Raw genomic sequence first — 72089 nt, forward strand, 5'->3', positions numbered from 1 at the left:
AAATTCAAGTGAAAACGCTCCCTAAAGTGCCCGGAGTTATAAATATTATCAGTTTGCTGGTCATTTCACGGCTTTCCACTGGTAATGTCTGTGATTACAAACGGCAGGAAATGTGGGAAGGATCTATTTACTTTTATTTCAAGAGGTTCTTCCAAGTTTTTTATCATTTCTGGAAACTCTAATTGCGTATTTTTAAGAGTTTTACCACAACTAGAGAGTTTTCTTACAAATATGTACTGGAACCGTCAGGATTTTAACAGAGTCATACAAAATTCGCCAGAGTAATGGGGCCTCAATTGTAAACATACACAGTATAGACCTCACTTACAGGCTTTCTACACAAATTTTGAGCTGTATAAACAAGAATTCCTAATATTTGAAAGCAAATTCAAGTGAAAACGCTCCCTAAAGTGCCCGGAGTTGTAAATATTATCAGTTTGCTGGTCATTTCACGGCTTTCCACTGGTAATGTCTGTGATTACAAACGGCAGGAAATGTAGGAAGAATCTATTTAGTTTAATTTCAAGGGGTTCTTCCTAGTTTTTAATCATTTCTGGAAACTCCAATTACGTATTTTAAGAGTTTTACCACAAGTAGAGAGTTTTCTTACAAATAAGTACTGGAACCGTCAGGATTTTAACAGAGTCATACAAAAGTATGCAGAGTAATGGGGCCTCAATTGTAAACATACGCAGTATAGACCTCACTTACAGGCTTTCTACACAAATTATTAGCTGTATAAACAAGAATTCCTAATATTTGAAAGCAAATTCAAGTGAAAACGCTCCCTAAAGTGCCCTGAGTTGTAAATATTATCAGTTTGCTGGTCATTTCACGGCTTTCCACTGGTAATGTCTGTGATTACAAACGGCAGGAAATGTAGGAAGAATCTATTTACTTTTATTTCAAGAGGTTCTTCCAAGTTTTTAATCATTTCTGAAAACTCTAATTGCGTATTTTTAAGAGTTTTACCACAACTAGAGAGTTTTCTTACAAATATGTACTGGAACCGTCAGGATTTTAACAGATTCATACAAAAGTCGCCAGAGTAATGGGGCCTCAATTGTAAACATACGCAGTATAGACCTCACTTACAGGCTTTCTACACAAATTTTGAGCTGTATAAACAAGAATTCCTAATATTTGAAAGCAAATTCAAGTGAAAACGCTCCCTAAAGTGCCCGGAGTTGTAAATATTATCAGTTTGCTGGTCATTTCACGGCTTTCCACTCACTGGAAATGTCTGTGATTACAAACGGCAGGAAATGTGGGAAGAATCTATTTACTTTAATTTCAAGGGGTTCTTCCAAGTTTTTAATCATTTCTGGAAACTCCAATTACGTATTTTAAGAGTTTTACCACAACTAGAGAGTTTTCTTACAAATATGTACTGGAACCGTCAGGATTTTAACAGAGTCATACAAAAGTACCCAGAGTAATGGGGCCTCAATTGTAAACATACGGAGTTTATACCTCACTTACAAGCTTTCTGCACAAATTTTGAGCTGTATAAACAAGAATTCCTAATATTTGAAAGGAAATTCAAGTGAAAACGCTCCCTAAAGTGCCCGTAGTTGTAAATATTATCAGTTTGCTGGTCATTTCACGGCTTTCCACTGGTAATGTCTATGATTACAAACGGCAGGAAATGTAGGAAGAATCTATTTACTTTTATTTCAAGGGGTTCTTCCAAGTTTTTAATCATTTCTGGAAACTCTAATTACGTATTTTAAGAGTTTTATCACAACTAGAGAGTTTTCTTACAAATATCCTGGAACCGTCAGGATTTTAACAGAGTCATTCAAAAGTCGCCAGAGTAATGGGGCCTCAATGGTAAACATACGCAGTATAGACCTCACTTACAGGCTTTCTACACAAATTTTGAGCTGTATAAACAAGAATTCCTAATATTTGAAAGCAAATTCAAGTGAAAACGCTCCCTAAAGTGCCCGGAGTTGTAAATATTATCAGTTTGCTGGTCATTTCACGGCTTTCCACTGGTAATGTCTGTGATTAAAAACGGCAGGAAATGTAGGATGAATCTATGTACTTTAATTTCAAAGGGTTCTTCCAAGTTTTTAATCATTTCTGGAAACTCTAATTGCGTATTTGAAGAGTTTTACCACAACTAGAGAGCTTTCTTACAAATATGTACTGGAACCGTCAGGATTTTTACAGAGTCATTCAAAAGTCGCCAGAGTAATGGGGCCTCAATTGTAAACATACGCAGTATAGACCTCACTTACAGGCTTTATACACAAATTTTGAGCTGTATAAACAAGAATTCCTAATATTTGAAAGCAAATTCAAGTGAAAACGCTCCCTAAAGTGCCCGGAGTTGTAAATATTATCAGTTTGCTGGTCATTTCACGGCTTTCCCCTGGTAATGTCTGTGATTACAAAAGGCAGGAAATGTAGGAAGAATCTATTTACTTTTATTTCAAGGGGTTCTTCCAAGTTTTTAATCATTTCTGGAAACTCTAATTACGTATTTTAAGAGTTTTACCACAACTAGAGGGTTTTCTTACAAATATGTACTGGAACCGTCAGGATTTTAACAGAGTCATACAAAAGTACCCAGAGTAATGGGGCCTCAATTGTAAACATACGGAGTTTATACCTCACTTACAAGCTTTCTGCACAAATTTTGAGCTGTATAAACAAGAATTCCTAATATTTGAAAGGAAATTCAAGTGAAAACGCTCCCTAAAGTGCCCGTAGTTGTAAATATTATCAGTTTGCTGGTCATTTCAGGGCTTTCCACTGGTAATGTCTATGATTACAAACGGCAGGAAATGTAGGAAGAATCTATTTACTTTTATTTCAAGGGGTTCTTCCAAGTTTTTAATCATTTCTGGAAACTCTAATTACGTATTTTAAGAGTTTTATCACAACTAGAGAGTTTTCTTACAAATATCCTGGAACCGTCAGGATTTTAACAGAGTCATTCAAAAGTCGCCAGAGTAATGGGGCCTCAATTGTAAACATACGCAGTATAGACCTCACTTACAGGCTTTCTACACAAATTTTGAGCTGTATAAACAAGAATTCCTAATATTTGAAAGCAAATTCAAGTGAAAACGCTCCCTAAAGTGCCCGGAGTTGTAAATATTATCAGTTTGCTGGTCATTTCACGGCTTTCCACTGGTAATGTCTGTGATTAAAAACGGCAGGAAATGTAGGATGAATCTATGTACTTTAATTTCAAAGGGTTCTTCCAAGTTTTTAATCATTTCTGGAAACTCTAATTGCGTATTTGAAGAGTTTTACCACAACTAGAGAGCTTTCTTACAAATATGTACTGGAACCGTCAGGATTTTTACAGAGTCATTCAAAAGTCGCCAGAGTAATGGGGCCTCAATTGTAAACATACGCAGTATAGACCTCACTTACAGGCTTTATACACAAATTTTGAGCTGTATAAACAAGAATTCCTAATATTTGAAAGCAAATTCAAGTGAAAACGCTCCCTAAAGTGCCCGGAGTTGTAAATATTATCAGTTTGCTGGTAATTTCACGGCTTTCCACTGGTAATGTCTGTGATTACAAAAGGCAGGAAATGTAGGAAGAATCTATTTACTTTTATTTCAAGGGGTTCTTCCAAGTTTTTAATCATTTCTGGAAACTCTAATTACGTATTTTAAGAGTTTTACCACAACTAGAGGGTTTTCTTACAAATATGTACTGGAACCGTCAGGATTTTATCAGAGTCATACAAAAGTCGCCAGAGTAATGGGGACTCAATTGTAAACATACGCAGTATAGACCTCACTTACAGGCTTTATACACAAATTTTTAGCTGTATAAACAAGAATTCCTAATATTTGAAAGCAAATTCAAGTGAAAACGCTCCCTAAAGTGCCCGGAGTTGTAAATATTATCAGTTTGCTGGTCATTTCACGGCTTTCCACTGGTAATGTCTGTGATTACAAACGAAAGGAAATGTAGGAAGAATCTATTTACTTTAATTTCAAGGGGTTCTTCCAAGTTTTTAATCATTTCTGGAAACTCCAATTACGTATTTTAAGAGTTTTACCAAAACTTGCCGAAACCGGTTTGGCTCAGTGGATAGAGCATCGGCCTGTGGACTGAGGGGTCCCGGGTTCGATTCCGGTCAAGGGCATGTACCTGGGTTGCGGGCACATCTCCAGTAGGAGATGTGCAGGAGGCAGCTGGTCGATGTTTCTCTCTCATCGATGTTTCTGACTCTCTATCTCTCTCCCTTCCTCTCTGTAAAAAATCAATAAAATATATTTAAAAAAAAAAAACAGAGTTTTACCAAAACTAGAGAGTTTTCTTACAAATATGTACTGGAACCGTCAGGATTTTAACAGAGTCATACAAAAGTCGCCAGAGTAATGGGGCCTCAATGGTAAACATACGCAGTATAGACCTCACTTACAGGCTTTATACACAAATTTTGAGCTGTATAAACAAGAATTCCTAATATTTGAAAGCAAATTCAAGTGAAATCGCTCCCTAAAGTGCCCGGAGTTGTAAATATTATCAGTTTGCTGGTCATTTCACGGCTTTCCACTGGTAATGTCTGTGATTACAAACGGCAGGAAATGTAGGATGAATCTATTTACTTTCATTTCAAGGGGTTCTTCCAAGTTTTTAATCATTTCTGGAAACTACAATTACGTATTTTAAGAGTTTTACCAAAACTAGAGAGTTTTCTTACAAATATGTACTGGAACCGTCAAGATTTTAACAGAGTCATACAAAATTCGGCAGAGTAATGGGGCCTCAATTGTAAACATACGCAGTATAGACCTCACTTACAGGCTTTCTACACAAATTTTGAGCTGTATAAACAAGAATTCCTAATATTTGAAAGCAAATTCAAGTGAAAACGCTCCCTAAAGTGCCCGGAGTTGTAAATATTATCAGTTTGCTGGTCATTTCACGGCTTTCCACTGGTAATGTCTGTGATTACAAACGGCAGGAAATGTAGGAAGAATCTATTTAGTTTAATTTCAAGGGGTTCTTCCTAGTTTTTAATCAGTTCTGGAAACTCCAATTACGTATTTTAAGAGTTTTACCACAAGTAGAGATTTTTCTTACAAATATGTACTGGAACCGTCAGGATTTTAACAGAGTCATACAAAAGTATGCAGAGTAATGGGGCCTCAATTGTAAACATACGCAGTATAGACCTCACTTACAGGCTTTCTACACAAATTTTGAGCTGTATAAACAAGAATTCCTAATATTTGAAAGCAAATTCAAGTGAAAACGCTCCCTAAAGTGCCCTGAGTTGTAAATATTATCAGTTTGCTGGTCATTTCACGGCTTTCCACTGGTAATGTCTGTGATTACAAACGGCAGGAAATGTAGGAAGAATCTATTTACTTTTATTTCAAGAGGTTCTTCCAAGTTTTTAATCATTTCTGAAAACTCTAATTGCGTATTTTTAAGAGTTTTACCACAACTAGAGAGTTTTCTTACAAATATGTACTGGAACCGTCAGGATTTTAACAGATTCATACAAAAGTCGCCAGAGTAATGGGGCCTCAATTGTAAACATACGCAGTATAGACCTCACTTACAGGCTTTCTACACAAATTTTGAGCTGTATAAACAAGAATTCCTAATATTTGAAAGCAAATTCAAGTGAAAACGCTCCCTAAAGTGCCCGGAGTTGTAAATATTATCAGTTTGCTGGTCATTTCACGGCTTTCCACTCACTGGAAATGTCTGTGATTACAAACGGCAGGAAATGTGGGAAGAATCTATTTACTTTAATTTCAAGGGGTTCTTCCAAGTTTTTAATCATTTCTGGAAACTCCAATTACGTATTTTAAGAGTTTTACCACAACTAGAGAGTTTTCTTACAAATATGTACTGGAACCGTCAGGATTTTAACAGAGTCATACAAAAGTACCCAGAGTAATGGGGCCTCAATTGTAAACATACGGAGTTTATACCTCACTTACAAGCTTTCTGCACAAATTTTGAGCTGTATAAACAAGAATTCCTAATATTTGAAAGGAAATTCAAGTGAAAACGCTCCCTAAAGTGCCCGTAGTTGTAAATATTATCAGTTTGCTGGTCATTTCACGGCTTTCCACTGGTAATGTCTATGATTACAAACGGCAGGAAATGTAGGAAGAATCTATTTACTTTTATTTCAAGGGGTTCTTCCAAGTTTTTAATCATTTCTGGAAACTCTAATTACGTATTTTAAGAGTTTTATCACAACTAGAGAGTTTTCTTACAAATATCCTGGAACCGTCAGGATTTTAACAGAGTCATTCAAAAGTCGCCAGAGTAATGGGGCCTCAATGGTAAACATACGCAGTATAGACCTCACTTACAGGCTTTCTACACAAATTTTGAGCTGTATAAACAAGAATTCCTAATATTTGAAAGCAAATTCAAGTGAAAACGCTCCCTAAAGTGCCCGGAGTTGTAAATATTATCAGTTTGCTGGTCATTTCACGGCTTTCCACTGGTAATGTCTGTGATTAAAAACGGCAGGAAATGTAGGATGAATCTATGTACTTTAATTTCAAAGGGTTCTTCCAAGTTTTTAATCATTTCTGGAAACTCTAATTGCGTATTTGAAGAGTTTTACCACAACTAGAGAGCTTTCTTACAAATATGTACTGGAACCGTCAGGATTTTTACAGAGTCATTCAAAAGTCGCCAGAGTAATGGGGCCTCAATTGTAAACATACGCAGTATAGACCTCACTTACAGGCTTTATACACAAATTTTGAGCTGTATAAACAAGAATTCCTAATATTTGAAAGCAAATTCAAGTGAAAACGCTCCCTAAAGTGCCCGGAGTTGTAAATATTATCAGTTTGCTGGTCATTTCACGGCTTTCCCCTGGTAATGTCTGTGATTACAAAAGGCAGGAAATGTAGGAAGAATCTATTTACTTTTATTTCAAGGGGTTCTTCCAAGTTTTTAATCATTTCTGGAAACTCTAATTACGTATTTTAAGAGTTTTACCACAACTAGAGGGTTTTCTTACAAATATGTACTGGAACCGTCAGGATTTTATCAGAGTCATACAAAAGTCGCCAGAGTAATGGGGACTCAATTGTAAACATACGCAGTATAGACCTCACTTACAGGCTTTCTACACAAATTTTGAGCTGTATAAACAAGAATTCCTAATATTTGAAAGCAAATTCAAGTGAAAACGCTCCCTAAAGTGCCCGGAGTTGTAAATATTATCAGTTTGCTGGTCATTTCACGGCTTTCCACTGGTAATGTCTGTGATTACAAACGAAAGGAAATGTAGGAAGAATCTATTTACTTTAATTTCAAGGGGTTCTTCCAAGTTTTTAATCATTTCTGGAAACTCCAATTACGTATTTTAAGAGTTTTACCAAAACTTGCCGAAACCGGTTTGGCTCAGTGGATAGAGCATCGGCCTGTGGACTGAGGGGTCCCGGGTTCGATTCCGGTCAAGGGCATGTACCTGGGTTGCGGGCACATCTCCAGTAGGAGATGTGCAGGAGGCAGCTGGTCGATGTTTCTCTCTCATCGATGTTTCTGACTCTCTATCTCTCTCCCTTCCTCTCTGTAAAAAATCAATAAAATATATTTAAAAAAAAAAACAGAGTTTTACCAAAACTAGAGAGTTTTCTTACAAATATGTACTGGAACCGTCAGGATTTTAACAGAGTCATACAAAAGTCGCCAGAGTAATGGGGCCTCAATGGTAAACATACGCAGTATAGACCTCACTTACAGGCTTTATACACAAATTTTTAGCTGTATAAACAAGAATTCCTAATATTTGAAAGCAAATTCAAGTGAAAACGCTCCCTAAAGTGCCCGGAGTTGTAAATATTATCAGTTTGCTGGTCATTTCACGGCTTTCCACTGGTAATGTCTGTGATTACAAACGGCAGGAAATGTAGGAAGAATCTATTTACTTTTATTTCAAGAGGTTCTTCCAAGTTTTTAATCATTTCTGAAAACTCTAATTGCGTATTTTTAAGAGTTTTACCACAACTAGAGAGTTTTCTTACACATATGTACTGGAACCGTCAGGATTTTAACAGAGTCATACAAAATTCGCCAGAGTAATGGGGCCTCAATTGTAAACATACACAGTATAGACCTCACTTACAGGCTTTCTACACAAATTTTGAGCTGTATAAACAAGAATTCCTAATATTTGAAAGGAAATTCAAGTGAAAACGCTCCCTAAAGTGCCCGGAGTTGTAAATATTATCAGTTTGCTGGTCATTTCACGGCTTTCCACTGGTAATGTCTGTGATTACAAACGGCAGGAAATGTAGGAAGAATCTATTTAGTTTAATTTCAAGGGGTTCTTCCTAGTTTTTAATCAGTTCTGGAAACTCCAATTACGTATTTTAAGAGTTTTACCACAAGTAGAGAGTTTTCTTACAAATATGTACTGGAACCGTCAGGATTTTAACAGAGTCATACAAAAGTACCCAGAGTAATGGGGCCTCAATTGTAAACATACGGAGTTTATACCTCACTTACAAGCTTTCTGCACAAATTTTGAGCTGTATAAACAAGAATTCCTAATATTTGAAAGGAAATTCAAGTGAAAACGCTCCCTAAAGTGCCCGTAGTTGTAAATATTATCAGTTTGCTGGTCATTTCAGGGCTTTCCACTGGTAATGTCTATGATTACAAACGGCAGGAAATGTAGGAAGAATCTATTTACTTTTATTTCAAGGGGTTCTTCCAAGTTTTTAATCATTTCTGGAAACTCTAATTACGTATTTTAAGAGTTTTATCACAACTAGAGAGTTTTCTTACAAATATCCTGGAACCGTCAGGATTTTAACAGAGTCATTCAAAAGTCGCCAGAGTAATGGGGCCTCAATTGTAAACATACGCAGTATAGACCTCACTTACAGGCTTTCTACACAAATTTTGAGCTGTATAAACAAGAATTCCTAATATTTGAAAGCAAATTCAAGTGAAAACGCTCCCTAAAGTGCCCGGAGTTGTAAATATTATCAGTTTGCTGGTCATTTCACGGCTTTCCACTGGTAATGTCTGTGATTAAAAACGGCAGGAAATGTAGGATGAATCTATGTACTTTAATTTCAAAGGGTTCTTCCAAGTTTTTAATCATTTCTGGAAACTCTAATTGCGTATTTGAAGAGTTTTACCACAACTAGAGAGCTTTCTTACAAATATGTACTGGAACCGTCAGGATTTTTACAGAGTCATTCAAAAGTCGCCAGAGTAATGGGGCCTCAATTGTAAACATACGCAGTATAGACCTCACTTACAGGCTTTATACACAAATTTTGAGCTGTATAAACAAGAATTCCTAATATTTGAAAGCAAATTCAAGTGAAAACGCTCCCTAAAGTGCCCGGAGTTGTAAATATTATCAGTTTGCTGGTAATTTCACGGCTTTCCACTGGTAATGTCTGTGATTACAAAAGGCAGGAAATGTAGGAAGAATCTATTTACTTTTATTTCAAGGGGTTCTTCCAAGTTTTTAATCATTTCTGGAAACTCTAATTACGTATTTTAAGAGTTTTACCACAACTAGAGGGTTTTCTTACAAATATGTACTGGAACCGTCAGGATTTTATCAGAGTCATACAAAAGTCGCCAGAGTAATGGGGACTCAATTGTAAACATACGCAGTATAGACCTCACTTACAGGCTTTATACACAAATTTTTAGCTGTATAAACAAGAATTCCTAATATTTGAAAGCAAATTCAAGTGAAAACGCTCCCTAAAGTGCCCGGAGTTGTAAATATTATCAGTTTGCTGGTCATTTCACGGCTTTCCACTGGTAATGTCTGTGATTACAAACGAAAGGAAATGTAGGAAGAATCTATTTACTTTAATTTCAAGGGGTTCTTCCAAGTTTTTAATCATTTCTGGAAACTCCAATTACGTATTTTAAGAGTTTTACCAAAACTTGCCGAAACCGGTTTGGCTCAGTGGATAGAGCATCGGCCTGTGGACTGAGGGGTCCCGGGTTCGATTCCGGTCAAGGGCATGTACCTGGGTTGCGGGCACATCTCCAGTAGGAGATGTGCAGGAGGCAGCTGGTCGATGTTTCTCTCTCATCGATGTTTCTGACTCTCTATCTCTCTCCCTTCCTCTCTGTAAAAAATCAATAAAATATATTTAAAAAAAAAAAACAGAGTTTTACCAAAACTAGAGAGTTTTCTTACAAATATGTACTGGAACCGTCAGGATTTTAACAGAGTCATACAAAAGTCGCCAGAGTAATGGGGCCTCAATGGTAAACATACGCAGTATAGACCTCACTTACAGGCTTTATACACAAATTTTGAGCTGTATAAACAAGAATTCCTAATATTTGAAAGCAAATTCAAGTGAAATCGCTCCCTAAAGTGCCCGGAGTTGTAAATATTATCAGTTTGCTGGTCATTTCACGGCTTTCCACTGGTAATGTCTGTGATTACAAACGGCAGGAAATGTAGGATGAATCTATTTACTTTCATTTCAAGGGGTTCTTCCAAGTTTTTAATCATTTCTGGAAACTACAATTACGTATTTTAAGAGTTTTACCAAAACTAGAGAGTTTTCTTACAAATATGTACTGGAACCGTCAAGATTTTAACAGAGTCATACAAAATTCGGCAGAGTAATGGGGCCTCAATTGTAAACATACGCAGTATAGACCTCACTTACAGGCTTTCTACACAAATTTTGAGCTGTATAAACAAGAATTCCTAATATTTGAAAGCAAATTCAAGTGAAAACGCTCCCTAAAGTGCCCGGAGTTGTAAATATTATCAGTTTGCTGGTCATTTCACGGCTTTCCACTGGTAATGTCTGTGATTACAAACGGCAGGAAATGTAGGAAGAATCTATTTAGTTTAATTTCAAGGGGTTCTTCCTAGTTTTTAATCAGTTCTGGAAACTCCAATTACGTATTTTAAGAGTTTTACCACAAGTAGAGAGTTTTCTTACAAATATGTACTGGAACCGTCAGGATTTTAACAGAGTCATACAAAAGTATGCAGAGTAATGGGGCCTCAATTGTAAACATACGCAGTATAGACCTCACTTACAGGCTTTCTACACAAATTTTTAGCTGTATAAACAAGAATTCCTAATATTTGAAAGCAAATTCAAGTGAAAACGCTCCCTAAAGTGCCCTGAGTTGTAAATATTATCAGTTTGCTGGTCATTTCACGGCTTTCCACTGGTAATGTCTGTGATTACAAACGGCAGGAAATGTAGGAAGAATCTATTTACTTTTATTTCAAGAGGTTCTTCCAAGTTTTTAATCATTTCTGAAAACTCTAATTGCGTATTTTTAAGAGTTTTACCACAACTAGAGAGTTTTCTTACAAATATGTACTGGAACCGTCAGGATTTTAACAGATTCATACAAAAGTCGCCAGAGTAATGGGGCCTCAATTGTAAACATACGCAGTATAGACCTCACTTACAGGCTTTCTACACAAATTTTGAGCTGTATAAACAAGAATTCCTAATATTTGAAAGGAAATTCAAGTGAAAACGCTCCCTAAAGTGCCCGGAGTTGTAAATATTATCAGTTTGCTGGTCATTTCACGGCTTTCCACTCACTGGTAATGTCTGTGATTACAAACGGCAGGAAATGTGGGAAGAATCTATTTACTTTAATTTCAAGGGGTTCTTCCAAGTTTTTAATCATTTCTGGAAACTCCAATTACGTATTTTAAGAGTTTTACCACAACTAGAGAGTTTTCTTACAAATATGTACTGGAACCGTCAGGATTTTAACAGAGTCATACAAAAGTACCCAGAGTAATGGGGCCTCAATTGTAAACGTACGGAGTTTATACCTCACTTACAAGCTTTCTGCACAAATTTTGAGCTGTATAAACAAGAATTCCTAATATTTGAAAGGAAATTCAAGTGAAAACGCTCCCTAAAGTGCCCGTAGTTGTAAATATTATCAGTTTGCTGGTCATTTCACGGCTTTCCACTGGTAATGTCTATGATTACAAACGGCAGGAAATGTAGGAAGAATCTATATACTTTTATTTCAAGGGGTTCTTCCAAGTTTTTAATCATTTCTGGAAACTCTAATTACGTATTTTAAGAGTTTTATCACAACTAGAGAGTTTTCTTACAAATATCCTGGAACCGTCAGGATTTTAACAGAGTCATTCAAAAGTCGCCAGAGTAATGGGGCCTCAATTGTAAACATACGCAGTATAGACCTCACTTACAGGCTTTCTACACAAATTTTGAGCTGTATAAACAAGAATTCCTAATATTTGAAAGGAAATTCAAGTGAAAACGCTCCCTAAAGTGCCCGGAGTTGTAAATATTATCAGTTTGCTGGTCATTTCACGGCTTTTCACTGGTAATGTCTGTGATTACAAACGGCAGGAAATGTAGGATGAATCTATGTACTTTAATTTCAAAGGGTTCTTCCAAGTTTTTAATCATTTCTGGAAACTCTAATTCCGTAATTGAAGAGTTTTACCACAACTAGAGAGCTTTCTTACAAATATGTACTGGAACCGTCAGGATTTTTACAGAGTCATTCAAAAGTCGCCAGAGTAATGGGGCCTCAATTGTAAACATACGCAGTATAGACCTCACTTACAGGCTTTCTACACAAATTTTGAGCTGTATAAACAAGAATTCCTAATATTTGAAAGCAAATTCAAGTGAAAACGCTCCCTAAAGTGCCCGGAGTTGTAAATATTATCAGTTTGCTGGTCATTTCACGGCTTTCCACTGGTAATGTCTGTGATTAAAAACGGCAGGAAATGTAGGATGAATCTATGTACTTTAATTTCAAAGGGTTCTTCCAAGTTTTTAATCATTTCTGGAAACTCTAATTGCGTATTTGAAGAGTTTTACCACAACTAGAGAGCTTTCTTACAAATATGTACTGGAACCGTCAGGATTTTTACAGAGTCATTCAAAAGTCGCCAGAGTAATGGGGCCTCAATTGTAAACATACGCAGTATAGACCTCACTTACAGGCTTTATACACAAATTTTGAGCTGTATAAACAAGAATTCCTAATATTTGAAAGCAAATTCAAGTGAAAACGCTCCCTAAAGTGCCCGGAGTTGTAAATATTATCAGTTTGCTGGTCATTTCACGGCTTTCCACTGGTAATGTCTGTGATTACAAAAGGCAGGAAATGTAGGAAGAATCTATTTACTTTTATTTCAAGGGGTTCTTCCAAGTTTTTAATCATTTCTGAAAACTCTAATTGCGTATTTTTAAGAGTTTTACCACAACTAGAGAGTTTTCTTACAAATATGTACTGGAACCGTCAGGATTTTAACAGATTCATACAAAAGTCGCCAGAGTAATGGGGCCTCAATTGTAAACATACGCAGTATAGACCTCACTTACAGGCTTTCTACACAAATTTTGAGCTGTATAAACAAGAATTCCTAATATTTGAAAGCAAATTCAAGTGAAAACGCTCCCTAAAGTGCCCGGAGTTGTAAATATTATCAGTTTGCTGGTCATTTCACGGCTTTCCACTCACTGGTAATGTCTGTGATTACAAACGGCAGGAAATGTGGGAAGAATCTATTTACTTTAATTTCAAGGGGTTCTTCCAAGTTTTTAATCATTTCTGGAAACTCCAATTACGTATTTTAAGAGTTTTACCACAACTAGAGAGTTTTCTTACAAATATGTACTGGAACCGTCAGGATTTTAACAGAGTCATACAAAAGTACCCAGAGTAATGGGGCCTCAATTGTAAACGTACGGAGTTTATACCTCACTTACAAGCTTTCTGCACAAATTTTGAGCTGTATAAACAAGAATTCCTAATATTTGAAAGGAAATTCAAGTGAAAACGCTCCCTAAAGTGCCCGTAGTTGTAAATATTATCAGTTTGCTGGTCATTTCACGGCTTTCCACTGGTAATGTCTATGATTACAAACGGCAGGAAATGTAGGAAGAATCTATATACTTTTATTTCAAGGGGTTCTTCCAAGTTTTTAATCATTTCTGGAAACTCTAATTACGTATTTTAAGAGTTTTATCACAACTAGAGAGTTTTCTTACAAATATCCTGGAACCGTCAGGATTTTAACAGAGTCATTCAAAAGTCGCCAGAGTAATGGGGCCTCAATTGTAAACATACGCAGTATAGACCTCACTTACAGGCTTTCTACACAAATTTTGAGCTGTATAAACAAGAATTCCTAATATTTGAAAGGAAATTCAAGTGAAAACGCTCCCTAAAGTGCCCGGAGTTGTAAATATTATCAGTTTGCTGGTCATTTCACGGCTTTTCACTGGTAATGTCTGTGATTACAAACGGCAGGAAATGTAGGATGAATCTATGTACTTTAATTTCAAAGGGTTCTTCCAAGTTTTTAATCATTTCTGGAAACTCTAATTCCGTAATTGAAGAGTTTTACCACAACTAGAGAGCTTTCTTACAAATATGTACTGGAACCGTCAGGATTTTTACAGAGTCATTCAAAAGTCGCCAGAGTAATGGGGCCTCAATTGTAAACATACGCAGTATAGACCTCACTTACAGGCTTTCTACACAAATTTTGAGCTGTATAAACAAGAATTCCTAATATTTGAAAGCAAATTCAAGTGAAAACGCTCCCTAAAGTGCCCGGAGTTGTAAATATTATCAGTTTGCTGGTCATTTCACGGCTTTCCACTGGTAATGTCTGTGATTAAAAACGGCAGGAAATGTAGGATGAATCTATGTACTTTAATTTCAAAGGGTTCTTCCAAGTTTTTAATCATTTCTGGAAACTCTAATTGCGTATTTGAAGAGTTTTACCACAACTAGAGAGCTTTCTTACAAATATGTACTGGAACCGTCAGGATTTTTACAGAGTCATTCAAAAGTCGCCAGAGTAATGGGGCCTCAATTGTAAACATACGCAGTATAGACCTCACTTACAGGCTTTATACACAAATTTTGAGCTGTATAAACAAGAATTCCTAATATTTGAAAGCAAATTCAAGTGAAAACGCTCCCTAAAGTGCCCGGAGTTGTAAATATTATCAGTTTGCTGGTCATTTCACGGCTTTCCACTGGTAATGTCTGTGATTACAAAAGGCAGGAAATGTAGGAAGAATCTATTTACTTTTATTTCAAGGGGTTCTTCCAAGTTTTTAATCATTTCTGAAAACTCTAATTGCGTATTTTTAAGAGTTTTACCACAACTAGAGAGTTTTCTTACAAATATGTACTGGAACCGTCAGGATTTTAACAGATTCATACAAAAGTCGCCAGAGTAATGGGGCCTCAATTGTAAACATACGCAGTATAGACCTCACTTACAGGCTTTCTACACAAATTTTGAGCTGTATAAACAAGAATTCCTAATATTTGAAAGCAAATTCAAGTGAAAACGCTCCCTAAAGTGCCCGGAGTTGTAAATATTATCAGTTTGCTGGTCATTTCACGGCTTTCCACTCACTGGTAATGTCTGTGATTACAAACGGCAGGAAATGTGGGAAGAATCTATTTACTTTAATTTCAAGGGGTTCTTCCAAGTTTTTAATCATTTCTGGAAACTCCAATTACGTATTTTAAGAGTTTTACCACAACTAGAGAGTTTTCTTACAAATATGTACTGGAACCGTCAGGATTTTAACAGAGTCATACAAAAGTACCCAGAGTAATGGGGCCTCAATTGTAAACATACGGAGTTTATACCTCACTTACAAGCTTTCTGCACAAATTTTGAGCTGTATAAACAAGAATTCCTAATATTTGAAAGGAAATTCAAGTGAAAACGCTCCCTAAAGTGCCCGTAGTTGTAAATATTATCAGTTTGCTGGTCATTTCACGGCTTTCCACTGGTAATGTCTATGATTACAAACGGCAGGAAATGTAGGAAGAATCTATATACTTTTATTTCAAGGGGTTCTTCCAAGTTTTTAATCATTTCTGGAAACTCTAATTACGTATTTTAAGAGTTTTATCACAACTAGAGAGTTTTCTTACAAATATCCTGGAACCGTCAGGATTTTAACAGAGTCATTCAAAAGTCGCCAGAGTAATGGGGCCTCAATTGTAAACATACGCAGTATAGACCTCACTTACAGGCTTTCTACACAAATTTTGAGCTGTATAAACAAGAATTCCTAATATTTGAAAGGAAATTCAAGTGAAAACGCTCCCTAAAGTGCCCGGAGTTGTAAATATTATCAGTTTGCTGGTCATTTCACGGCTTTCCACTGGTAATGTCTGTGATTAAAAACGGCAGGAAATGTAGGATGAATCTATGTACTTTAATTTCAAAGGGTTCTTCCAAGTTTTTAATCATTTCTGGAAACTCTAATTGCGTAATTGAAGAGTTTTACCACAACTAGAGAGCTTTCTTACAAATATGTACTGGAACCGTCAGGATTTTTACAGAGTCATTCAAAAGTCGCCAGAGTAATGGGGCCTCAATTGTAAACATACGCAGTATAGACCTCACTTACAGGCTTTATACACAAATTTTGAGCTGTATAAACAAGAATTCCTAATATTTGAAAGCAAATTCAAGTGAAAACGCTCCCTAAAGTGCCCGGAGTTGTAAATATTATCAGTTTGCTGGTCATTTCACGGCTTTCCACTGGTAATGTCTGTGATTACAAAAGGCAGGAAATGTAGGAAGAATCTATTTACTTTTATTTCAAGGGGTTCTTCCAAGTTTTTAATCATTTCTGGAAACTCTAATTACGTATTTTAAGAGTTTTACCACAACTAGAGGGTTTTCTTACAAATATGTACTGGAACCGTCAGGATTTTATCAGAGTCATACAAAAGTCGCCAGAGTAATGGGGACTAAATTTTAAACATACGCAGTATAGACCTCACTTACAGGCTTTATACACAAATTTTGAGCTGTATAAACAAGAATTCCTAATATTTGAAAGCAAATTCAAGTGAAAACGCTCCCTAAAGTGCCCGGAGTTGTAAATATTATCAGTTTGCTGGTCATTTCACGGCTTTCCACTCACTGGTAATGTCTGTGATTACAAACGGCAGGAAATGTGGGAAGAATCTATTTACTTTAATTTCAAGGGGTTCTTCCAAGTTTTTAATCATTTCTGGAAACTCCAATTACGTATTTTAAGAGTTTTACCACAACTAGAGAGTTTTCTTACAAATATGTACTGGAACCGTCAGGATTTTAACAGAGTCATACAAAAGTACCCAGAGTAATGGGGCCTCAATTGTAAACGTACGGAGTTTATACCTCACTTACAAGCTTTCTGCACAAATTTTGAGCTGTATAAACAAGAATTCCTAATATTTGAAAGGAAATTCAAGTGAAAACGCTCCCTAAAGTGCCCGTAGTTGTAAATATTATCAGTTTGCTGGTCATTTCACGGCTTTCCACTGGTAATGTCTATGATTACAAACGGCAGGAAATGTAGGAAGAATCTATATACTTTTATTTCAAGGGGTTCTTCCAAGTTTTTAATCATTTCTGGAAACTCTAATTACGTATTTTAAGAGTTTTATCACAACTAGAGAGTTTTCTTACAAATATCCTGGAACCGTCAGGATTTTAACAGAGTCATTCAAAAGTCGCCAGAGTAATGGGGCCTCAATTGTAAACATACGCAGTATAGACCTCACTTACAGGCTTTCTACACAAATTTTGAGCTGTATAAACAAGAATTCCTAATATTTGAAAGGAAATTCAAGTGAAAACGCTCCCTAAAGTGCCCGGAGTTGTAAATATTATCAGTTTGCTGGTCATTTCACGGCTTTTCACTGGTAATGTCTGTGATTACAAACGGCAGGAAATGTAGGATGAATCTATGTACTTTAATTTCAAAGGGTTCTTCCAAGTTTTTAATCATTTCTGGAAACTCTAATTCCGTAATTGAAGAGTTTTACCACAACTAGAGAGCTTTCTTACAAATATGTACTGGAACCGTCAGGATTTTTACAGAGTCATTCAAAAGTCGCCAGAGTAATGGGGCCTCAATTGTAAACATACGCAGTATAGACCTCACTTACAGGCTTTCTACACAAATTTTGAGCTGTATAAACAAGAATTCCTAATATTTGAAAGCAAATTCAAGTGAAAACGCTCCCTAAAGTGCCCGGAGTTGTAAATATTATCAGTTTGCTGGTCATTTCACGGCTTTCCACTGGTAATGTCTGTGATTAAAAACGGCAGGAAATGTAGGATGAATCTATGTACTTTAATTTCAAAGGGTTCTTCCAAGTTTTTAATCATTTCTGGAAACTCTAATTGCGTATTTGAAGAGTTTTACCACAACTAGAGAGCTTTCTTACAAATATGTACTGGAACCGTCAGGATTTTTACAGAGTCATTCAAAAGTCGCCAGAGTAATGGGGCCTCAATTGTAAACATACGCAGTATAGACCTCACTTACAGGCTTTATACACAAATTTTGAGCTGTATAAACAAGAATTCCTAATATTTGAAAGCAAATTCAAGTGAAAACGCTCCCTAAAGTGCCCGGAGTTGTAAATATTATCAGTTTGCTGGTCATTTCACGGCTTTCCACTGGTAATGTCTGTGATTACAAAAGGCAGGAAATGTAGGAAGAATCTATTTACTTTTATTTCAAGGGGTTCTTCCAAGTTTTTAATCATTTCTGAAAACTCTAATTGCGTATTTTTAAGAGTTTTACCACAACTAGAGAGTTTTCTTACAAATATGTACTGGAACCGTCAGGATTTTAACAGATTCATACAAAAGTCGCCAGAGTAATGGGGCCTCAATTGTAAACATACGCAGTATAGACCTCACTTACAGGCTTTCTACACAAATTTTGAGCTGTATAAACAAGAATTCCTAATATTTGAAAGCAAATTCAAGTGAAAACGCTCCCTAAAGTGCCCGGAGTTGTAAATATTATCAGTTTGCTGGTCATTTCACGGCTTTCCACTCACTGGTAATGTCTGTGATTACAAACGGCAGGAAATGTGGGAAGAATCTATTTACTTTAATTTCAAGGGGTTCTTCCAAGTTTTTAATCATTTCTGGAAACTCCAATTACGTATTTTAAGAGTTTTACCACAACTAGAGAGTTTTCTTACAAATATGTACTGGAACCGTCAGGATTTTAACAGAGTCATACAAAAGTACCCAGAGTAATGGGGCCTCAATTGTAAACATACGGAGTTTATACCTCACTTACAAGCTTTCTGCACAAATTTTGAGCTGTATAAACAAGAATTCCTAATATTTGAAAGGAAATTCAAGTGAAAACGCTCCCTAAAGTGCCCGTAGTTGTAAATATTATCAGTTTGCTGGTCATTTCACGGCTTTCCACTGGTAATGTCTATGATTACAAACGGCAGGAAATGTAGGAAGAATCTATATACTTTTATTTCAAGGGGTTCTTCCAAGTTTTTAATCATTTCTGGAAACTCTAATTACGTATTTTAAGAGTTTTATCACAACTAGAGAGTTTTCTTACAAATATCCTGGAACCGTCAGGATTTTAACAGAGTCATTCAAAAGTCGCCAGAGTAATGGGGCCTCAATTGTAAACATACGCAGTATAGACCTCACTTACAGGCTTTCTACACAAATTTTGAGCTGTATAAACAAGAATTCCTAATATTTGAAAGGAAATTCAAGTGAAAACGCTCCCTAAAGTGCCCGGAGTTGTAAATATTATCAGTTTGCTGGTCATTTCACGGCTTTCCACTGGTAATGTCTGTGATTAAAAACGGCAGGAAATGTAGGATGAATCTATGTACTTTAATTTCAAAGGGTTCTTCCAAGTTTTTAATCATTTCTGGAAACTCTAATTGCGTAATTGAAGAGTTTTACCACAACTAGAGAGCTTTCTTACAAATATGTACTGGAACCGTCAGGATTTTTACAGAGTCATTCAAAAGTCGCCAGAGTAATGGGGCCTCAATTGTAAACATACGCAGTATAGACCTCACTTACAGGCTTTATACACAAATTTTGAGCTGTATAAACAAGAATTCCTAATATTTGAAAGCAAATTCAAGTGAAAACGCTCCCTAAAGTGCCCGGAGTTGTAAATATTATCAGTTTGCTGGTCATTTCACGGCTTTCCACTGGTAATGTCTGTGATTACAAAAGGCAGGAAATGTAGGAAGAATCTATTTACTTTTATTTCAAGGGGTTCTTCCAAGTTTTTAATCATTTCTGGAAACTCTAATTACGTATTTTAAGAGTTTTACCACAACTAGAGGGTTTTCTTACAAATATGTACTGGAACCGTCAGGATTTTATCAGAGTCATACAAAAGTCGCCAGAGTAATGGGGACTAAATTGTAAACATACGCAGTATAGACCTCACTTACAGGCTTTATACACAAATTTTGAGCTGTATAAACAAGAATTCCTAATATTTGAAAGCAAATTCAAGTGAAAACGCTCCCTAAAGTGCCCGGAGTTGTAAATATTATCAGTTTGCTGGTCATTTCACGGCTTTCCACTGGTAATGTCTGTGATTACAAACGAAAGGAAATGTAGGAAGAATCTATTTACTTTAATTTCAAGGGGTTCTTCCAAGTTTTTAATCATTTCTGGAAACTCCAATTACGTATTTTAAGTGTTTTACCAAAACTTGCCGAAACCGGTTTGGCTCAGTGGATAGAGCATCGGCCTGTGGACTGAGCGGTCCCGGGTTCGATTCCGGTCAAGGGCATGTACCTGGGTTGCGGGCACATCTCCAGTAGGAGATGTGCAGGAGGCAGCTGGTCGATGTTTCTCTCTCATCGATGTTTCTGACTCTCTATCTCTCTCCCTTCCTCTCTGTAAAAAATCAATAAAATATATTTAAAAAAAAAAAACAGAGTTTTACCAAAACTAGAGAGTTTTCTTACAAATATGTACTGGAACCGTCAGGATTTTAACAGAGTCATACAAAAGTCGCCAGAGTAATGGGGCCTCAATGGTAAACATACGCAGTATAGACCTCACTTACAGGCTTTATACACAAATTTTTAGCTGTATAAACAAGAATTCCTAATATTTGAAAGCAAATTCAAGTGAAAACGCTCCCTAAAGTGCCCGGAGTTGTAAATATTATCAGTTTGCTGGTCATTTCACGGCTTTCCACTGGTAATGTCTGTGATTACAAACGGCAGGAAATGTAGGAAGAATCTATTTACTTTCATTTCAAGGGGTTCTGCCAAGTTTTTAATCATTTCTGGAAACTACAATTACGTATTTTAAGAGTTTTACCAAAACTAGAGAGTTTTCTTACAAATATGTACTGGAACCGTCAAGATTTTAACAGAGTCATACAAAATTCGGCAGAGTAATGGGGCCTCAATTGTAAACATACGCAGTATAGACCTCACTTACAGGCTTTCTACACAAATTTTGAGCTGTATAAACAAGAATTCCTAATATTTGAAAGCAAATTCAAGTGAAAACGCTCCCTAAAGTGCCCGGAGTTGTAAATATTATCAGTTTGCTGGTTATTTCACGGCTTTCCACTGGTAATGTCTGTGATTACAAACGGCAGGAAATGTAGGAAGAATCTATTTACTTTTATTTCAAGAGGTTCTTCCAAGTTTTTTATCATTTCTGAAAACTCTAATTGCGTATTTTTAAGAGTTTTACCAAAACTAGAGAGTTTTCTTACAAATATGTACTGGAACCGTCAGGATTTTAACAGAGTCATACAAAATTCGCCAGAGTAATGGGGCCTCAATTGTAAACATACACAGTATAGACCTCACTTACAGGCTTTCTACACAAATTTTGAGCTGTATAAACAAGAATTCCTAATATTTGAAAGCAAATTCAAGTGAAAACGCTCCCTAAAGTGCCCGGAGTTGTAAATATTATCAGTTTGCTGGTCATTTCACGGCTTTCCACTGGTAATGTCTGTGATTACAAACGGCAGGAAATGTAGGAAGAATCTATTTAGTTTAATTTCAAGGGGTTCTTCCTAGTTTTTAATCATTTCTGGAAACTCCAATTACGTATTTTAAGAGTTTTACCACAAGTAGAGAGTTTTCTTACAAATATGTACTGGAACCGTCAGGATTTTAACAGAGTCATACAAAAGTCGCCAGAGTAATGGGGCCTCAATGGTAAACATACGCAGTATAGACCTCACTTACAGGCTTTATACACAAATTTTTAGCTGTATAAACAAGAATTCCTAATATTTGAAAGCAAATTCAAGTGAAAACGCTCCCTAAAGTGCCCGGAGTTGTAAATATTATCAGTTTGCTGGTCATTTCACGGCTTTCCACTGGTAATGTCTGTGATTACAAACGGCAGGAAATGTAGGAAGAATCTATTTACTTTCATTTCAAGGGGTTCTGCCAAGTTTTTAATCATTTCTGGAAACTACAATTACGTATTTTAAGAGTTTTACCAAAACTAGAGAGTTTTCTTACAAATATGTACTGGAACCGTCAAGATTTTAACAGAGTCATACAAAATTCGGCAGAGTAATGGGGCCTCAATTGTAAACATACGCAGTATAGACCTCACTTACAGGCTTTCTACACAAATTTTGAGCTGTATAAACAAGAATTCCTAATATTTGAAAGCAAATTCAAGTGAAAACGCTCCCTAAAGTGCCCGGAGTTGTAAATATTATCAGTTTGCTGGTTATTTCACGGCTTTCACTGGTAATGTCTGTGATTACAAACGGCAGGAAATGTAGGAAGAATCTATTTACTTTTATTTCAAGAGGTTCTTCCAAGTTTTTTATCATTTCTGAAAACTCTAATTGCGTATTTTTAAGAGTTTTACCAAAACTAGAGAGTTTTCTTACAAATATGTACTGGAACCGTCAGGATTTTAACAGAGTCATACAAAATTCGCCAGAGTAATGGGGCCTCAATTGTAAACATACACAGTATAGACCTCACTTACAGGCTTTCTACACAAATTTTGAGCTGTATAAACAAGAATTCCTAATATTTGAAAGCAAATTCAAGTGAAAACGCTCCCTAAAGTGCCCGGAGTTGTAAATATTATCAGTTTGCTGGTCATTTCACGGCTTTCCACTGGTAATGTCTGTGATTACAAACGGCAGGAAATGTAGGAAGAATCTATTTAGTTTAATTTCAAGGGGTTCTTCCTAGTTTTTAATCATTTCTGGAAACTCCAATTACGTATTTTAAGAGTTTTACCACAAGTAGAGAGTTTTCTTACAAATATGTACTGGAACCGTCAGGATTTTAACTGAGTCATACAAAAGTATGCAGAGTAATGGGGCCTCAATTGTAAACATACGCAGTATAGACCTCACTTACAGGCTTTCTACACAAATTTTTAGCTGTATAAACAAGAATTCCTAATATTTGAAAGCAAATTCATGTGAAAACGCTCCCTAAAGTGCCCTGAGTTGTAAATATTATCAGTTTGCTGGTCATTTCACGGCTTTCCACTGGTAATGTCTGTGATTACAAACGGCAGGAAATGTAGGAAGAATCTATTTACTTTTATTTCAAGAGGTTCTTCCAAGTTTTTAATCATTTCTGAAAACTCTAATTGCGTATTTTTAAGAGTTTTACCACAACTAGAGAGTTTTCTTACAAATATGTACTGGAACCGTCAGGATTTTAACAGATTCATACAAAAGTCGCCAGAGTAATGGGGCCTCAATTGTAAACATACGCAGTATAGACCTCACTTACAGGCTTTCTACACAAATTTTGAGCTGTATAAACAAGAATTCCTAATATTTGAAAGCAAATTCAAGTGAAAACGCTCCCTAAAGTGCCCGGAGTTGTAAATATTATCAGTTTGCTGGTCATTTCACGGCTTTCCACTCACTGGTAATGTCTGTGATTACAAACGGCAGGAAATGTGGGAAGAATCTATTTACTTTAATTTCAAGGGGTTCTTCCAAGTTTTTAATCATTTCTGGAAACTCCAATTACGTATTTTAAGAGTTTTACCACAACTAGAGAGTTTTCTTACAAATATGTACTGGAACCGTCAGGATTTTAACAGAGTCATACAAAAGTACCCAGAGTAATGGGGCCTCAATTGTAAACATACGGAGTTTATACCTCACTTACAAGCTTTCTGCACAAATTTTGAGCTGTATAAACAAGAATTCCTAATATTTGAAAGGAAATTCAAGTGAAAACGCTCCCTAAAGTGCCCGTAGTTGTAAATATTATCAGTTTGCTGGTCATTTCACGGCTTTCCACTGGTAATGTCTATGATTACAAACGGCAGGAAATGTAGGAAGAATCTATATACTTTTATTTCAAGGGGTTCTTCCAAGTTTTTAATCATTTCTGGAAACTCTAATTACGTATTTTAAGAGTTTTATCACAACTAGAGAGTTTTCTTACAAATATCCTGGAACCGTCAGGATTTTAACAGAGTCATTCAAAAGTCGCCAGAGTAATGGGGCCTCAATTGTAAACATACGCAGTATAGACCTCACTTACAGGCTTTCTACACAAATTTTGAGCTGTATAAACAAGAATTCCTAATATTTGAAAGCAAATTCAAGTGAAAACGCTCCCTAAAGTGCCCGGAGTTGTAAATATTATCAGTTTGCTGGTCATTTCACGGCTTTCCACTGGTAATGTCTGTGATTAAAAACGGCAGGAAATGTAGGATGAATCTATGTACTTTAATTTCAAAGGGTTCTTCCAAGTTTTTAATCATTTCTGGAAACTCTAATTGCGTAATTGAAGAGTTTTACCACAACTAGAGAGCTTTCTTACAAATATGTACTGGAACCGTCAGGATTTTTACAGAGTCATTCAAAAGTCGCCAGAGTAATGGGGCCTCAATTGTAAACATACGCAGTATAGACCTCACTTACAGGCTTTATACACAAATTTTGAGCTGTATAAACAAGAATTCCTAATATTTGAAAGCAAATTCAAGTGAAAACGCTGCCTAAACTGCCCGGAGTTGTAAATATTATCAGTTTGCTGGTCATTTCACGGCTTTCCACTGGTAATGTCTGTGATTACAAACGACAGGAAATGTAGGAAGAATCTATTTACTTTTATTTCAAGGGGTTCTTCCAAGTTTTTAATCATTTCTGGAAACTCTAATTACGTATTTTAAGAGTTTTACCACAACTAGAGGGTTTTCTTACAAATATGTACTGGAACAGTCAGGATTTTAACAGAGTCATACAAAAGTCGCCAGAGTAATGGGGCCTCAATTGTAAACATACGCAGTATAGACCTCACTTACAGGCTTTCTACACAAATTTTGAGCTGTATAAACAAGAATTCCTAATATTTGAAAGCAAATTCAAGTGAAAACGCTCCCTAAAGTGCCCGGAGTTGTAAATATTATCAGTTTGCTGGTCATTTCACGGCTTTCCACTGGTAATGTCTGTGATTACAAAAGGCAGGAAATGTAGGAAGAATCTATTTACTTTTATTTCAAGGGGTTCTTCCAAGTTTTTAATCATTTCTGGAAACTCTAATTACGTATTTTAAGAGTTTTACCACAACTAGAGGGTTTTCTTACAAATATGTACTGGAACCGTCAGGATTTTATCAGAGTCATACAAAAGTCGCCAGAGTAATGGGGACTCAATTGTAAACATACGCAGTATAGACCTCACTTACAGGCTTTATACACAAATTTTGAGCTGTATAAACAAGAATTCCTAATATTTGAAAGCAAATTCAAGTGAAAACGCTCCCTAAAGTGCCCGGAGTTGTAAATATTATCAGTTTGCTGGTCATTTCACGGCTTTCCACTGGTAATGTCTGTGATTACAAACGAAAGGAAATGTAGGAAGAATCTATTTACTTTAATTTCAAGGGGTTCTTCCAAGTTTTTAATCATTTCTGGAAACTCCAATTACGTATTTTAAGAGTTTTACCAAAACTTGCCGAAACCGGTTTGGCTCAGTGGATAGAGCATCGGCCTGTGGACTGAGGGGTCCCGGGTTCGATTCCGGTCAAGGGCATGTACCTGGGTTGCGGGCACATCTCCAGTAGGAGATGTGCAGGAGGCAGCTGGTCGATGTTTCTCTCTCATCGATGTTTCTGACTCTCTATCTCTCTCCCTTCCTCTCTGTAAAAAATCAATAAAATATATTTAAAAAAAAAAAACAGAGTTTTACCAAAACTAGAGAGTTTTCTTACAAATATGTACTGGAACCGTCAGGATTTTAACAGAGTCATACAAAAGTCGCCAGAGTAATGGGGCCTCAATGGTAAACATACGCAGTATAGACCTCACTTACAGGCTTTATACACAAATTTTTAGCTGTATAAACAAGAATTCCTAATATTTGAAAGCAAATTCAAGTGAAAACGCTCCCTAAAGTGCCCGGAGTTGTAAATATTATCAGTTTGCTGGTCATTTCACGGCTTTCCACTGGTAATGTCTGTGATTACAAACGGCAGGAAATGTAGGAAGAATCTATTTACTTTTATTTCAAGAGGTTCTTCCAAGTTTTTAATCATTTCTGAAAACTCTAATTGCGTATTTTTAAGAGTTTTACCACAACTAGAGAGTTTTCTTACAAATATGTACTGGAACCGTCAGGATTTTAACAGAGTCATACAAAAGTCGCCAGAGTAATGGGGCCTCACTTGTAAACATACACAGTATAGACCTCACTTACAGGCTTTCTACACAAATTTTGAGCTGTATAAACAAGAATTCCTAATATTTGAAAGCAAATTCAAGTGAAAACGCTCCCTAAAGTGCCCTGAGTTGTAAATATTATCAGTTTGCTGGTCATTTCACGGCTTTCCACTGGTAATGTCTGTGATTACAAACGGCAGGAAATGTAGGAAGAATCTATTTACTTTTATTTCAAGAGGTTCTTCCAAGTTTTTAATCATTTCTGAAAACTCTAATTGCGTATTTTTAAGAATTTTACCACAACTAGAGAGTTTTCTTACAAATATGTACTGGAACCGTCAGGATTTTAACAGATTCATACAAAAGTCGCCAGAGTAATGGGGCCTCAATTGTAAACATACGCAGTATAGACCTCACTTACAGGCTTTCTACACAAATTTTGAGCTGTATAAACAAGAATTCCTAATATTTGAAAGCAAATTCAAGTGAAAACGCTCCCTAAAGTGCCCGGAGTTGTAAATATTATCAGTTTGCTGGTCATTTCACGGCTTTCCACTCACTGGTAATGTCTGTGATTACAAACGGCAGGAAATGTGGGAAGAATCTATTTACTTTAATTTCAAGGGGTTCTTCCAAGTTTTTAATCATTTATGGAAACTCCTATTACGTATTTTAAGAGTTTTACCACAACTAGAGAGTTTTCTTACAAATATGTACTGGAACCGTCAGGATTTTAACAGAGTCATACAAAAGTACCCAGAGTAATGGGGCCTCAATTGTAAACATACGGAGTTTATACCTCACTTACAAGCTTTCTGCACAAATTTTGAGCTGTATAAACAAGAATTCCTAATATTTGAAAGCAAATTCAAGTGAAAACGCTCCCTAAAGTGCCCGTAGTTGTAAATATTATCAGTTTGCTGGTCATTTCACGGCTTTCCACTGGTAATGTCTATGATTACAAACGTCAGGAAATGTAGGAAGAATCTATTTACTTTTATTTCAAGGGGTTCTTCCAAGTTTTTAATCATTTCTGGAAACTCTAATTACGTATTTTAAGAGTTTTATCACAACTAGAGAGTTTTCTTACAAATATCCTGGAACCGTCAGGATTTTAACAGAGTCATTCAAAAGTCGCCAGAGTAATGGGGCCTCAATTGTAAACATACGCAGTATAGACCTCACTTACAGGCTTTCTACACAAATTTTGAGCTGTATAAACAAGAATTCCTAATATTTGAAAGCAAATTCAAGTGAAAACGTACCCTAAAGTGCCCGGAGTTATAAATATTATCAGTTTGCTGGTCATTTCACGGCTTTCCACTGGTAATGTCTGTGATTAAAAACGGCAGGAAATGTAGGATGAATCTATGTACTTTAATTTCAAAGGGTTCTTCCAAGTTTTTAATCATTTCTGGAAACTCTAATTGCGTATTTGAAGAGTTTTACCACAACTAGAGAGCTTTCTTACAAATATGTACTGGAACCGTCAGGATTTTTACAGAGTCATTCAAAAGTCGCCAGAGTAATGGGGCCTCAATTGTAAACATACGCAGTATAGACCTCACTTACAGGCTTTCTACACAAATTTTGAGCTGTATAAAAAAGAATTCCTAATATTTGAAAGCAAATTCAAGTGAAAACGCTCCTTAAAGTGCCCGGAGTTGTAAATATTATCAGTTTGCTGGTCATTTCACGGCTTTCCACTGGTAATGTCTGTGATTACAAAAGGCAGGAAATGTAGGAAGAATCTATTTACTTTAATTTCAAGGGGTTCTTCCAAGTTTTTAATCATTTCTGGAAACTCTAATTACGTATTTTAAGAGTTTTACCACAACTAGAGGGTTTTCTTACAAATATGTACTGGAACAGTCAGGATTTTAACAGAGTCATACAAAAGTCGCCAGAGTAATGGGGCCTCAATTTTAAACATACGCAGTATAGACCTCACTTACAGGCTTTCTACACAAATTTTGAGCTGTATAAACAAGAATTCCTAATATTTGAAAGCAAATTCACGTGAAAACGCTCCCTAAAGTGCCCGGAGTTGTAAATATTATCAGTTTGCTGGTCATTTCACGGCTTTCCACTGGTAATGTCTGTGATTACAAAAGGCAGGAAATGTAGGAAGAATCTATTTACTTTTATTTCAAGGGGTTCTTCCAAGTTTTTAATCATTTCTGGAAACTCTAATTACGTATTTTAAGAGTTTTACCACAACTAGAGGGTTTTCTTACAAATATGTACTGGAACCGTCAGGATTTTATCAGAGTCATACAAAAGTCGCCAGAGTAATGGGGACTCAATTGTAAACATACGCAGTATAGACCTCACTTACAGGCTTTATACACAAATTTTGAGCTGTATAAACAAGAATTCCTAATATTTGAAAGCAAATTCAAGTGAAAACGCTCCCTAAAGTGCCCGGAGTTGTAAATATTATCAGTTTGCTGGTCATTTCACGGCTTTCCACTGGTAATGTCTGTGATTACAAACGAAAGGAAATGTAGGAAGAATCTATTTACTTTAATTTCAAGGGGTTCTTCCAAGTTTTTAATCATTTCTGGAAACTCCAATTACGTATTTTAAGAGTTTTACCAAAACTTGCCGAAACCGGTTTGGCTCAGTGGATAGAGCATCGGCCTGTGGACTGAGGGGTCCCGGGTTCGATTCCGGTCAAGGGCATGTACCTGGGTTGCGGGCACATCTCCAGTAGGAGATGTGCAGGAGGCAGCTGGTCGATGTTTCTCTCTCATCGATGTTTCTGACTCTCTATCTCTCTCCCTTCCTCTCTGTAAAAAATCAATAAAATATATTTAAAAGAAAAAAAACAGAGTTTTACCACAACTAGAGAGTTTTCTTACAAATATGTACTGGAACCGTCAGGATTTTAACAGATTCATACAAAAGTCGCCAGAGTAATGGGGCCTCAATTGTAAACATACGCAGTATAGACCTCACTTACAGGCTTTCTACACAAATTTTGAGCTGTATAAACAAGAATTCCTAATATTTGAAAGCAAATTCAAGTGAAAACGCTGCCTAAAGTGCCCGGAGTTGTAAATATTATCAGTTTGCTGGTCATTTCACGGCTTTCCACTGGTAATGTCTGTGATTACAAACGACAGGAAATGTAGGAAGAATCTATTTACTTTTATTTCAAGGGGTTCTTCCAAGTTTTTAATCATTTCTGGAAACTCTAATTACGTATTTTAAGAGTTTTACCACAACTAGAGGGTTTTCTTACAAATATGTACTGGAACAGTCAGGATTTTAACAGAGTCATACAAAAGTCGCCAGAGTAATGGGGCCTCAATTTTAAACATACGCAGTATAGACCTCACTTACAGGCTTTCTACACAAATTTTGAGCTGTATAAACAAGAATTCCTAATATTTGAAAGCAAATTCAAGTGAAAACGCTCCCTAAAGTGCCCGGAGTTGTAAATATTATCAGTTTGCTGGTCATTTCACGGCTTTCCACTGGTAATGTCTGTGATTACAAAAGGCAGGAAATGTAGGAAGAATCTATTTACTTTTATTTCAAGGGGTTCTTCCAAGTTTTTAATCATTTCTGGAAACTCTAATTACGTATTTTAAGAGTTTTACCACAACTAGAGGGTTTTCTTACAAATATGTACTGGAACCGTCAGGATTTTATCAGAGTCATACAAAAGTCGCCAGAGTAATGGGGACTCAATTGTAAACATACGCAGTATAGACCTCACTTACAGGCTTTATACACAAATTTTGAGCTGTATAAACAAGAATTCCTAATATTTGAAAGCAAATTCAAGTGAAAACGCTCCCTAAAGTGCCCGGAGTTGTAAATATTATCAGTTTGCTGGTCATTTCACGGCTTTCCACTGGTAATGTCTGTGATTACAAACGAAAGGAAATGTAGGAAGAATCTATTTACTTTAATTTCAAGGGGTTCTTCCAAGTTTTTAATCATTTCTGGAAACTCCAATTACGTATTTTAAGAGTTTTACCAAAACTTGCCGAAACCGGTTTGGCTCAGTGGATAGAGCATCGGCCTGTGGACTGAGGGGTCCCGGGTTCGATTCCGGTCAAGGGCATGTACCTGGGTTGCGGGCACATCTCCAGTAGGAGATGTGCAGGAGGCAGCTGGTCGATGTTTCTCTCTCATCGATGTTTCTGACTCTCTATCTCTCTCCCTTCCTCTCTGTAAAAAATCAATAAAATATATTTAAAAAAAAAAAACAGAGTTTTACCACAACTAGAGAGTTTTCTTACAAATATGTACTGGAACCGTCAGGATTTTAACAGAGTCATACAAAAGTCGCCAGAGTAATGGGGCCTCAATGGTAAACATACGCAGTATAGACCTCACTTACAGGCTTTATACACAAATTTTTAGCTGTATAAACAAGAATTCCTAATATTTGAAAGCAAATTCAAGTGAAAACGCTCCCTAAAGTGCCCGGAGTTGTAAATATTATCAGTTTGCTGGTCATTTCACGGCTTTCCACTGGTAATGTCTGTGATTACAAACGGCAGGAAATGTAGGAAGAATCTATTTACTTTTATTTCAAGAGGTTCTTCCAAGTTTTTAATCATTTCTGAAAACTCTAATTGCGTATTTTTAAGAGTTTTACCACAACTAGAGAGTTTTCTTACAAATATGTACTGGAACCGTCAGGATTTTAACAGAGTCATACAAAAGTCGCCAGAGTAATGGGGCCTCAATTGTAAACATACACAGTATAGACCTCACTTACAGGCTTTCTACACAAATTTTGAGCTGTATAAACAAGAATTCCTAATATTTGAAAGCAAATTCAAGTGAAAACGCTCCCTAAAGTGCCCTGAGTTGTAAATATTATCAGTTTGCTGGTCATTTCACGGCTTTCCACTGGTAATGTCTGTGATTACAAACGGCAGGAAATGTAGGAAGAATCTATTTACTTTTATTTCAAGAGGTTCTTCCAAGTTTTTAATCATTTCTGAAAACTCTAATTGCGTATTTTTAAGAGTTTTACCACAACTAGAGAGTTTTCTTACAAATATGTACTGGAACCGTCAGGATTTTAACAGATTCATACAAAAGTCGCCAGAGTAATGGGGCCTCAATTGTAAACATACGCAGTATAGACCTCACTTACAGGCTTTCTACACAAATTTTGAGCTGTATAAACAAGAATTCCTAATATTTGAAAGCAAATTCAAGTGAAAACGCTCCCTAAAGTGCCCGGAGTTGTAAATATTATCAGTTTGCTGGTCATTTCACGGCTTTCCACTCACTGGTAATGTCTGTGATTACAAACGGCAGGAAATGTGGGAAGAATCTATTTACTTTAATTTCAAGGGGTTCTTCCAAGTTTTTAATCATTTCTGGAAACTCCTATTACGTATTTTAAGAGTTTTACCACAACTAGAGAGTTTTCTTACAAATATGTACTGGAACCGTCAGGATTTTAACAGAGTCATACAAAAGTACCCAGAGTAATGGGGCCTCAATTGTAAACATACGGAGTTTATACCTCACTTACAAGCTTTCTGCACAAATTTTGAGCTGTATAAACAAGAATTCCTAATATTTGAAAGCAAATTCAAGTGAAAACGCTCCCTAAAGTGCCCGTAGTTGTAAATATTATCAGTTTGCTGGTCATTTCACGGCTTTCCACTGGTAATGTCTATGATTACAAACGACAGGAAATGTAGGAAGAATCTATTTACTTTTATTTCAAGGGGTTCTTCCAAGTTTTTAATCATTTCTGGAAACTCTAATTACGTATTTTAAGAGTTTTATCACAACTAGAGAGTTTTCTTACAAATATCCTGGAACCGTCAGGATTTTAACAGAGTCATTCAAAAGTCGCCAGAGTAATGGGGCCTCAATTGTAAACATACGCAGTATAGACCTCACTTACAGGCTTTCTACACAAATTTTGAGCTGTATAAACAAGAATTCCTAATATTTGAAAGCAAATTCAAGTGAAAACGCTCCCTAAAGTGCCCGGAGTTATAAATATTATCAGTTTGCTGGTCATTTCACGGCTTTCCACTGGTAATGTCTGTGATTAAAAACGGCAGGAAATGTAGGATGAATCTATGTACTTTAATTTCAAAGGGTTCTTCCAAGTTTTTAATCATTTCTGGAAACTCTAATTGCGTATTTGAAGAGTTTTACCACAACTAGAGAGCTTTCTTACAAATATGTACTGGAACCGTCAGGATTTTTACAGAGTCATTCAAAAGTCGCCAGAGTAATGGGGCCTCAATTGTAAACATACGCAGTATAGACCTCACTTACAGGCTTTATACACAAATTTTGAGCTGTATAAACAAGAATTCCTAATATTTGAAAGCAAATTCAAGTGAAAACGCTGCCTAAAGTGCCCGGAGTTGTAAATATTATCAGTTTGCTGGTCATTTCACGGCTTTCCACTGGTAATGTCTGTGATTACAAACGGCAGGAAATGTAGGAAGAATCTATTTACTTTTATTTCAAGAGGTTCTTCCAAGTTTTTAATCATTTCTGAAAACTCTAATTGCGTATTTTTAAGAGTTTTACCACAACTAGAGAGTTTTCTTACAAATATGTACTGGAACCGTCAGGATTTTAACAGAGTCATACAAAAGTCGCCAGAGTAATGGGGCCTCAATTGTAAACATACACAGTATAGACCTCACTTACAGGCTTTCTACACAAATTTTGAGCTGTATAAACAAGAATTCCTAATATTTGAAAGCAAATTCAAGTGAAAACGCTCCCTAAAGTGCCCTGAGTTGTAAATATTATCAGTTTGCTGGTCATTTCACGGCTTTCCACTGGTAATGTCTGTGATTACAAACGGCAGGAAATGTAGGAAGAATCTATTTACTTTTATTTCAAGAGGTTCTTCCAAGTTTTTAATCATTTCTGAAAACTCTAATTGCGTATTTTTAAGAGTTTTACCACAACTAGAGAGTTTTCTTACAAATATGTACTGGAACCGTCAGGATTTTAACAGATTCATACAAAAGTCGCCAGAGTAATGGGGCCTCAATTGTAAACATACGCAGTATAGACCTCACTTACAGGCTTTCTACACAAATTTTGAGCTGTATAAACAAGAATTCCTAATATTTGAAAGCAAATTCAAGTGAAAACGCTCCCTAAAGTGCCCGGAGTTGTAAATATTATCAGTTTGGTGGTCATTTCACGGCTTTCCACTCACTGGTAATGTCTGTGATTACAAACGGCAGGAAATGTGGGAAGAATCTATTTACTTTAATTTCAAGGGGTTCTTCCAAGTTTTTAATCATTTCTGGAAACTCCAATTACGTATTTTAAGAGTTTTACCACAACTAGAGAGTTTTCTTACAAATATGTACTGGAACCGTCAGGATTTTAACAGAGTCATACAAAAGTACCCAGAGTAATGGGGCCTCAATTGTAAACATACAGAGTTTATACCTCACTTACAAGCTTTCTGCACAAATTTTGAGCTGTATAAACAAGAATTCCTAATATTTGAAAGCAAATTCAAGTGAAAACGCTCCCTAAAGTGCCCGTAGTTGTAAATATTATCAGTTTGCTGGTCATTTCACGGCTTTCCACTGGTAATGTCTATGATTACAAACGGCAGGAAATGTAGGAAGAATCTATTTACTTTTATTTCAAGGGGTTCTTCCAAGTTTTTAATCATTTCTGGAAACTCTAATTACGTATTTTAAGAGTTTTATCACAACTAGAGAGTTTTCTTACAAATATCCTGGAACCGTCAGGATTTTAACAGAGTCATTCAAAAGTCGCCAGAGTAATGGGGCCTCAATTGTAAACATACGCAGTATAGACCTCACTTACAGGCTTTCTACACAAATTTTGAGCTGTATAAACAAGAATTCCTAATATTTGAAAGCAAATTCAAGTGAAAACGCTCCCTAAAGTGCCCGGAGTTATAAATATTATCAGTTTGCTGGTCATTTCACGGCTTTCCACTGGTAATGTCTGTGATTAAAAACGGCAGGAAATGTAGGATGAATCTATGTACTTTAATTTCAAAGGGTTCTTCCAAGTTTTTAATCATTTCTGGAAACTCTAATTGCGTATTTGAAGAGTTTTACCACAACTAGAGAACTTTCTTACAAATATGTACTGGAACCGTCAGGATTTTTACAGAGTCATTCAAAAGTCGCCAGAGTAATGGGGCCTCAATTGTAAACATACGCAGTATAGACCTCACTTACAGGCTTTATACACAAATTTTGAGCTGTATAAACAAGAATTCCTAATATTTGAAAGCAAATTCAAGTGAAAACGCTGCCTAAAGTGCCCGGAGTTGTAAATATTATCAGTTTCCTGGTCATTTCACGGCTTTCCACTGGTAATGTCTGTGATTACAAACGGCAGGAAATGTAGGAAGAATCTATTTACTTTTATTTCAAGGGGTTCTTCCAAGTTTTTAATCATTTCTGGAAACTCTAATTACGTATTTTAAGAGTTTTACCACAACTAGAGGGTTTTCTTACAAATATGTACTGGAACAGTCAGGATTTTAACAGAGTCATACAAAAGTCGCCAGAGTAATGGGGCCTCAATTTTAAACATACGCAGTATAGACCTCACTTACAGGCTTTCTACACAAATTTTGAGCTGTATAAACAAGAATTCCTAATATTTGAAAGCAAATTCACGTGAAAACGCTCCCTAAAGTGCCCGGAGTTGTAAATATTATCAGTTTGCTGGTCATTTCACGGCTTTCCACTGGTAATGTCTGTGATTACAAAAGGCAGGAAATGTAGGAAGAATCTATTTACTTTTATTTCAAGGGGTTCTTCCAAGTTTTTAATCATTTCTGGAAACTCTAATTACGTATTTTAAGAGTTTTACCACAACTAGAGGGTTTTCTTACAAATATGTACTGGAACCGTCAGGATTTTATCAGAGTCATACAAAAGTCGCCAGAGTAATGGGGACTCAATTGTAAACATACGCAGTATAGACCTCACTTACAGGCTTTCTACACAAATTTTGAGCTGTATAAACAAGAATTCCTAATATTTGAAAGCAAATTCAAGTGAAAACGCTCCCTAAAGTGCCCGGAGTTATAAATATTATCAGTTTGCTGGTCATTTCACGGCTTTCCACTGGTAATGTCTGTGATTAAAAACGGCAGGAAATGTAGGATGAATCTATGTACTTTAATTTCAAAGGGTTCTTCCAAGTTTTTAATCATTTCTGGAAACTCTAATTGCGTATTTGAAGAGTTTTACCACAACTAGAGAACTTTCTTACAAATATGTACTGGAACCGTCAGGATTTTTACAGAGTCATTCAAAAGTCGCCAGAGTAATGGGGCCTCAATTGTAAACATACGCAGTATAGACCTCACTTACAGGCTTTATACACAAATTTTGAGCTGTATAAACAAGAATTCCTAATATTTGAAAGCAAATTCAAGTGAAAACGCTGCCTAAAGTGCCCGGAGTTGTAAATATTATCAGTTTGCTGGTCATTTCACGGCTTTCCACTGGTAATGTCTGTGATTACAAACGACAGGAAATGTAGGAAGAATCTATTTACTTTTATTTCAAGGGGTTCTTCCAAGTTTTTAATCATTTCTGGAAACTCTAATTACGTATTTTAAGAGTTTTACCACAACTAGAGGGTTTTCTTACAAATATGTACTGGAACCGTCAGGATTTTATCAGAGTCATACAAAAGTCGCCAGAGTAATGGGGACTCAATTGTAAACATACGCAGTATAGACCTCACTTACAGGCTTTATACACAAATTTTGAGCTGTATAAACAAGAATTCCTAATATTTGAAAGCAAATTCAAGTGAAAACGCTCCCTAAAGTGCCCGGAGTTGTAAATATTATCAGTTTGCTGGTCATTTCACGGCTTTCCACTGGTAATGTCTGTGATTACAAACGAAAGGAAATGTAGGAAGAATCTATTTACTTTAATTTCAAGGGGTTCTTCCAAGTTTTTAATCATTTCTGGAAACTCCAATTACGTATTTTAAGAGTTTTACCAAAACTTGCCGAAACCGGTTTGGCTCAGTGGATAGAGCATCGGCCTGTGGACTGAGGGGTCCCGGGTTCGATTCCGGTCAAGGGCATGTACCTGGGTTGCGGGCACATCTCCAGTAGGAGATGTGCAGGAGGCAGCTGGTCGATGTTTCTCTCTCATCGATGTTTCTGACTCTCTATCTCTCTCCCTTCCTCTCTGTAAAAAATCAATAAAATATATTTAAAAAAAAAAAACAGAGTTTTACCACAACTAGAGAGTTTTCTTACAAATATGTACTGGAACCGTCAGGATTTTAACAGTCATACAAAAGTCGCCAGAGTAATGGGGCCTCAATGGTAAACATACGCAGTATAGACCTCACTTACAGGCTTTATACACAAATTTTTAGCTGTATAAACAAGAATTCCTAATATTTGAAAGCAAATTCAAGTGAAAACGCTCCCTAAAGTGCCCGGAGTTGTAAATATTATCAGTTTGCTGGTCATTTCACGGCTTTCCACTGGTAATGTCTGTGATTACAAACGGCAGGAAATGTAGGAAGAATCTATTTACTTTTATTTCAAGAGGTTCTTCCAAGTTTTTAATCATTTCTGAAAACTCTAATTGCGTATTTTTAAGAGTTTTACCACAACTAGAGAGTTTTCTTACAAATATGTACTGGAACCGTCAGGATTTTAACAGAGTCATACAAAAGTCGCCAGAGTAATGGGGCCTCAATTGTAAACATACACAGTATAGACCTCACTTACAGGCTTTCTACACAAATTTTGAGCTGTATAAACAAGAATTCCTAATATTTGAAAGCAAATTCAAGTGAAAACGCTCCCTAAAGTGCCCTGAGTTGTAAATATTATCAGTTTGCTGGTCATTTCACGGCTTTCCACTGGTAATGTCTGTGATTACAAACGGCAGGAAATGTAGGAAGAATCTATTTACTTTTATTTCAAGAGGTTCTTCCAAGTTTTTAATCATTTCTGAAAACTCTAATTGCGTATTTTTAAGAGTTTTACCACAACTAGAGAGTTTTCTTACAAATATGTACTGGAACCGTCAGGATTTTAACAGATTCATACAAAAGTCGCCAGAGTAATGGGGCCTCAATTGTAAACATACGCAGTATAGACCTCACTTACAGGCTTTCTACACAAATTTTGAGCTGTATAAACAAGAATTCCTAATATTTGAAAGCAAATTCAAGTGAAAACGCTCCCTAAAGTGCCCGGAGTTGTAAATATTATCAGTTTGCTGGTCATTTCACGGCTTTCCACTCACTGGTAATGTCTGTGATTACAAACGGCAGGAAATGTGGGAAGAATCTATTTACTTTAATTTCAAGGGGTTCTTCCAAGTTTTTAATCATTTCTGGAAACTCCTATTACGTATTTTAAGAGTTTTACCACAACTAGAGAGTTTTCTTACAAATATGTACTGGAACCGTCAGGATTTTAACAGAGTCATACAAAAGTACCCAGAGTAATGGGGCCTCAATTGTAAACATACGGAGTTTATACCTCACTTACAAGCTTTCTGCACAAATTTTGAGCTGTATAAACAAGAATTCCTAATATTTGAAAGCAAATTCAAGTGAAAACGCTCCCTAAAGTGCCCGTAGTTGTAAATATTATCAGTTTGCTGGTCATTTCACGGCTTTCCACTGGTAATGTCTATGATTACAAACGACAGGAAATGTAGGAAGAATCTATTTACTTTTATTTCAAGGGGTTCTTCCAAGTTTTTAATCATTTCTGGAAACTCTAATTACGTATTTTAAGAGTTTTATCACAACTAGAGAGTTTTCTTACAAATATCCTGGAACCGTCAGGATTTTAACAGAGTCATTCAAAAGTCGCCAGAGTAATGGGGCCTCAATTGTAAACATACGCAGTATAGACCTCACTTACAGGCTTTCTACACAAATTTTGAGCTGTATAAACAAGAATTCCTAATATTTGAAAGCAAATTCAAGTGAAAACGCTCCCTAAAGTGCCCGGAGTTATAAATATTATCAGTTTGCTGGTCATTTCACGGCTTTCCACTGGTAATGTCTGTGATTAAAAACGGCAGGAAATGTAGGATGAATCTATGTACTTTAATTTCAAAGGGTTCTTCCAAGTTTTTAATCATTTCTGGAAACTCTAATTGCGTATTTGAAGAGTTTTACCACAACTAGAGAGCTTTCTTACAAATATGTACTGGAACCGTCAGGATTTTTACAGAGTCATTCAAAAGTCGCCAGAGTAATGGGGCCTCAATTGTAAACATACGCAGTATAGACCTCACTTACAGGCTTTATACACAAATTTTGAGCTGTATAAACAAGAATTCCTAATATTTGAAAGCAAATTCAAGTGAAAACGCTGCCTAAAGTGCCCGGAGTTGTAAATATTATCAGTTTGCTGGTCATTTCACGGCTTTCCACTGGTAATGTCTGTGATTACAAACGGCAGGAAATGTAGGAAGAATCTATTTACTTTTATTTCAAGAGGTTCTTCCAAGTTTTTAATCATTTCTGAAAACTCTAATTGCGTATTTTTAAGAGTTTTACCACAACTAGAGAGTTTTCTTACAAATATGTACTGGAACCGTCAGGATTTTAACAGAGTCATACAAAAGTCGCCAGAGTAATGGGGCCTCAATTGTAAACATACACAGTATAGACCTCACTTACAGGCTTTCTACACAAATTTTGAGCTGTATAAACAAGAATTCCTAATATTTGAAAGCAAATTCACGTGAAAACGCTCCCTAAAGTGCCCGGAGTTGTAAATATTATCAGTTTGCTGGTCATTTCACGGCTTTCCACTGGTAATGTCTGTGATTACAAAAGGCAGGAAATGTAGGAAGAATCTATTTACTTTTATTTCAAGGGGTTCTTCCAAGTTTTTAATCATTTCTGGAAACTCTAATTACGTATTTTAAGAGTTTTACCACAACTAGAGGGTTTTCTTACAAATATGTACTGGAACCGTCAGGATTTTATCAGAGTCATACAAAAGTCGCCAGAGTAATGGGGACTCAATTGTAAACATACGCAGTATAGACCTCACTTACAGGCTTTCTACACAAATTTTGAGCTGTATAAACAAGAATTCCTAATATTTGAAAGCAAATTCAAGTGAAAACGCTCCCTAAAGTGCCCGGAGTTATAAATATTATCAGTTTGCTGGTCATTTCACGGCTTTCCACTGGTAATGTCTGTGATTAAAAACGGCAGGAAATGTAGGATGAATCTATGTACTTTAATTTCAAAGGGTTCTTCCAAGTTTTTAATCATTTCTGGAAACTCTAATTGCGTATTTGAAGAGTTTTACCACAACTAGAGAACTTTCTTACAAATATGTACTGGAACCGTCAGGATTTTTACAGAGTCATTCAAAAGTCGCCAGAGTAATGGGGCCTCAATTGTAAACATACGCAGTATAGACCTCACTTACAGGCTTTATACACAAATTTTGAGCTGTATAAACAAGAATTCCTAATATTTGAAAGCAAATTCAAGTGAAAACGCTGCCTAAAGTGCCCGGAGTTGTAAATATTATCAGTTTGCTGGTCATTTCACGGCTTTCCACTGGTAATGTCTGTGATTACAAACGACAGGAAATGTAGGAAGAATCTATTTACTTTTATTTCAAGGGGTTCTTCCAAGTTTTTAATCATTTCTGGAAACTCTAATTACGTATTTTAAGAGTTTTACCACAACTAGAGGGTTTTCTTACAAATATGTACTGGAACCGTCAGGATTTTATCAGAGTCATACAAAAGTCGCCAGAGTAATGGGGACTCAATTGTAAACATACGCAGTATAGACCTCACTTACAGGCTTTATACACAAATTTTGAGCTGTATAAACAAGAATTCCTAATATTTGAAAGCAAATTCAAGTGAAAACGCTCCCTAAAGTGCCCGGAGTTGTAAATATTATCAGTTTGCTGGTCATTTCACGGCTTTCCACTGGTAATGTCTGTGATTACAAACGAAAGGAAATGTAGGAAGAATCTATTTACTTTAATTTCAAGGGGTTCTTCCAAGTTTTTAATCATTTCTGGAAACTCCAATTACGTATTTTAAGAGTTTTACCAAAACTTGCCGAAACCGGTTTGGCTCAGTGGATAGAGCATCGGCCTGTGGACTGAGGGGTCCCGGGTTCGATTCCGGTCAAGGGCATGTACCTGGGTTGCGGGCACATCTCCAGTAGGAGATGTGCAGGAGGCAGCTGGTCGATGTTTCTCTCTCATCGATGTTTCTGACTCTCTATCTCTCTCCCTTCCTCTCTGTAAAAAATCAATAAAATATATTTAAAAAAAAAAAAACAGAGTTTTACCACAACTAGAGAGTTTTCTTACAAATATGTACTGGAACCGTCAGGATTTTAACAGTCATACAAAAGTCGCCAGAGTAATGGGGCCTCAATGGTAAACATACGCAGTATAGACCTCACTTACAGGCTTTATACACAAATTTTTAGCTGTATAAACAAGAATTCCTAATATTTGAAAGCAAATTCAAGTGAAAACGCTCCCTAAAGTGCCCGGAGTTGTAAATATTATCAGTTTGCTGGTCATTTCACGGCTTTCCACTGGTAATGTCTGTGATTACAAACGGCAGGAAATGTAGGAAGAATCTATTTACTTTTATTTCAAGAGGTTCTTCCAAGTTTTTAATCATTTCTGAAAACTCTAATTGCGTATTTTTAAGAGTTTTACCACAACTAGAGAGTTTTCTTACAAATATGTACTGGAACCGTCAGGATTTTAACAGAGTCATACAAAAGTCGCCAGAGTAATGGGGCCTCAATTGTAAACATACACAGTATAGACCTCACTTACAGGCTTTCTACACAAATTTTGAGCTGTATAAACAAGAATTCCTAATATTTGAAAGCAAATTCAAGTGAAAACGCTCCCTAAAGTGCCCTGAGTTGTAAATATTATCAGTTTGCTGGTCATTTCACGGCTTTCCACTGGTAATGTCTGTGATTACAAACGGCAGGAAATGTAGGAAGAATCTATTTACTTTTATTTCAAGAGGTTCTTCCAAGTTTTTAATCATTTCTGAAAACTCTAATTGCGTATTTTTAAGAGTTTTACCACAACTAGAGAGTTTTCTTACAAATATGTACTGGAACCGTCAGGATTTTAACAGATTCATACAAAAGTCGCCAGAGTAATGGGGCCTCAATTGTAAACATACGCAGTATAGACCTCACTTACAGGCTTTCTACACAAATTTTGAGCTGTATAAACAAGAATTCCTAATATTTGAAAGCAAATTCAAGTGAAAACGCTCCCTAAAGTGCCCGGAGTTGTAAATATTATCAGTTTGCTGGTCATTTCACGGCTTTCCACTCACTGGTAATGTCTGTGATTACAAACGGCAGGAAATGTGGGAAGAATCTATTTACTTTAATTTCAAGGGGTTCTTCCAAGTTTTTAATCATTTCTGGAAACTCCTATTACGTATTTTAAGAGTTTTACCACAACTAGAGAGTTTTCTTACAAATATGTACTGGAACCGTCAGGATTTTAACAGAGTCATACAAAAGTACCCAGAGTAATGGGGCCTCAATTGTAAACATACGGAGTTTATACCTCACTTACAAGCTTTCTGCACAAATTTTGAGCTGTATAAACAAGAATTCCTAATATTTGAAAGCAAATTCAAGTGAAAACGCTCCCTAAAGTGCCCGTAGTTGTAAATATTATCAGTTTGCTGGTCATTTCACGGCTTTCCACTGGTAATGTCTATGATTACAAACGACAGGAAATGTAGGAAGAATCTATTTACTTTTATTTCAAGGGGTTCTTCCAAGTTTTTAATCATTTCTGGAAACTCTAATTACGTATTTTAAGAGTTTTATCACAACTAGAGAGTTTTCTTACAAATATCCTGGAACCGTCAGGATTTTAACAGAGTCATTCAAAAGTCGCCAGAGTAATGGGGCCTCAATTGTAAACATACGCAGTATAGACCTCACTTACAGGCTTTCTACACAAATTTTGAGCTGTATAAACAAGAATTCCTAATATTTGAAAGCAAATTCAAGTGAAAACGCTCCCTAAAGTGCCCGGAGTTATAAATATTATCAGTTTGCTGGTCATTTCACGGCTTTCCACTGGTAATGTCTGTGATTAAAAACGGCAGGAAATGTAGGATGAATCTATGTACTTTAATTTCAAAGGGTTCTTCCAAGTTTTTAATCATTTCTGGAAACTCTAATTGCGTATTTGAAGAGTTTTACCACAACTAGAGAGCTTTCTTACAAATATGTACTGGAACCGTCAGGATTTTTACAGAGTCATTCAAAAGTCGCCAGAGTAATGGGGCCTCAATTGTAAACATACGCAGTATAGACCTCACTTACAGGCTTTATACACAAATTTTGAGCTGTATAAACAAGAATTCCTAATATTTGAAAGCAAATTCAAGTGAAAACGCTGCCTAAAGTGCCCGGAGTTGTAAATATTATCAGTTTGCTGGTCATTTCACGGCTTTCCACTGGTAATGTCTGTGATTACAAACGGCAGGAAATGTAGGAAGAATCTATTTACTTTTATTTCAAGAGGTTCTTCCAAGTTTTTAATCATTTCTGAAAACTCTAATTGCGTATTTTTAAGAGTTTTACCACAACTAGAGAGTTTTCTTACAAATATGTACTGGAACCGTCAGGATTTTAACAGAGTCATACAAAAGTCGCCAGAGTAATGGGGCCTCAATTGTAAACATACACAGTATAGACCTCACTTACAGGCTTTCTACACAAATTTTGAGCTGTATAAACAAGAATTCCTAATATTTGAAAGCAAATTCAAGTGAAAACGCTCCCTAAAGTGCCCTGAGTTGTAAATATTATCAGTTTGCTGGTCATTTCACGGCTTTCCACTGGTAATGTCTGTGATTACAAACGGCAGGAAATGTAGGAAGAATCTATTTACTTTTATTTCAAGAGGTTCTTCCAAGTTTTTAATCATTTCTGAAAACTCTAATTGCGTATTTTTAAGAGTTTTACCACAACTAGAGAGTTTTCTTACAAATATGTACTGGAACCGTCAGGATTTTAACAGATTCATACAAAAGTCGCCAGAGTAATGGGGCCTCAATTGTAAACATACGCAGTATAGACCTCACTTACAGGCTTTCTACACAAATTTTGAGCTGTATAAACAAGAATTCCTAATATTTGAAAGCAAATTCAAGTGAAAACGCTCCCTAAAGTGCCCGGAGTTGTAAATATTATCAGTTTGGTGGTCATTTCACGGCTTTCCACTCACTGGTAATGTCTGTGATTACAAACGGCAGGAAATGTGGGAAGAATCTATTTACTTTAATTTCAAGGGGTTCTTCCAAGTTTTTAATCATTTCTGGAAACTCCAATTACGTATTTTAAGAGTTTTACCACAACTAGAGAGTTTTCTTACAAATATGTACTGGAACCGTCAGGATTTTAACAGAGTCATACAAAAGTACCCAGAGTAATGGGGCCTCAATTGTAAACATACAGAGTTTATACCTCACTTACAAGCTTTCTGCACAAATTTTGAGCTGTATAAACAAGAATTCCTAATATTTGAAAGCAAATTCAAGTGAAAACGCTCCCTAAAGTGCCCGTAGTTGTAAATATTATCAGTTTGCTGGTCATTTCACGGCTTTCCACTGGTAATGTCTATGATTACAAACGGCAGGAAATGTAGGAAGAATCTATTTACTTTTATTTCAAGGGGTTCTTCCAAGTTTTTAATCATTTCTGGAAACTCTAATTACGTATTTTAAGAGTTTTATCACAACTAGAGAGTTTTCTTACAAATATCCTGGAACCGTCAGGATTTTAACAGAGTCATTCAAAAGTCGCCAGAGTAATGGGGCCTCAATTGTAAACATACGCAGTATAGACCTCACTTACAGGCTTTCTACACAAATTTTGAGCTGTATAAACAAGAATTCCTAATATTTGAAAGCAAATTCAAGTGAAAACGCTCCCTAAAGTGCCCGGAGTTATAAATATTATCAGTTTGCTGGTCATTTCACGGCTTTCCACTGGTAATGTCTGTGATTAAAAACGGCAGGAAATGTAGGATGAATCTATGTACTTTAATTTCAAAGGGTTCTTCCAAGTTTTTAATCATTTCTGGAAACTCTAATTGCGTATTTGAAGAGTTTTACCACAACTAGAGAACTTTCTTACAAATATGTACTGGAACCGTCAGGATTTTTACAGAGTCATTCAAAAGTCGCCAGAGTAATGGGGCCTCAATTGTAAACATACGCAGTATAGACCTCACTTACAGGCTTTATACACAAATTTTGAGCTGTATAAACAAGAATTCCTAATATTTGAAAGCAAATTCAAGTGAAAACGCTGCCTAAAGTGCCCGGAGTTGTAAATATTATCAGTTTCCTGGTCATTTCACGGCTTTCCACTGGTAATGTCTGTGATTACAAACGGCAGGAAATGTAGGAAGAATCTATTTACTTTTATTTCAAGGGGTTCTTCCAAGTTTTTAATCATTTCTGGAAACTCTAATTACGTATTTTAAGAGTTTTACTACAACTAGAGGGTTTTCTTACAAATATGTACTGGAACAGTCAGGATTTTAACAGAGTCATACAAAAGTCGCCAGAGTAATGGGGCCTCAATTTTAAACATACGCAGTATAGACCTCACTTACAGGCTTTCTACACAAATTTTGAGCTGTATAAACAAGAATTCCTAATATTTGAAAGCAAATTCACGTGAAAACGCTCCCTAAAGTGCCCGGAGTTGTAAATATTATCAGTTTGCTGGTCATTTCACGGCTTTCCACTGGTAATGTCTGTGATTACAAAAGGCAGGAAATGTAGGAAGAATCTATTTACTTTTATTTCAAGGGGTTCTTCCAAGTTTTTAATCATTTCTGGAAACTCTAATTACGTATTTTAAGAGTTTTACCACAACTAGAGGGTTTTCTTACAAATATGTACTGGAACCGTCAGGATTTTATCAGAGTCATACAAAAGTCGCCAGAGTAATGGGGACTCAATTGTAAACATACGCAGTATAGACCTCACTTACAGGCTTTCTACACAAATTTTGAGCTGTATAAACAAGAATTCCTAATATTTGAAAGCAAATTCAAGTGAAAACGCTCCCTAAAGTGCCCGGAGTTATAAATATTATCAGTTTGCTGGTCATTTCACGGCTTTCCACTGGTAATGTCTGTGATTAAAAACGGCAGGAAATGTAGGATGAATCTATGTACTTTAATTTCAAAGGGTTCTTCCAAGTTTTTAATCATTTCTGGAAACTCTAATTGCGTATTTGAAGAGTTTTACCACAACTAGAGAACTTTCTTACAAATATGTACTGGAACCGTCAGGATTTTTACAGAGTCATTCAAAAGTCGCCAGAGTAATGGGGCCTCAATTGTAAACATACGCAGTATAGACCTCACTTACAGGCTTTATACACAAATTTTGAGCTGTATAAACAAGAATTCCTAATATTTGAAAGCAAATTCAAGTGAAAACGCTGCCTAAAGTGCCCGGAGTTGTAAATATTATCAGTTTCCTGGTCATTTCACGGCTTTCCACTGGTAATGTCTGTGATTACAAACGGCAGGAAATGTAGGAAGAATCTATTTACTTTTATTTCAAGGGGTTCTTCCAAGTTTTTAATCATTTCTGGAAACTCTAATTACGTATTTTAAGAGTTTTACCACAACTAGAGGGTTTTCTTACAAATATGTACTGGAACAGTCAGGATTTTAACAGAGTCATACAAAAGTCGCCAGAGTAATGGGGCCTCAATTTTAAACATACGCAGTATAGACCTCACTTACAGGCTTTCTACACAAATTTTGAGCTGTATAAACAAGAATTCCTAATATTTGAAAGCAAATTCACGTGAAAACGCTCCCTAAAGTGCCCGGAGTTGTAAATATTATCAGTTTGCTGGTCATTTCACGGCTTTCCACTGGTAATGTCTGTGATTACAAAAGGCAGGAAATGTAGGAAGAATCTATTTACTTTTATTTCAAGGGGTTCTTCCAAGTTTTTAATCATTTCTGGAAACTCTAATTACGTATTTTAAGAGTTTTACCACAACTAGAGGGTTTTCTTACAAATATGTACTGGAACCGTCAGGATTTTATCAGAGTCATACAAAAGTCGCCAGAGTAATGGGGACTCAATTGTAAACATACGCAGTATAGACCTCACTTACAGGCTTTCTACACAAATTTTGAGCTGTATAAACAAGAATTCCTAATATTTGAAAGCAAATTCAAGTGAAAACGCTCCCTAAAGTGCCCGGAGTTGTAAATATTATCAGTTTGCTGGTCATTTCACGACTTTCCACTGGTAATGTCTGTGATTACAAAAGGCAGGAAATGTAGGAAGAATCTATTTACTTTTATTTCAAGGGGTTCTTCCAAGTTTTTAATCATTTCTGGAAACTCTGATTACGTATTTTAAGAGTTTTACCACAACTAGAGGGTTTTCTTACAAATATGTACTGGAACCGTCAGGATTTTATCAGAGTCATACAAAAGTCGCCAGAGTAATGGGGACTCAATTGTAAACATACGCAGTATAGACCTCACTTACAGGCTTTATACACAAATTTTGAGCTGTATAAACAAGAATTCCTAATATTTGAAAGCAAATTCAAGTGAAAACGCTCCCTAAAGTGCCCGGAGTTGTAAATATTATCAGTTTGCTGGTCATTTCACGGCTTTCCACTGGTAATGTCTGTGATTACAAACGAAAGGAAATGTAGGAAGAATCTATTTACTTTAATTTCAAGGGGTTCTTCCAAGTTTTTAATCATTTCTGGAAACTCCAATTACGTATTTTAAGAGTTTTACCAAAACTAGAGAGTTTTCTTACAAATATGTACTGGAACCGTCAGGATTTTAACAGAGTCATACAAAAGTCGCCAGAGTAATGGGGCCTCAATTGTAAACATACACAGTATAGACCTCACTTACAGGCTTTCTACACAAATTTTGAGCTGTATAAACAAGAATTCCTAATATTTGAAAGCAAATTCAAGTGAAAACGCTCCCTAAAGTGCCCTGAGTTGTAAATATTATCAGTTTGCTGGTCATTTCACGGCTTTCCACTGGTAATGTCTGTGATTACAAACGGCAGGAAATGTAGGAAGAATCTATTTACTTTTATTTCAAGAGGTTCTTCCAAGTTTTTAATCATTTCTGAAAACTCTAATTGCGTATTTTTAAGAGTTTTACCACAACTAGAGAGTTTTCTTACAAATATGTACTGGAACCGTCAGGATTTTAACAGATTCATACAAAAGTCGCCAGAGTAATGGGGCCTCAATTGTAAACATACGCAGTATAGACCTCACTTACAGGCTTTCTACACAAATTTTGAGCTGTATAAACAAGAATTCCTAATATTTGAAAGCAAATTCAAGTGAAAACGCTCCCTAAAGTGCCCGGAGTTGTAAATATTATCAGTTTGCTGGTCATTTCACGGCTTTCCACTCACTGGTAATGTCTGTGATTACAAACGGCAGGAAATGTGGGAAGAATCTATTTACTTTAATTTCAAGGGGTTCTTCCAAGTTTTTAATCATTTCTGGAAACTCCTATTACGTATTTTAAGAGTTTTACCACAACTAGAGAGTTTTCTTACAAATATGTACTGGAACCGTCAGGATTTTAACAGAGTCATACAAAAGTACCCAGAGTAATGGGGCCTCAATTGTAAACATACGGAGTTTATACCTCACTTACAAGCTTTCTGCACAAATTTTGAGCTGTATAAACAAGAATTCCTAATATTTGAAAGCAAATTCAAGTGAAAACGCTCCCTAAAGTACCCGTAGTTGTAAATATTATCAGTTTGCTGGTCATTTCACGGCTTTCCACTGGTAATGTCTATGATTACAAACGGCAGGAAATGTAGGAAGAATCTATTTACTTTTATTTCAAGGGGTTCTTCCAAGTTTTTAATCATTTCTGGAAACTCTAATTACGTATTTTAAGAGTTTTATCACAACTAGAGAGTTTTCTTACAAATATCCTGGAACCGTCAGGATTTTAACAGAGTCATTCAAAAGTCGCCAGAGTAATGGGGCCTCAATTGTAAACATACGCAGTATAGACCTCACTTACAGGCTTTCTACACAAATTTTGAGCTGTATAAACAAGAATTCCTAATATTTGAAAGCAAATTCAAGTGAAAACGCTCCCTAAAGTGCCCGGAGTTATAAATATTATCAGTTTGCTGGTCATTTCACGGCTTTCCACTGGTAATGTCTGTGATTAAAAACGGCAGGAAATGTAGGATGAATCTATGTACTTTAATTTCAAAGGGTTCTTCCAAGTTTTTAATCATTTCTGGAAACTCTAATTGCGTATTTGAAGAGTTTTACCACAACTAGAGAGCTTTCTTACAAATATGTACTGGAACCGTCAGGATTTTTACAGAGTCATTCAAAAGTCGCCAGAGTAATGGGGCCTCAATTGTAAACATACGCAGTATAGACCTCACTTACAGGCTTTCTACACAAATTTTGAGCTGTATAAACAAGAATTCCTAATATTTGAAAGCAAATTCAAGTTAAAACGCTGCCTAAAGTGCCCGGAGTTGTAAATATTATCAGTTTGCTGGTCATTTCACTGCTTTCCACTGGTAATGTCTGTGATTACAAACGACAGGAAATGTAGGAAGAATCTATTTACTTTTATTTCAAGGGGTTCTTCCAAGTTTTTAATCATTTCTGGAAACTCTAATTACGTATTTTAAGAGTTTTACCACAACTAGAGGGTTTTCTTACAAATATGTACTAGAACAGTCAGGATTTTAACAGAGTCATACAAAAGTCGCCAGAGTAATGGGGCCTCAATTTTAAACATACGCAGTATAGACCTCACTTACAGGCTTTCTACACAAATTTTGAGCTGTATAAAAAAGAATTCCTAATATTTGAAAGCAAATTCAAGTGAAAACGCTCCCTAAAGTGCCCGGAGTTGTAAATATTATCAGTTTGCTGGTCATTTCACGGCTTTCCACTGGTAATGTCTGTGATTACAAAAGGCAGGAAATGTAGGAAGAATCTATTTACTTTTATTTCAAGGGGTTCTTCCAAGTTTTTAATCATTTCTGGAAACTCTAATTACGTATTTTAAGAGTTTTACCACAACTAGAGGGTTTTCTTACAAATATGTACTGGAACAGTCAGGATTTTAACAGAGTCATACAAAAGTCGCCAGAGTAATGGGGCCTCAATTTTAAACATACGCAGTATAGACCTCACTTACAGGCTTTCTACACAAATTTTGAGCTGTATAAACAAGAATTCCTAATATTTGAAAGCAAATTCACGTGAAAACGCTCCCTAAAGTGCCCGGAGTTGTAAATATTATCAGTTTGCTGGTCATTTCACGGCTTTCCACTGGTAATGTCTGTGATTACAAAAGGCAGGAAATGTAGGAAGAATCTATTTACTTTTATTTCAAGGGGTTCTTCCAAGTTTTTAATCATTTCTGGAAACTCTAATTACGTATTTTAAGAGTTTTACCACAACTAGAGGGTTTTCTTACAAATATGTACTGGAACCGTCAGGATTTTATCAGAGTCATACAAAAGTCGCCAGAGTAATGGGGACTCAATTGTAAACATACGCAGTATAGACCTCACTTACAGGCTTTATACACAAATTTTGAGCTGTATAAACAAGAATTCCTAATATTTGAAAGCAAATTCAAGTGAAAACGCTCCCTAAAGTGCCCGGAGTTGTAAATATTATCAGTTTGCTGGTCATTTCACGGCTTTCCACTGGTAATGTCTGTGATTACAAACGAAAGGAAATGTAGGAAGAATCTATTTACTTTAATTTCAAGGGGTTCTTCCAAGTTTTTAATCATTTCTGGAAACTCCAATTACGTATTTTAAGAGTTTTACCAAAACTTGCCGAAACCGGTTTGGCTCAGTGGATAGAGCATCGGCCTGTGTACTGAGGGGTCCCGGGTTCGATTCCGGTCAAGGGCATGTACCTGGGTTGCGGGCACATCTCCAGTAGGAGATGTGCAGGAGGCAGCTGGTCGATGTTTCTCTCTCATCGATGTTTCTGACTCTCTATCTCTCTCCCTTCCTCTCTGTAAAAAATCAATAAAATATATTTAAAAAAAAAAAACAGAGTTTTACCACAACTAGAGAGTTTTCTTACAAATATGTACTGGAACCGTCAGGATTTTAACAGATTCATACAAAAGTCGCCAGAGTAATGGGGCCTCAATTGTAAACATACGCAGTATAGACCTCACTTACAGGCTTTCTACACAAATTTTGAGCTGTATAAACAAGAATTCCTAATATTTGAAAGCAAATTCAAGTGAAAACGCTCCCTAAAGTGCCCGGAGTTGTAAATATTATCAGTTTGCTGGTCATTTCACGGCTTTCCACTCACTGGTAATGTCTGTGATTACAAACGGCAGGAAATGTGGGAAGAATCTATTTACTTTAATTTCAAGGGGTTCTTCCAAGTTTTTAATCATTTCTGGAAACTCCAATTACGTATTTTAAGAGTTTTACCACAACTAGAGAGTTTTCTTACAAATATGTACTGGAACCGTCAGGATTTTAACAGAGTCATACAAAAGTACCCAGAGTAATGGGGCCTCAATTGTAAACATACGGAGTTTATACCTCACTTACAAGCTTTCTGCACAAATTTTGAGCTGTATAAACAAGAATTCCTAATATTTGAAAGGAAATTCAAGTGAAAACGCTCCCTAAAGTGCCCGGAGTTGTAAATATTATCAGTTTGCTGGTCATTTCACGGCTTTCCACTGGTAATGTCTATGATTACAAACGGCAGGAAATGTAGGAAGAATCTATTTACTTTTATTTCAAGGGGTTCTTCCAAGTTTTTAATCATTTCTGGAAACTCTAATTACGTATATTAAGAGTTTTATCACAACTAGAGAGTTTTCTTACAAATATCCTGGAACCGTCAGGATTTTAACAGAGTCATTCAAAAGTCGCCAGAGTAATGGGGCCTCAATTGTAAACATACGCAGTATAGACCTCACTTACAGGCTTTCTACACTAATTTTGAGCTGTATAAACAAGAATTCCTAATATTTGAAAGTAAATTCAAGTGAAAATGCTCCCTAAAGTGCCCGGAGTTGTAAATATTATCAGTTTGCTAGTCATTTCACGGTTTTCCACTGGTAATGTCTGTGATTACAAACGGCAGGAAATGTAGGAAGAATCTATTTACTTTTATTTCAAGGGTTTCTTCCAAGTTTTTAATCATTTCTGGAAACTCCAATTACGTATTTTAAGAGTTTTACCACAACTAGAGAGTTTTCTTACAAATATCCTGGAACCGTCAGGATTTTAACAGAGTCATTCAAAAGTCGCCAGAGTAATGGGGCCTCAATTGTAAACATACGCAGTATAGACCTCACTTACAGGCTTTATACACAAATTTTGAGCTGTATAAACAAGAATTCCTAATATTTGAAAGCAAATTCAAGTGAAAACGCTCCCTAAAGTGCCCGGAGTTGTAAATATTATCAGTTTGCTGGTCATTTCACGGCTTTCCACTGGTAATGTCTGTGATTACAAACGGCAGGAAATGTAGGAAGAATCTATTTACTTTAATTTCAAGGGGTTCTTCCAAGTTTTTAATCATTTCTGGAAACTCCAATTACGTATTTTAAGAGTTTTACCACAACTAGAGAGTTTTCTTACAAATATGTACTGGAACCGTCAGGATTTTAACAGAGTCATACAAAAGTCGGCAGAGTAATGGGGCCTCAATTGTAATCATACGCAGTATAGACCTCACTTACAGGCTTTATACACAAATTTTTAGCTGTATAAACAAGAATTCCTAATATTTGAAAGCAAATTCAAGTGAAAACGCTCCCTAATGTGCCCGGAGTTGTAAAGATTATCAGTTTGCTGGTCATTTCACGGCTTTCCACTGGTAATGTCTGTGATTACAAACGGCAGGAAATGTAGGATGAATCTATGTACTTTAATTTCAAAGGGTTCTTCCAAGTTTTTAATCATTTCTGGCAACTCTAATTACGTATTTTGAGAGTTTTACCACAACTAGAGAGTTTTCTTACCAATATGTACTGGAACCGTCAGGATTTTAACAGAGTCATACAAAAGTAGCCGGAGTAATGGGGCCTCAATTGTAAACATACGCAGTTTAGACCTCACTTACAAGCTTTCTACGCAAATTTTGAGCTGTATAAAGAAGAATTCCTAATATTTGAAAGCAAATGCAAGTGAAAACGCTCCCTAAAGTACCCGAAGTTGTAAATATTATCAGTTTGCTGGTCATTTCACGGATTTCCACTGGTAATGTCTGTGATTACAAACGGCAGGAAATGTAGGATGAATCTATGTACTTTAATTTCAAGTGGTTCTTGCAAATTTTTAATCATTTCTGGAAACTCTAGGTATTTTAAGAGTTTTACCACAACTAGAGAGTTTTCTTACAAATATGTACTGGAACCGTCAGGATTTTAACAGAGTCATACAAAAGTAGCCAGAGTAATGGGGCCTCAATTGTAAACATACGCAGTATAGACCTCACTTACAGGCTTTATACACAAATTTTTAGCTGTATAAACAAGAATTCCTAATATTTGAAAGCAAATTCAAGTGAAAACGCTCCCTAAAGTGCCCGGAGTTGTAAATATTATCAGTTTGCTGGTCATTTCACGGCTTTCCACTGGTAATGTCTGTGATTAAAAACGGCAGGAAATGTAGGATGAATCTATGTACTTTAATTTCAAAGGGTTCTTCCAAGTTTTTAATCATTTCTGGAAACTCTAATTGCGTATTTGAAGAGTTTTACCACAACTAGAGAGCTTTCTTACAAATATGTACTGGAACCGTCAGGATTTTTACAGAGTCATTCAAAAGTCGCCAGAGTAATGGGGCCTCAATTGTAAACATACGCAGTATAGACCTCACTTACAGGCTTTCTACACAAATTTTGAGCTGTATAAACAAGAATTCCTAATATTTGAAAGCAAATTCAAGTGAAAACGCTGCCTAAAGTGCCCGGAGTTGTAAATATTATCAGTTTGCTGGTCATTTAACGGCTTTCCACTGGTAATATCTGTGATTACAAAAGGCAGGAAATGTAGGAAGAATCTATTTACTTTAATTTCAAGGGGTTCTTCCAAGTTTTTAATCATTTCTGGAAACTCCAATTACGTATTTTAAGAGTTTTACCACAACTAGAGAGTTTTCTTACAAATATGTACTGGAACCGTCAGGATTTTAACAGAGTCATACAAAAGTCGCCAGAGTAATGGGGCCTCAATTTTAAACATACGCAGTATAGACCTCACTTACAGGCTTTCTACACAAATTTTGAGCTGTATAAACAAGAATTCCTAATATTTGAAAGCAAATTCAAGTGAAAACGCTCCCTAAAGTGCCCGGAGTTGTAAATATTATCAGTTTGCTGGTCATTTCACGGCTTTCCACTGGTAATGTCTGTGATTACAAACGAAAGGAAATGTAGGAAGAATCTATTTACTTTAATTTCAAGGGGTTCTTCCAAGTTTTTAATCATTTCTGGAAACTCCAATTACTTATTTTAAGAGTTTTACCAAAACTTGCCGAAAGCGGTTTGGCTCAGTGGATAGAGCATCGGCCTGTGGACTGAGGGGTCCCGGGTTCGATTCCGGTCAAGGGCATGTACCTGGGTTGCGGGCACATCTCCAGTAGGAGATGTGCAGGAGGCAGCTGGTCGATGTTTCTCTCTCATCGATGTTTCTGACTCTTTATCTCTCTCCCTTCCTCTCTGTTAAAAATCAATAAAATATATTTAAAAAAAAAAAAACAGAGTTTTACCAAAACTAGAGAGTTTTCTTACAAATATGTACTGGAACCGTCAGGATTTTAACAGAGTCATACAAAAGTCGCCAGAGTAATGGGGCCTCAATGGTAAACATACGCAGTATAGACCTCACTTACAGGCTTTATACACAAATTTTTAGCTGTATAAACAAGAATTCCTAATATTTGAAAGCAAATTCAAGTGAAAACGCTCCCTAAAGTGCCCGGAGTTGTAAATATTATCAGTTTGCTAGTCATTTCACGGCTTTCCACTGGTAATGTCTGTGATTACAAACGGCAGGAAATGTAGGAAGAATCTATTTACTTTCATTTCAAGGGGTTCTTCCAAGTTTTTAATCATTTCTGGAAACTACAATTACGTATTTTAAGAGTTTTACCAAAACTAGAGAGTTTTCTTACAAATATGTACTGGAACCGTCAAGATTTTAACAGAGTCATACAAAATTCGGCAGAGTAATGGGGCCTCAATTGTAAACATACGCAGTATAGACCTCACTTACAGGCTTTCTACACAAATTTTGAGCTGTATAAACAAGAATTCCTAATATTTGAAAGCAAATTCAAGTGAAAACGCTCCCTAAAGTGCCCGGAGTTGTAAATATTATCAGTTTGCTGGTCATTTCACGGCTTTCCACTGGTAATGTCTGTGATTACAAACGGCAGGAAATGTAGGAAGAATCTATTTACTTTTATTTCAAGAGGTTCTTCCAAGTTTTTAATCATTTCTGAAAACTCTAATTGCGTATTTTTAAGAGTTTTACCACAACTAGAGAGTTTTCTTACAAATATGTACTGGAACCGTCAGGATTTTAACAGAGTCATACAAAAGTCGCCAGAGTAATGGGGCCTCAATTGTAAACATACACAGTATAGACCTCACTTACAGGCTTTCTACACAAATTTTGAGCTGTATAAACAAGAATTCCTAATATTTGAAAGCAAATTCAAGTGAAAACGCTCCCTAAAGTGCCCGGAGTTGTAAATATTATCAGTTTGCTGGTCATTTCACGGCTTTCCACTGGTAATGTCTGTGATTACAAACGGCAGGAAATGTAGGAAGAATCTATTTAGTTTAATTTCAAGGGGTTCTTCCTAGTTTTTAATCATTTCTGGAAACTCCAATTACGTATTTTAAGAGTTTTACCACAAGTAGAGAGTTTTCTTACAAATATGTACTGGAACCGTCAGGATTTTAACAGAGTCATACAAAAGTATGCAGAGTAATGGGGCCTCAATTGTAAACATACGCAGTATAGACCTCACTTACAGGCTTTCTACACAAATTTTTAGCTGTATAAACAAGAATTCCTAATATTTGAAAGCAAATTCAAGTGAAAACGCTCCCTAAAGTGCCCGGAGTTGTAAATATTATCAGTTTGCTGGTCATTTCACGGCTTTCCACTGGTAATGTCTGTGATTACAAACGGCAGGAAATGTAGGAAGAATCTATTTACTTTCATTTCAAGGGGTTCTTCCAAGTTTTTAATCATTTCTGGAAACTACAATTACGTATTTTAAGAGTTTTACCAAAACTAGAGAGTTTTCTTACAAATATGTACTGGAACCGTCAAGATTTTAACAGAGTCATACAAAATTCGGCAGAGTAATGGGGCCTCAATTGTAAACATACGCAGTATAGACCTCACTTACAGGCTTTCTACACAAATTTTGAGCTGTATAAACAAGAATTCCTAATATTTGAAAGCAAATTCAAGTGAAAACGCTCCCTAAAGTGCCCGGAGTTGTAAATATTATCAGTTTGCTGGTCATTTCACAGCTTTCCACTGGTAATGTCTGTGATTACAAACGGCAGGAAATGTAGGAAGAATCTATTTACTTTTATTTCAAGAGGTTCTTCCAAGTTTTTAATCATTTCTGAAAACTCTAATTGCGTATTTTTAAGAGTTTTACCACAACTAGAGAGTTTTCTTACAAATATGTACTGGAACCGTCAGGATTTTAACAGAGTCATACAAAAGTCGCCAGAGTAATGGGGCCTCAATTGTAAACATACACAGTATAGACCTCACTTACACGCTTTCTACACAAATTTTGAGCTGTATAAACAAGAATTCCTAATATTTGAAAGCAAATTCAAGTGAAAACGCTCCCTAAAGTGCCCGGAGTTCTAAATATTATCAGTTTGCTGGTCATTTCACGGCTTTCCTCTGGTAATGTCTGTGATTACAAACGGCAGGAAATGTAGGAAGAATCTATTTAGTTTAATTTCAAGGGGTTCTTCCTAGTTTTTAATCATTTCTGGAAACTCCAATTACGTATTTTAAGAGTTTTACCACAAGTAGAGAGTTTTCTTACAAATATGTACTGGAACCGTCAGGATTTTAACAGAGTCATACAAAAGTATGCAGAGTAATGGGGCCTCAATTGTAAACATACGCAGTATAGACCTCACTTACAGGCTTTCTACACAAATTTTTAGCTGTATAAACAAGAATTCCTAATATTTGAAAGCAAATTCAAGTGAAAACGCTCCCTAAAGTGCCCTGAGTTGTAAATATTATCAGTTTGCTGGTCATTTCACGGCTTTCCACTGGTAATGTCTGTGATTACAAACGGCAGGAAATGTAGGAAGAATCTATTTACTTTTATTTCAAGAGGTTCTTCCAAGTTTTTAATCATTTCTGAAAACTCTAATTGCGTATTTTTAAGAGTTTTACCACAACTAGAGAGTTTTCTTACAAATATGTACTGGAACCGTCAGGATTTTAACAGATTCATACAAAAGTCGCCAGAGTAATGGGGCCTCAATTGTAAACATACGCAGTATAGACCTCACTTACAGGCTTTCTACACAAATTTTGAGCTGTATAAACAAGAATTCCTAATATTTGAAAGCAAATTCAAGTGAAAACGCTCCCTAAAGTGCCCGGAGTTGTAAATATTATCAGTTTGCTGGTCATTTCACGGCTTTCCACTCACTGGTAATGTCTGTGATTACAAACGGCAGGAAATGTGGGAAGAATCTATTTACTTTAATTTCAAGGGGTTCTTCCAAGTTTTTAATCATTTCTGGAAACTTCAATTACGTATTTTAAGAGTTTTACCACAACTAGAGAGTTTTCTTACAAATATGTACTGGAACCGTCAGGATTTTAACAGAGTCATACAAAAGTACCCAGAGTAATGGGGCCTCAATTGTAAACATACGGAGTTTATACCTCACTTACAAGCTTTCTGCACAAATTTTGAGCTGTATAAACAAGAATTCCTAATATTTGAAAGGAAATTCAAGTGAAAACGCTCCCTAAAGTGCCCGTAGTTGTAAATATTATCAGTTTGCTGGTCATTTCACGGCTTTCCACTGGTAATGTCTATGATTACAAACGGCAGGAAATGTAGGAAGAATCTATTTACTTTTATTTCAAGGGGTTCTTCCAAGTTTTTAATCATTTCTGGAAACTCTAATTACGTATTTTAAGAGTTTTTTCACAACTAGAGAGTTTTTTTACAAATATCCTGGAACCGTCAGGATTTTAACAGAGTCATTCAAAAGTCGCCAGAGTAATGGGGCCTCAATTGTAAACATACGCAGATTAGACCTCACTTACAGGCTTTCTACACAAATTTTGAGCTCTATAAACAAGAATTCCTAATATTTGAAAGCAAATTCAAGTGAAAACGCTCCCTAAAGTGCCCGGAGTTGTAAATATTATCAGTTTGCTGGTAATTTCACGGCTTTCCACTGGTAATGTCTATGATTACAAACGGCAGGAAATGTAGGAAGAATCTATTTACTTTTATTTCAAGGGGTTCTTCCAAGTTTTTAATCATTTCTGGAAACTCTAATTACGTATTTTAAGACTTTTACCACAACTAGAGAGTTTTCTTACAAATATGTACTGGAACCCTCAGGATTTTAACAGAGCATACAAAAGTCGCCAGAGTAATGGGGCCTCAATTGTAAACATACGCAGTATAGACCTCACTTACAGGCTTTCTACACAAATTTTGAGCTGTATAAACAAGAATTCCTAATATTTGAAAGCAAATTCAAGTGAAAACGCTCCCTAAAGTGCCCGGAGTTGTAAATATTATCAGTTTGCTGGTCATTTCACGGCTTTCCACTGGTGATGTCTGTGATTACAAACGAAAGGAAATGTAGGAAGAATCTATTTACTTTTATTTCAAGGGGTTCTTCCAAGTTTTTAATCATTTCTGGAAACTCTAATTACGTATTTTAAGAGTTTTATCACAACTAGAGAGTTTTCTTACAAATATCCTGGAACCGTCAGGATTTTAACAGAGTCATTCAAAAGTCGCCAGAGTAATGGGGCCTCAATTGTAAACATACACAGTATAGACCTCACTTACAGGCTTTCTACACAAATTTTGAGCTGTATAAACAAGAATTCCTAATATTTGAAAGCAAATTCAAGTGAAAACGCTCCCTAAAGTGCCCGGAGTTGTAAATATTATCAGTTTGCTGGTCATTTCACGGCTTTCCACTCACTGGTAATGTCTGTGATTACAAATGGCAGGAAATGTAGGAAGAATCTATTTACTTTAATTTCAAGGGGTTCTTCCAAGTTTTTAATCATTTCTGGAAACTCCAATTACGTATTTTAAGAGTTTTACCACAACTAGAGAGTTTTCTTACAAATATGTACTGGAACCGTCAGGATTTTAACAGAGTCATGCAAAAGTCGGCAGAGTAATGGGGCCTCAATTGTAAACATACGCAGTATAGACCTCACTTAAAGGCTTTCTACACAAATTTTGAGCTGTATAAACAAGAATTCCTAATATTTGAAAGCAAATTCAAGTGAAAACGCTCCCTAAAGTGCCCGGAGTTGTAAATATTATCAGTTTGCTGGCCATTTCACGGCTTTCCACTGGTAATGTCTGTGATTACAAATGGCAGGAAATGTAGGATGAATCTATGTACTTTAATTTCAAAGGGTTCTTCCAAGTTTTTAATCATTTCTGGCAACTCTAATTACGTATTTTGAGAGTTTTACCACAACTAGAGAGTTTTCTTACAAATATGTACTGTAACCGTCAGGATTTTAACAGAGTCATACAAAAGTACCCAGAGTAATGGGGCCTCAATTGTAAACATACGCAGTTTATACCTCACTTACAAGCTTTCTACACAAATTTTGAGCTGTATAAACAAGAATTCCTAATATTTGAAAGCAAATTCAAGTGAAAACGCTCCCTAAAGTGCCCGGAGTTGTAAATATTATCAGTTTGCTGGTCATTTCACGGCTTTCCACTGGTAATGTCTGTGATTACAAACGGCAGGAAATGTAGGAAGAATCTATTTACTTTTATTTCAAGAGGTTCTTCCAAGTTTTTAATCATTTCTGAAAACTCTAATTGCGTATTTTTAAGAGTTTTACCACAACTAGAGAGTTTTCTTACAAATATGTACTGGAACCGTCAGGATTTTAACAGAGTCATACAAAAGTCGGCAGAGTAATGGGGCCTCAATTGTAAACATACGCAGTCCAGTCCTCAATTACAAGCTTTCTACACAAATTTTGAGCTGTATAAACAAGAATTCCTAATATTTGAAAGCAAATTCAAGTGAAAACGCTCCCTAAAGTGCCCGGAGTTGTAAATATTATCAGTTTGCTGGTCATTTCACAGCTTTCCACTGGTAATGTCTATGATTACAAACGGCAGGAAATGTAGGAAGAATCTATTTACTTTTATTTCAAGGGGTTCTTCCAAGTTTTTAATCATTTCTGGAAACTCTAATTATGTATTTTAAGAGTTTTATCACAACTAGAGAGTTTTCTTACAAATATCCTGGAACCGTCAGGATTTTAACAGAGTCATTCAAAAGTCGCCAGAGTAATGGGGCCTCAATTGTAAACATACGCAGTATAGACCTCACTTACAGGCTTTCTACACAAATTTTGAGCTGTATAAACAAGAATTCCTAATATTGGAAAGCAAATTCAAGTGAAAACGCTCCCTAAAGTGCCCGGAGTTGTAAATATTATCAGTTTGCTGGTCCTTTCACGGCTTTCCACTGGTAATGTCTGTGATTACAAACGGCAGGAAATGTAGGAAGAATCTATTTACTTTAATTTCAAGGGGTTCTTCCAAGTTTTTAATCATTTCTGGAAACTCCAATTACGTATTTTAAGAGTTTTACCACAACTAGAGGGTTTTCTTACAAATATGTACTGGAACCGTCAGGATTTTAACAGAGTCATACAAAAGTCGGCAGAGTAATGGGGCCTCAATTGTAAACATACGCAGTATAGACCTCACTTACAGGCTTTATACACAAATTTTTAGCTGTATAAACAAGAATTCCTAATATTTGAAAGCAAATTCAAGTGAAATCGCTCCCTAATGTGCCCGGAGTTGTAAAGATTATCAGTTTGCTGGTCATTTCACGGCTTTCCACTGGTAATGTCTGTGATTACAAACGGCAGGAAATGTAGGATGAATCTATGTACTTTAATTTCAAAGGGTTCTTCCAAGTTTTTAATCATTTCTGGCAACTCTAATTACGTATTTTGAGAGTTTTACCACAACTAGAGAGTTTTCTTACAAATATGTACTGGAACCGTCAGGATTTTAACAGAGTCATACAAAAGTAGCCGGAGTAATGGGGCCTCAATTGTAAACATACGCAGTTTAGACCTCACTTACAAGCTTTCTACGCAAATTTTGAGCTGTATAAAGAAGAATTCCTAATATTTGAAAGCAAATTCAAGTGAAAACGCTCCCTAAAGTGCCCGGAGTTGTAAATATTATCAGTTTGCTGGTCATTTCACGGCTTTCCACTGGTAATGTCTGTGATTACAAACGGCCGGAAATGTAGGCAGAATCGATTTACTTTTATTTCTGGTGGTTCTTCCAAGTTTTTTATCATTTCTGGAAACTCTAATTGCATATTTTAAGAGTTTTACCACAACTACAGAGTTTTCTTAAAACTATGTACTGGAACCGTAAGGATTTTAACAGAGTCATACTAAAGTCGCCAGAGTAATGGGGCCTCAATTGTAAACATACGCAGTATAGTCCTCACTTACAGGCTTTCTACAGAAATTTTGAGCTGTATAAACAAGAATTCCTAATATTTGAAAGCAAATTCAAGTGAAAATGCTCCCTAAAGTGCCCGGAGTTGTAAATATTATCAGTTTGCTAGTCATTTCACGGTTTTCCACTGGTAATGTCTGTGATTACAAACGGCAGGAAATGTAGGAAGAATCTATTTACTTTTATTTCAAGGGTTTCTTCCAAGTTTTTAATCATTTCTGGAAACTCCAATTACGTATTTTAAGAGTTTTACCACAACTAGAGGGTTTTCTTACAAATATGTACTGGAACCGTCAGGATTTTAACAGAGTCATACAAAAGTCGCCAGAGTAATGGGGCCTCAATTGTAAACATACGCAGTATAGACCTCACTTACAGGCTTTATACACAAATTTTTAGCTGTATAAACAAGAATTCCTAATATTTGAAAGCAAATTCAAGTGAAAACGCTCCCTAAAGTGCCCGGAGTTGTAAATATTATCAGTTTGCTGGTCATTTCACGGATTTCCACTGGTAATGTCTGTGATTACAAACGGCAGGAAATGTAGGATGAATCTATGTACTTTAATTTCACGTGTTCTTCCAAATTTTTAATCATTTCTGGAAACTCTAATTAGGTATTTTAAGAGTTTTACCACAACTAGAGAGTTTTCTTACAAATATGTACTGGAACCGTCAGGATTTTAACAGAGTCATACAAAAGTAGCCGGAGTAATGGGGCCTCAATTGTAAACATACGCAGTTTAGACCTCACTTACAAGCTTTCTACACAAATTTTGAGCTGTATAAACAAGAATTCCTAATATTTGAAAGCAAATTCAAGTGAAAACGCTCCCTAAAGTGCCCGGAGTTGTAAATATTATCAGTTTGTTGGTCATTTCACGGCTTTCCACTGGTAATGTCTATGATTACAAACGGCAGGAAATGTAGGAAGAATCTATTTACTTTTATTTCAAGGGGTTCTTCCAAGTTTTTAATCATTTCTGGAAACTCTAATTACGTATTTTAAGAATTTTATCACAACTAGAGAGTTTTCTTACAAATATCCTGGAACCGTCAGGATTTTAACAGAGTCATTCAAAAGTCGCTAGAGTAATGGGGCCTCAATTGTAAACATACGCAGTATAGACCTCACTTACAGGCTTTATACACAAATTTTGAGCTGTATAAACAAGAATTCCTAATATTTGAAAGCAAATTCAAGTGAAAACACTCCCTAATGTACCCAGAGTTGTAAATATTATCAGTTTGCTAGTCATTTCACGGCTTTCCACTGGTAATGTCTGTGATTACAAAAGGCAGGAAATGTAGGAAGAATCTATTTACTTTAATTTCAAGGGGTTCTTCCAAGTTTTTAATCATTTCTGGAAACTCCAATTACGTATTTTAAGAGTTTTACCACAACTAGAGGGTTTTCTTACAAATATGTACTGGAACCGTCAGGATTATAACAGAGTCATACAAAATTCGCCAGAGTAATGGGGCCTCAATTGTAAACATACGCAGTATAGACCTCACTTACAGGCTTTCTACACAAATTTTGAGCTGTATAAACAAGAATTCCTAATATTTGAAAGCAAATTCAAGTGAAAACGCTCCCTAAAGTGCCCGGAGTTGTAAATATTATCAGTTTGCTGGTCATTTCACGGCTTTCCACTGGTAATGTCTGTGATTACAAACGGCAGGAAATGTAGGAAGAATCTATTTACTTTAATTTCAAGGGGTTCTTCCAAGTTTTTAATCATTTCTGGAAACTCCAATTACGTATTTTAAGAGTTTTACCAAAACTAGAGAGTTTTCTTACAAATATGTACTGGAACCGTCAGGATTTTAACAGAGTCATACAAAAGTCGGCAGAGTAATGGGGCCTCAATTGTAAACATACGCAGTATAGACCTCACTTACAGGCTTTATACACAAATTTTTAGCTGTATAAACAAGAATTCCTAATATTTGAAAGCAAATTCAAGTGAAAACGCTCCCTAAAGTGCCCGGAGTTGTAAATATTATCAGTTTGCTGGTCATTTCACGGATTTCCACTGGTAATGTCTGTGATTACAAACGGCAGGAAATGTAGGATGAATCTATGTACTTTAATTTCACGTGTTCTTCCAAATTTTTAATCATTTCTGGAAACTCTAATTAGGTATTTTAAGAGTTTTACCACAACTAGAGAGTTTTCTTACAAATATGTACTGGAACCGTCAGGATTTTAACAGAGTCATACAAAAGTAGCCGGAGTAATGGGGCCTCAATTGTAAACATACGCAGTTTAGACCTCACTTACAAGCTTTCTACACAAATTTTGAGCTGTATAAACAAGAATTCCTAATATTTGAAAGCAAATTCAAGTGAAAACGCTCCCTAAAGTGCCCGGAGTTGTAAATATTATCAGTTTGTTGGTCATTTCACGGCTTTCCACTGGTAATGTCTATGATTACAAACGGCAGGAAATGTAGGAAGAATCTATTTACTTTTATTTCAAGGGGTTCTTCCAAGTTTTTAATCATTTCTGGAAACTCTAATTACGTATTTTAAGAGTTTTACCACAACTAGAGGGTTTTCTTACAAATATGTACTGGAACCGTCAGGATTTTAACAGAGTCATACAAAAGTCGCCAGAGTAATGGGGCCTCAATTTTAAACATACGCAGTATAGACCTCACTTACAGGCTTTCTACACAAATTTTGAGCTGTATAAACAAGAATTCCTAATATTTGAAAGCAAATTCAAGTGAAAACGCTGCCTAAAGTGCCCGGAGTTGTAAATATTATCAGTTTGCTGGTCATTTCACGGCTTTCCACTGGTAATGTCTGTGATTAAAAACGGCAGGAAATGTAGTTTGAATCTATGTACTTTAATTTCAAAGGGTTCTTCCAAGTTTTTAATCATTTCTGGAAACTCTAATTGCGTATTTGAAGAGTTTTACCACAACTAGAGAGCTTTCTTACAAATATGTACTGGAACCGTCAGGATTTTTACAGAGTCATTCAAAAGTCGCCAGAGTAATGGGGCCTCAATTGTAAACATACGCAGTATAGACCTCACTTACAGGCTTTCTACACAAATTTTGAGCTGTATAAACAAGAATTCCTAATATTTGAAAGCAAATTCAAGTGAAAACGCTGCCTAAAGTGCCCGGAGTTGTAAATATTATCAGTTTGCTGGTCATTTCACGGCTTTCCACTGGTAATGTCTGTGATTACAAACGACAGGAAATGTAGGAAGAATCTATTTACTTTTATTTCAAGGGGTTCTTCCAAGTTTTTAATCATTTCTGGAAACTCTAATTACGTATTTTAAGAGTTTTACCACAACTAGAGGGTTTTCTTACAAATATGTACTGGAACCGTCAGGATTTTAACAGAGTCATACAAAAGTCGCCAGAGTAATGGGGCCTCAATTTTAAACATACGCAGTATAGACCTCACTTACAGGCTTTCTACACAAATTTTGAGCTGTATAAACAAGAATTCCTAATATTTGAAAGCAAATTCAAGTGAAAACGCTGCCTAAAGTGCCCGGAGTTGTAAATATTATCAGTTTGCTGGTCATTTAACGGCTTTCCACTGGTAATATCTGTGATTACAAAAGGCAGGAAATGTAGGAAGAATCTATTTACTTTAATTTCAAGGGGTTCTTCCAAGTTTTTAATCATTTCTGGAAACTCCAATTACGTATTTTAAGAGTTTTACCACAACTAGAGAGTTTTCTTACAAATATGTACTGGAACCGTCAGGATTTTAACAGAGTCATACAAATGTCGGCAGAGTAATGGGGCCTCAATTTTAAACATACGCAGTATAGACCTCACTTACAGGCTTTATACACAAATTTTAGGCTGTATAAACAAGAATTCCTAATATTTGAAAGCAAATTCAAGTGAAAACGCTGCCTAAAGTGCCCGGAGTTGTAAATATTATCAGTTTGCTGGTCATTTCACGGCTTTCCACTGGTAATGTCTGTGATTATAAACGACAGGAAATGTAGGAAGAATCTATTTACTTTTATTTCAAGGGGTTCTTCCAAGTTTTTAATCATTTCTGGAAACTCTAATTACGTATTTTAAGAGTTTTACCCCAACTAGAGGGTTTTCTTACGAATATGTACTGGAACCGTCAGGATTTTAACAGAGTCATACAAAAGTCGCCAGAGTAATGGGGCCTCAATTGTAAACATACGCAGTATAGACCTCACTTACAGGCTTTATACACAAATTTTTAGCTGTATAAACAAGAATTCCTAATATTTGAAAGCAAATTCAAGTGAAAACGCTCCCTAAAGTGCCCGGAGTTGTAAATATTATCAGTTTGCTGGTCATTTCACGGCTTTCCACTGGTAATGTCTGTGATTACAAACGAAAGGAAATGTAGGAAGAATCTATTTACTTTAATTTCAAGGGGTTCTTCCAAGTTTTTAATCATTTCTGGAAACTCCAATTACGTATTTTAAGAGTTTTACCAAAACTTGCCGAAACCGGTTTGGCTCAGTGGATAGAGCATCGGCCTGCGGACTGAGGGGTCCCGGGTTCGATTCCGGTCAAGGGCATGTACCTGGGTTGCGGGCACATCTCCAGTAGGAGATGTGCAGGAGGCAGCTGGTCGATGTTTCTCTCTCATCGATGTTTCTGACTCTCTATCTCTCTCCCTTCCTCTCTGTAAAAAATCAATCAAATATATTTAAAAAAAAAAAGAGTTTTACCAAAACTAGAGAGTTTTCTTACAAATATGTACTGGAACCGTCAGGATTTTAACAGAGTCATACAAATGTCGGCAGAGTAATGGGGCCTCAATTGTAAACATACGCAGTATAGACCTCACTTACAGGCTTTATACACAAATTTTTAGCTGTATAAACAAGAATTCCTAATATTTGAAAGCAAATTCAAGTGAAAACGCTCCCTAAAGTGCCCGGAGTTGTAAATATTATCAGTTTGCTAGTCATTTCATGGCTTTCCACTGGTAATGTCTGTGATTACAAAAGGCAGGAAATGTAGGAAGAATCTATTTACTTTAATTTCAAGGGTTTCTTCCAAGTTTTTAATCATTTCTGGAAACTCCAATTACGTATTTTAAGAGTTTTACCACAACTAGAGGGTTTTCTTACAAATATGTACTGGAACCGTCAGGATTTTAACAGAGTCATACAAAAGTCGCCAGAGTAATGGGGCCTCAATTTTAAACATACGCAGTATAGACCTCACTTACAGGCTTTCTACACAAATTTTGAGCTGTATAAACAAGAATTCCTAATATTTGAAAGCAAATTCAAGTGAAAACGCTGCCTAAAGTGCCCGGAGTTGTAAATATTATCAGTTTGCTGGTCATTTAACGGCTTTCCACTGGTAATATCTGTGATTACAAAAGGCAGGAAATGTAGGAAGAATCTATTTACTTTAATTTCAAGGGGTTCTTCCAAGTTTTTAATCATTTCTGGAAACTCCAATTACGTATTTTAAGAGTTTTACCACAACTAGAGAGTTTTCTTACAAATATGTACTGGAACCGTCAGGATTTTAACAGAGTCATACAAATGTCGGCAGAGTAATGGGGCCTCAATTTTAAACATACGCAGTATAGACCTCACTTACAGGCTTTATACACAAATTTTAGGCTGTATAAACAAGAATTCCTAATATTTGAAAGCAAATTCAAGTGAAAACGCTGCCTAAAGTGCCCGGAGTTGTAAATATTATCAGTTTGCTGGTCATTTCACGGCTTTCCACTGGTAATGTCTGTGATTATAAACGACAGGAAATGTAGGAAGAATCTATTTACTTTTATTTCAAGGGGTTCTTCCAAGTTTTTAATCATTTCTGGAAACTCTAATTACGTATTTTAAGAGTTTTACCACAACTAGAGGGTTTTCTTACGAATATGTACTGGAACCGTCAGGATTTTAACAGAGTCATACAAAAGTCGCCAGAGTAATGGGGCCTCAATTGTAAACATACGCAGTATAGACCTCACTTACAGGCTTTATACACAAATTTTTAGCTGTATAAACAAGAATTCCTAATATTTGAAAGCAAATTCAAGTGAAAACGCTCCCTAAAGTGCCCGGAGTTGTAAATATTATCAGTTTGCTGGTCATTTCACGGCTTTCCACTGGTAATGTCTGTGATTACAAACGAAAGGAAATGTAGGAAGAATCTATTTACTTTAATTTCAAGGGGTTCTTCCAAGTTTTTAATCATTTCTGGAAACTCCAATTACGTATTTTAAGAGTTTTACCAAAACTTGCCGAAACCGGTTTGGCTCAGTGGATAGAGCATCGGCCTGCGGACTGAGGGGTCCCGGGTTCGATTCCGGTCAAGGGCATGTACCTGGGTTGCGGGCACATCTCCAGTAGGAGATGTGCAGGAGGCAGCTGGTCGATGTTTCTCTCTCATCGATGTTTCTGACTCTCTATCTCTCTCCCTTCCTCTCTGTAAAAAATCAATCAAATATATTTAAAAAAAAAAAGAGTTTTACCAAAACTAGAGAGTTTTCTTACAAATATGTACTGGAACCGTCAGGATTTTAACAGAGTCATACAAATGTCGGCAGAGTAATGGGGCCTCAATTGTAAACATACGCAGTATAGACCTCACTTACAGGCTTTATACACAAATTTTTAGCTGTATAAACAAGAATTCCTAATATTTGAAAGCAAATTCAAGTGAAAACGCTCCCTAAAGTGCCCGGAGTTGTAAATATTATCAATTTGCTAGTCATTTCATGGCTTTCCACTGGTAATGTCTGTGATTACAAAAGGCAGGAAATGTAGGAAGAATCTATTTACTATAATTTCAAGGGTTTCTTCCAAGTTTTTAATCATTTCTGGAAACTCCAATTACGTATTTTAAGAGTTTTACCACAACTAGAGGGTTTTCTTACAAATATGTACTGGAACCGTCAGGATTTTAACAGAGTCATACAAAAGTCGCCAGAGTAATGGGGCCTCAATTGTAAACATACGCAGTATAGACCTCACTTACAGGCTTTCTACACAAATTTTGAGCTGTATAAACAAGAATTCCTAATATTTGAAAGCAAATTCAAGTGAAAACGCTCCCTAAAGTGCCCGGAGTTGTAAATATTATCAGTTTGCTCGTCATTTCACGGCTTTCCACTGGTAATGTCTGTGATTACAAACGGCAGGAAATGTAGGAAGAATGTATTTACTTTAATTTCAAGGGGTTCTTCCAAGTTTTTAATCATTTCTGGAAACTCCAATTACGTATTTTAAGAGTTTTACCAAAACTAGAGAGTTTTCTTACAAATATGTCCTGGAACCGTCAGGATTTTAACAGAGTCATACAAAAGTCGGCAGAGTAATGGGGCCTCAATTGTAAACATACGCAGTATAGACCTCACTTACAGGCTTTATACACAAATTTTGAGCTGTATAAACAAGAATTCCTAATATTTGAAAGCAAATTCAAGTGAAAACGCTCCCTAATGTGCCCGGAGTTGTAAATATTATCAGTTTGCTGGTCATTTCACGGCTTTCCACTGGTAATGTCTGTGATTACAAACGGCAGGAAATGTAGGATGAATCTATGTACTTTAATTTCAAAGGGTTCTTCCAAGTTTTTAATCATTTCTGGCAAATCTAATTACGTATTTTGAGAGTTTTACCACAACTAGAGAGTTTTCTTACAAATATGTACTGGAACCGTCAGGATTTTAACAGAGTCATACAAAAGTAGCCGGAGTAATGGGGCCTCAATTGTAAACATACGCAGTTTAGACCTCACTTACAAGCTTTCTACACAAATTTTGAGCTGTATAAACAAGAATTCCTAATATTTGAAAGCAAATTCAAGTGAAAACGCTCCCTAAAGTGCCCGGAGTTGTAAATATTATCAGTTTGCTGGTCATTTCACGGCTTTCCACTGGTAATGTCTGTGATTACAAATGGCCGGAAATGTAGGCAGAATCGATTTACTTTTATTTCAGGTGGTTCTTCCAAGTTTTTTATCATTTCTGGAAACTCTAATTGCATATTTTAAGAGTTTTACCACTACTACAGAGTTTTCTTAAAACTATGTACTGGAACCGTCAGGATTTTAACAGAGTCATACTAAAGTCGCCAGAGTAATGGGGCCTCAATTGTAAACATACGCAGTATAGACCTCACTTACAGGCTTTCTACACAAATTTTGAGCTGTATAAACAAGAATTCCTAATATTTGAAAGCAAATTCAAGTGAAAACGCTCCCTAAAGTGCCCGGAGTTGTAAATATTATCAGTTTGCTGGTCATTTCACGGCTTTCCACTGGTAATGTCTGTGATTACAAACGAAAGGAAATGTAGGAAGAATCTATTTACTTTTATTTCAAGGGGTTCTTCCAAGTTTTTAATCATTTCTGGAAACTCCAATTACGTATTTTAAGAGTTTTACCAAAACTTGCCGAAACCGGTTTGGCTCAGTGGATAGAGCATCGGCCTGCGGACTGAGGGGTCCCGGGTTCGATTCCGGTCAAGGGCATGTACCTGGGTTGCGGGCACATCTCCAGTAGGAGATGTGCAGGAGGCAGCTGGTCGATGTTTCTCTCTCATCGATGTTTCTGACTCTCTATCTCTCTCCCTTCCTCTCTGTAAAAAATCAATCAAATATATTTAAAAAAAAAAAGAGTTTTACCAAAACTAGAGAGTTTTCTTACAAATATGTACTGGAACCGTCAGGATTTTAACAGAGTCATACAAATGTCGGCAGAGTAATGGGGCCTCAATTGTAAACATACGCAGTATAGACCTCACTTACAGGCTTTATACACAAATTTTTAGCTGTATAAACAAGAATTCCTAATATTTGAAAGCAAATTCAAGTGAAAACGCTCCCTAAAGTGCCCGGAGTTGTAAATATTATCAGTTTGCTAGTCATTTCATGGCTTTCCACTGGTAATGTCTGTGATTACAAAAGGCAGGAAATGTAGGAAGAATCTATTTACTTTAATTTCAAGGGTTTCTTCCAAGTTTTTAATCATTTCTGGAAACTCCAATTACGTATTTTAAGAGTTTTACCACAACTAGAGGGTTTTCTTACAAATATGTACTGGAACCGTCAGGATTTTAACAGAGTCATACAAAAGTCGCCAGAGTAATGGGGCCTCAATTTTAAACATACGCAGTATAGACCTCACTTACAGGCTTTCTACACAAATTTTGAGCTGTATAAACAAGAATTCCTAATATTTGAAAGCAAATTCAAGTGAAAACGCTGCCTAAAGTGCCCGGAGTTGTAAATATTATCAGTTTGCTGGTCATTTAACGGCTTTCCACTGGTAATATCTGTGATTACAAAAGGCAGGAAATGTAGGAAGAATCTATTTACTTTAATTTCAAGGGGTTCTTCCAAGTTTTTAATCATTTCTGGAAACTCCAATTACGTATTTTAAGAGTTTTACCACAACTAGAGAGTTTTCTTACAAATATGTACTGGAACCGTCAGGATTTTAACAGAGTCATACAAATGTCGGCAGAGTAATGGGGCCTCAATTTTAAACATACGCAGTATAGACCTCACTTACAGGCTTTATACACAAATTTTAGGCTGTATAAACAAGAATTCCTAATATTTGAAAGCAAATTCAAGTGAAAACGCTGCCTAAAGTGCCCGGAGTTGTAAATATTATCAGTTTGCTGGTCATTTCACGGCTTTCCACTGGTAATGTCTGTGATTATAAACGACAGGAAATGTAGGAAGAATCTATTTACTTTTATTTCAAGGGGTTCTTCCAAGTTTTTAATCATTTCTGGAAACTCTAATTACGTATTTTAAGAGTTTTACCACAACTAGAGGGTTTTCTTACGAATATGTACTGGAACCGTCAGGATTTTAACAGAGTCATACAAAAGTCGCCAGAGTAATGGGGCCTCAATTGTAAACATACGCAGTATAGACCTCACTTACAGGCTTTATACACAAATTTTTAGCTGTATAAACAAGAATTCCTAATATTTGAAAGCAAATTCAAGTGAAAACGCTCCCTAAAGTGCCCGGAGTTGTAAATATTATCAGTTTGCTGGTCATTTCACGGCTTTCCACTGGTAATGTCTGTGATTACAAACGAAAGGAAATGTAGGAAGAATCTATTTACTTTAATTTCAAGGGGTTCTTCCAAGTTTTTAATCATTTCTGGAAACTCCAATTACGTATTTTAAGAGTTTTACCAAAACTTGCCGAAACCGGTTTGGCTCAGTGGATAGAGCATCGGCCTGCGGACTGAGGGGTCCCGGGTTCGATTCCGGTCAAGGGCATGTACCTGGGTTGCGGGCACATCTCCAGTAGGAGATGTGCAGGAGGCAGCTGGTCGATGTTTCTCTCTCATCGATGTTTCTGACTCTCTATCTCTCTCCCTTCCTCTCTGTAAAAAATCAATCAAATATATTTAAAAAAAAAAAGAGTTTTACCAAAACTAGAGAGTTTTCTTACAAATATGTACTGGAACCGTCAGGATTTTAACAGAGTCATACAAATGTCGGCAGAGTAATGGGGCCTCAATTGTAAACATACGCAGTATAGACCTCACTTACAGGCTTTATACACAAATTTTTAGCTGTATAAACAAGAATTCCTAATATTTGAAAGCAAATTCAAGTGAAAACGCTCCCTAAAGTGCCCGGAGTTGTAAATATTATCAATTTGCTAGTCATTTCATGGCTTTCCACTGGTAATGTCTGTGATTACAAAAGGCAGGAAATGTAGGAAGAATCTATTTACTATAATTTCAAGGGTTTCTTCCAAGTTTTTAATCATTTCTGGAAACTCCAATTACGTATTTTAAGAGTTTTACCACAACTAGAGGGTTTTCTTACAAATATGTACT

The sequence above is a fragment of the Myotis nattereri genome (genome assembly GCF_964212035.1).
Source record: "Myotis nattereri genome assembly, chromosome: 16".
Classification (NCBI taxonomy): domain Eukaryota; kingdom Metazoa; phylum Chordata; class Mammalia; order Chiroptera; family Vespertilionidae; genus Myotis; species Myotis nattereri.